Consider the following 72,089-nt stretch of genomic DNA (forward strand, 5'->3'; position numbering starts at 1 on the left):
TAGGGAACTGGAGGCTCAAACAGAGATCTTTATGCGGGTCCTTGGGCTTTGCGCCCATGTGCTTTACCCTCTGCGCTATCGCCTGATCCCCTGTGCTATGGTTTCTTGCTACCACCCCTCCATCTAAGTAGAAGGAGGGTGCAGGGAGGAGGAGGAAGAGGAGCAAGGAGAGAAGGATAAGAGAAAAAAGGAGTGGAGGAGGATGGGGGGAGGAGTAGTGAAAGGAGGAAGAGAAGGGGTAAGTCAAAGGCGAAGAGGAGGAAAAAAGTGTGTTAAATATGCCTCCTTTAAGTTTATTCCGTTTATGCTCACCTTTGCATGAATCTTATTGACCTATATAACATATTTTAGTTTTTCATATAGCACCTATTTCTAAATCTTCTGTACAAAAGCCTCCCAGTGAAGAAGTTATTGTTTTCTAAATAAAAATATAAATAACAGTTTATATATAAATAACCATTATATGGATGAAGAGTGTTCATTATTCTCTTGTGAGTTATGTATTTGTTTATAAATATGTATTTGTGAGGACTGAGATAAATATATTGGTCAAAATCCCAGGACAGTTGAATTTTTCTAACTATTTTATAATTTCTATCACTTATTAATGTCTGAGTTGATTTATTAAGTTTAAGACAAACTGATCCATTATTCATATAAACCGAAGCACATAAATAACGTTTTTTTTTTACTCCAAAAGATACTTTTTAACAAATTTGCTACGAAGTGAACTATAACTCATGGCCAATGCATCACCAACTCATTAGAATATGAAATCTGTAAGTTTCTTTGTTTAGCTCAAAGGAGAGAAGTGCAACATTTACTCAAAAGTCAGATGAATGCTGTCTATACTGCAGTTAAATTATTATATTAGGGACAAATTATTATGCCCTAAATATTCCACAGGGATACTTGAAATCTCTTAAAAGTGGTTGTCCCATTGCTTTATAACTCTCAATGGTCTTACCCCTAATTATGCCAAGATTCACTTTTCAAAATTAACATGTGGAGCAGTCATCCCATGTTAGGTTCCCAACACCACAATAATCCCAAACTGAGCAATTCTCTCATCTCAGTCTTTCTCACTCACTCATTAAAGGATAATATAAAATAAAAAAAAGAAAAATTTCAAAATAAACATGTGAACATGATCACTGGAAAGGTTGACCATGTTCTTAATGTCATCATTTGTCCTGTCAAAACCTTCTAGTTTCCTTATCAAGTCTCCACACTCCAGACTCTTATGCCATCTTTAAAATGGCCACAAGTTAGGAAGCCAGTGAGCAAGAAGTAACTCAGACTGTTTACTTTGTGATTATAAAAACTAATTTGGGCAGTGGGCAGGTCAGACTGACTTTGTCCAAAGGTAGATAGTGAAAGAATATCACAGTTGGGGAGACAACATAATGATCTTTATGCCCAAGGTTCTGAACTCCCAAATTCAATCCCCAGAACCAACATAAGGTGAGGGCAATAAATTCCTTAAATTTGTCAAAATATTTTTTCCTCAAAGATATGTGACTGATCAGCAGTACAGCTTATTATTAACTGAATAACTATTTCTATTTTAAATATTTTAAATAAACTAATTTAACTTTTTTAAGGTAGATGTGTTATGAAATCAGAAAATGATAATATTTTTATATATTTCAACTCAAATATTACTTCATTGAAGAAATGTTGATGTATAGGATTTTTGTTGTTACAAGAATGAATTTCCCCAAGTTAGGTGATAATATTTTTAAAAGTGGTACTGCTGTTCTCTCTCTCTCTTAAGTATATTTTATTTGTTTTTATCTTAATGAGATAAGAAAGATACCTAAGGAGAGATATACAAGAATACTGCTCAGTTCTGGCTTGTGGTGGTACAGGGGATTGAACCTAGGGCTTTAGAGCCTCAGGCACGAAAGTCTTTTCATATAACCATAATGTCATCTCCCCCACCCAGCTATTCTCTTTTGGCAGTGAGGAGATAAGCTTAGAAGACTGAAGTCAAATGTCCTCCAACTAGCAAACTGCAAGAGAAGATTAAACCTAATTATTTTGTAGCATCTATGCTGCTTTTAACAAAGTAAAGACACTGGGTAGAAATATATATTTCATGACCAGTGAAATTTAAGATGATAGTATGGTTTATGTGATGGCATGGTTTACTTCTACTTTGTGATAACAGTCTATGACCTTGAAAATGAATGAATTAACTAATTAATTAGTTCGTTTTGTCACCACGTTATTGATGAGGCTTTGTGGGAATCCACAGCTCCTGGAAGCTGTCTTCTTTTCCATTCTCTCTCTCTCTCCCTCTCTCTTATCTCTCTCTCTATTTATTTATTTCTATTTAAGTTAATAGAACAGAGAGAAATTGAGAGGAGAAGGGGAGATAGAAAGGCAGAACTGCTTCACTACTCTTGAGGTTTCATCTTCCCCTCACCCCTCCCTTGCAGCTGCAGGTGAAGAGGAGTGACTTGAACCTGAGTCCTTGAGCATGGTAAAGATATGCCTGACCAGGTAAGCTATAGCCTCGTTGCTTTATTTTATTTTTTTTTTTTAAGAAAAAGAGAGTAAAAGAGACTGCAGCATCAGAACTTCCTTCAATGCAGTAGGGAACATGGGTAGCATACATAGCAACAAAGGACACTTTCCAAGTGAGCTATTTTGCTGGCCCTTTATTTACTTATTAAATACTCTTCTGCCAAAATATTATAGTTCATATGGGTAAAGTAGTAAAAAAAATGGTTTCTTTTCAGGAAAAGATAACCTATTTACCACCTTGCTCTGTTATATCCACACAAGTCCTGAATAATAATCAGACCAGACTGAACTCCCTCCCCAAGAAAGCAGCTGTTGGTGTTTTAGGAGGAACTAACCAGTCACTGGTTCTCAGCTCTGTACAGAGTTGTATGTGTTGATGAATGATCAGGGCAAGTGGTAATAAAGACTCCAGAAGGGTGCTGGACTTTCTTCTTCCTAATATTGGATATTATTTTTGTCCATATTTAATTAAACAAAAAACTGTTTTAGTTATTTCAGTGGCGAGCGGGTGGAGTCAGAAGCATATACAATGTCAGGGACTGACTCTTAGGACCTACCTCACAGTTCCAAGTCCACAACTATACTATTGTACCATCTCTAGGCCACAACCCATATTGAATCTTTCCTTGTCTCATGCTTGTCAGATACGGTGCTCATGCCTCAAGTTTGCCTGGAAGAATTTCACTACTGAATCTAACCAGGAAATGGTAAAGTGGCTGAAATCAAAAGAAGACAATAAAGCAAAGAGGATAAAGCGGGTTGAGAAATTTTCTCATCTGGCTAGTGTATCTGCCTGAGGAATTCTTATTCAGCAATGGTGTGAGAAGGTGCAATATGGTTCAGCACTCGGTAGTCTAAGTTCAATTCCCTTATAGAATATCTAGTAACATTTAATAAAATAATATGTTTTACTAAAGCAAGAGAATTCATATACTATATCACAACCACAAAAGTGTAAGTTGTGAAGGTCCCTTCCAGGGGCCCCCGTCACACTGTAGAATGAAGCTTCAGTACAGTGGAGTCTTTCTCTCTATTTTCATTTCTTATATCTGAAAAAAAATCTTCCTGGAGTGATAAAACCTAAAACCTAGGTGATGATGATGAAAGCAAGATGGTGAAATTAATTTGTTAAGCAGAAGAGATAGTAAACATTAAATTTTATGTGTAAATGGTACTAATTCTAACCTCATGAAAATTAAAGCTTTTGGTTTTGCCAATTTTATGCTGTCTTACTAATTTCTCCCTTATTAAAGCCAGTGTAAAACATTTACATAACAATGGAAACTGCACTTAATATTTCTCAGGAAATATTCTGGCACATATAGTGTGTGTGTGTGTGTGTGTGTGTGTGTATGTGTGTGTGTGTGTGTGTATGTGTGTGTGTGTGTATGTGTGTGTGTGTGTGTGTGTGTATGTGTGTGTGTGTGTGTATGTGTGTGTGTGTGTGTATGTGTGTGTGTGTGTGTGTGTGTGTGTGTGTAAGAGAGAAGGGAAGAGGGAGAGAGAGGAATATAAGTACAGACTAGAGCACCATGGCATCATTTATGATATTGTGATACTGAATATTTTTTTCTTAAAAATTATGTTTATTTTCTTGCAGAGGGGGGAGAGAGAGATCAGAGCAATTTTCAGCTCTGGGTCATGGTGGTATTGGAAAATGAACCTGTGGCCTTAGAACCTAAGGTTATGTACATCTTTTGCATCACCATTATGCTGTCTCCCCAGCCTACCTTTCTTCTTGTTATCCAGTGCTGGTGATAGAACTCTGAGCCTCATGCAATCAAGGCATATGCTTTATTGTTTAGTCAACTTCCCAGCCTTTACAACTTATACTTTTGTGGTTGTGAGGTAGTGTATGGATACTCTTGCTTTAGTAAAACATATTATTTTATTAAATGTTACTAGATATTCTATAAGGGAATTGAAATTAGAGTTCCAAGTGCTGAGCCATATTGCACCTTCTCACACCATTTCTGAATAAGGATTCCTCAGGCAGATAATTTAACTCTGATATACTGGTCTGGCTCCATTATCTGATTTAAATTTGAATGATATTGTAACTTAATTGTTTTGGGAAACTTTCAGACATTTACAATTATAATCACAGTCCATGTCTGTTCCACTCCTTCCTCACAGATCACATTTCTCTGTGTGTCATCTTTCTTCCTGGACTCCCATGATTTCAGCAAAAGTCAGTCCCACTACATGGTTCTCCCTCATACCTATAACTCTAGAGGTTAATGCCCAGACTCCTTTTGCTCTCTGTCCTCTCCCCCTAACCATTTTACCTGCTGGTCATCACCACCACTGACTGTCCTAACTCCTCAGTGCCATCATCCACCACTCTACAGAAACTCTCTACTCTGAGACTACAACAATAAAACAAGGGCAACAAAAGGAAATAAATAAATATTTTAAAAAAAACTACTCTGAGACTTAGACATGTATGTGGTTAACACACTTAGCCACCAATTTAACTTTTCTCTTGTTTTATTCTTCTTCAAATCCTAGTTTTTCTGAATGCTCTCCTTTGGCACTTCAAGGTGTGAATATTTTGGACAGGAGGAGGAGGGTACCTCTCACCTGGGAAGGGAATCTTTTTCCCTTTAGCTCTATCTAGGGCATCATGAGGCAAGGGGCTGGTGGGTGGGGGTAGAGGTCTGCAAGTCTGAGGCAGGAGACAAGATTCGAGTTGCTGCCCTGCGGAGTACCAGCTGCATAACCTTCAAGTTTGCTTTTCTGAGTTCCAGTTTCTAGGCATTACAGTAAGGATTTTAATGCCACTTTCCTTCCTAAGAGCTTATTTGGAGAATAAAACAGACAGTTCAAGAAATGAAAGGAGAAAAGTACAGAGGAACTAAAAGAAGTATGACTGTGCAAAAGATTACTTCAACGCTCATTGTTAAACTGACAGGTGGCAATGGCTAATGTCTTTTCCTCCCATCAATATATGACTGCCAGGCTTTTATGGAATTGTTCTTTCTTAATGCCTTTCATGCTTGATATCTTTGACTTACTATCACTTTCCCTGAATACCAAATATGCCCCCATATGTGTTTCATTTTTCTTCTTAAAAGATGTGCCACTGTGTATAGCATCACCTTCTTCATCTGGGTCATCTGTTTCTCCAGTTATGACAAGCTTGCTAAATCTGCAAACGAGCTCTGAGCATCCTTTCCTGTAGGAGGATTCTTCATCTTTCTCCCTCTGCCCTGAACTTCTTACAGGGATTGCTTGTGCCCTGTCTACATGCTATTTTTTCTCTCCAAGCAAGCTGAACATGACACCAAAGGAGCAATTTAATAGGAAGAAATGAAGGCATTTTTCTTATCTATTGGGAATCTATGCCTAAAAGCGATAGTAATGATACTTCCAAGAGTAAAATGACAGCTACATTTCAGACACCATATTGGGCTTTTTATATATGGTTACAGAACTAGTTACAAACCCATAAAAATAATATTGAAGTCCTAACTCTAGAAATTCATTGTGTCTCTGTACTTGGATAGAGGTTCTTTAAAGAGATAATTAAGATGAGGCCATAAATATAATTAAGTATAATTAAATAAGTATATATTTAATAGATAAATATGAACAACATGATGTAATAAATAAAAATGAAGCAGTCCGGGAGGTGGCACAATGGATAAAGCACTGGATTCTCAAGCATGAGATCTTGATTTCAATCCCCAGCACAACAAGTACCAGAGTGATATCTGGCTCTTTCTCGCTCTCCTCCTATCTTTCTCATTAATAAGTAAATTTAAAAATCCTTAAAAATAAATACAAATAAGTATAATTAAGATAAGGTGATAGGTATGTTCTTATAAGAAGAAATTATGGCACAGATGCACACAGTAAAAGAAAAAAGTCATCTATAAATAAAAGAGAAGTTTCCTTATTTTATTTTACTTTTTTATTATTTATAAAAAGGAAGCACCGACAAAACCATAGGATAAGAGGGGTACAACTCCACACAGTTCCCACCACCAGAACTCCGTATCCCATCCCCTCACTTAATAGCTTTCCTATTCTTGAACTCTCTGGGAGTATGAAGCCAAGGTCCTTATGGGATGCAGAAGGTGGAAGGTCTGGCTTCTGTAATTGTTTCCCTGCTGAACATGGGCATTGACAGGTCAATCCATACTCCCAGCCTATCTCTCTCTTTCCTTAGTGGGGTGGGGTTCTGGGGAATCAGAGCTCTAGGACACATTGGTGTGGTCGTCTGTCCAGGGAAGTCTGGCTGACATCATGCTAGCATCTGGAACCTGGTGACCTATCCAGAGAATCCCAAATTGTAAGCTGTTTCTGTTTGGAGCTTACAGCAGCTGCTGTTTCCAAGTCTCCATCTTGCCTCCCTCCCCCAGAGAATTGTTAGATTAAAGCTCTCCTGACAACTTGATCTCAGATTTGTAGCTTCTAGAACTATAAAGCTATAAATGCATGTTGTTAAAATTCCCAGACTTGAAAAATATCCAAACTTGGTCCCACAACACTGAAAACACGTTTCCATTCAGCTCCTTTATCCACCTTGACCATCTTTCCTTAGGTGTCTCCTCACTACCTAGATTCCAAGGAATAATAGGAGAACAGTTTTTCTCACTGTACTCTAGCAAACTAGCAAGCATATTTCAGTCCATTTGTATTCATGGTCTCCTCTAAGAACTACTAAATAACACAATCTCCTTTGTAATAGGCTATTTAATAGAAAATATCACTATTCCCTTTTTAATTAGCAAAGCTTAGAGACATTTGATGAGTATTATTTGAAATGGAAAACCAACCCACCAATCACTGTGATTAAATGAGAACCCAAAAATAAAAACATTGTGAGGCAATGAATTATTTTCTGACCTTCATGTATTTTTCACCTTCTCTGTTATTTAGTAAGCTTAATTTCATTGTGCAGTTTGTGTCAGTCACCATGGTCTGCATCAAAAATAAAGGAGAATAAATCATGGTTCTGCACACAGAAGCTTTGGATTTTTTTAGAGAAAATTCACACAAAATCCATCCCTTTAATATGCTGTATTAGATATCTTAACAACATAAATTTCCAGCCATTTAATTTTCATAATAGTAGAAGCCAGTATTATAAACTCTTTAGAGGGTCAAGATGTACCTTACACATAAAGTCATGACAAATCTGGATGTTGAAGCATTAAGTAGTGAGGGCCAAGCAGCAATTAGTGGCACCTCAAGTGGAGAGACTGCTGACAGGGCAAATAAGCAGATGGTCAAGACCTTGTCCATGGAGGGATCCTTCAGCCATTTCTGAACTTTCTTCGAAATAGCCTTGTTCAGATATGTTTCTTCCTCAACACATTGTGTCTACTAAATGTAGTAGAGGTATGAGCAGATAATGGAGACTCTATTACTCTTAAAACTAGACTGATTACCTGAGCATCGGGCTTCTCATTGTTATTTATTTTTAATCTGGCCTGATAATACTACCAAGATCTTCCCTTAGGAATATATCCAAAGACAAATGAGGTAATTTATGCCATAAGATTCTGAACTCTTTAGAAGAAAAATGCTAAAATAAATTTACAGTCATATTATATGTTCTTTAATAAATATTTGATTGGATGTGCACAGAACATCCAAGATCCCTGAAGAGATTTAGAGGAAGATAGCCAAGAGAAGACTTAAAGTGCCAAATCCCAAATGATGGTCTAAGCAACCTATTTACAATAAGTAAATAGGTTGACCTAGTTCCTAACTTAAAGGCAGAAATAAAATTCTCATTCATGAACAAGATCAGAAGGGAAAACACTAAACAGAGCTTGGACTGGAGTTGGTGTATTGCACTAGAGTAAAAGACTCTAGGGTAGGGTGGAGGGTTCAGGTCCTGGAATGTGATAGCAGAGGAGGACTTAGTAAGATTTGAATTGTTACTTGGAAAAATGTGAAATGTTAAGCCTGTACAAGCCATTGTGTTTTATTGTTGCCTGTAAGCCATTAATCCCCCCCAAAAGAAATTTGAATAAATGAAAATAAATAAATAAATAAAAGGGGAAAGGTATCCCAAGTATGAGCAATACTAACACCAAACTTTCACTTCCATTAGAAATACTAATAGATCATTGGTCTGCATATAAAAAAAAAAACTTAGACAAATGCAAAGTAAGTAATCACAATAGAGAACCTTAGTTAACAATTTCAATCTCCTTGAACCATCCTTGAGAGTTTGGAATACACTACAGAAAACCCTAGGGCTTTAAACTTTTAATGTTCAGGGTTTCATTCCTTTCTTTTCTAAACATACATCTTGTGGGTCGGGGTGGTGGCACACCTGGTTGAAAGCACATGTTACAAAGTGCAGGGAGCCTGGTTCAAGACCCTGGTTCTCACTTGTGAGTGGTGAAGCAGTGTTGCAGGTGTCTGTCTGTCTTTCTCCCTCTCCATCACCCCTTCTCTCTCAATTTCTGGCTGTCTCTATCAAATAAATATTTTTTAAATAAAGTCTATAAAAAAATCCTCAAAAAACAAATAAAAAAACATTAATCTTGTAAATTTAAGCAAGGCAGTTTACTTACCCTGTGTTTTGGCTTAATATCCATACAATGGAGATATTATAGACAAAGTAGATATTTGTTGCATATACCCAATATGATAATTTAAAAATACTTATTTTATTTTAATGAGTGAGAGGAAGACACAGTTCAAGAAGACAGAACAGAGGACTACTGCACTCTGGTGTGTGGAGGTGCTCAAGATTAAACCTGGAATCTCACCTCAAAGCATCAAGCATGAAAGTCTTTTTATATAACCATTGTGCTATCTCCCTGCTTCCCATTAAGAAAACTTTAAAACATGTAGTACTTAATATGATGGTTTATCTGATAGATGTAAATATAGGTATATCTTCTATGAATAATAATTGTATGTTTTTCTTTCATAAAGTGTGAAGTTTCAAAAAAACAAAATATTAGTCTAAACATTAGGACTTTGATAATGACATATTAAAAGTTGACTTTGTTATTATCTGATTTTATCTTCAGTAACCTCCTATACCATATAGTGTTACTGTCATTATTTTACAGATTAGAAAACTGGGATTTAAAGAATTTAGTTAGTAATCCAGAATCAGAATGTTAATAATAAACAAAAATCAATATGAAAAGACATTGTTCTTAAAGTCACTATCAGGAAGTATTTGTAAAAGCACAAACCTCGTTTTGTTTTCTCATCAGGTTATCACTGGGGCTCAGTGACTATAGGTCTCTACAAGGCTCTTTGTTTGTTTGTTTGTTTGTTTGTCTTCATTTCTTTAGATCAAGGGGTGGAAACACTCAGCCTGCTGGTCATTTGCTGTACCCCAGCCAAGGCAGCTACAAGCAGCACTGGTAGTTCAGTGAGTGATGATTTTTAAGTTGCTAGTTTTGTATGGTACCTGAACAATATTATAAACACCAAAATGGGTACTGGGTGCCATGATGCAGTTGAGTATACACCTTACTGTATAAGCATCTAGGTTCAAGACCCTAGTCTCCACCTGCAGAGGGAAAGCAGTGGAACAGTGTTTTAGGTGTCCCTTTGTCTTTATTTACTTATCAACCTTCATTCTCAACTTCCCTCTGTTCTATCAAGAAAGAGAGAAATGAAGAAATGAAGAAAGAAAGAAAGAAAGAAAGAAAGAAAGAAAGAAAGAAAGAAAGAAAGGAAAGGAAGGAAGGAAGGAAGGAAGGAAGGAAGGAAGGAAGGAAGGAAGGAAGGAAGGAAGGAAAGCCAGTGGCTGCCAGGAGTGCAGATATTTAGCCTTAGTGATAATCCTGGAAGCAATAAAAATAAATATATAAATGAATATAGATATCAAAATGGCCCTTGGCAGAAAAATAGTTCCCTGTCTCTGCTTTAGGGAGACAGAGAGAGGAGAGACACTACAGGATGGCTCTATCATTAGTGAAGTTTCCTCCCTGCAGGTGGTCCAATTTGAGGGCTCAGGGCTTTGAACCCTGATCCTCAAGCATGCTATCATGTGTGCTCTATCAAATGAGCCATCTGCTGGCCTTGCAAAAGTTATTATTTTTACATAACAAAAGTCAAGCAAAAAATGTAGTTTTTTTCCAGTTGAATGAAGATTATAACATTGGTTAGACCTTATATTTCTATGTCTTATTTTCATAAATTTATTGTTGTACAAAAGAAAAATTAAGCAGCATTATAGAAGAAATAGCCATTCTCATGTGTCAGGGGATAAAAGTGACTATTTGAGAAGATCAGCAGTTAATCTGAATGCATCTAATAGTAATATAATCATAGTAATATGATTAAATATTATAGCAATGTATTTTATAGTAAAGTATAACAACTTATTATATAAATATTGCAATATGACAATTATCATCTCAAAGTAGTTATATTAGTTATAAAAACTATATTATAATTAACTGTGTGCTATATAATGATATATATCATCTGTACTTCTTTTTTGAATTTTTTAAAAATTTATTTATTCCCTTTTGTTGCCCTTGTTGTTTGATTGTTGGTAGTTACTACTGTTGTTATTGATGTTGTTCTCATTGTTGTTGGATAGGACAGAGAGAAATGGAGAGAGGAGGGAAAGACAGAGAAGGGGAGAGAAAGATAGACACCTGCAGAACTGCTTCACCACCCGTGAAGCGACCCCCCTTGCAGGTGGGGAGTCAGGGGCTTGAACTGGGATCCTTATGCCAGTCCTTGTGGTTTGTGTCACCTGCGCTTAACCCTCTGTCATACAGCCGAATTCCCATCATCTATACTTCCTATATAAACATATGACTAGTATATGTATATATGCAGAAAATTATAAAGGTCTCTCTCTCTCTCTCTCTCTCTCTCTCTCTCTCTCTCTCTCTTCTCTCTTCTATCTTCTCCAGGGCTTTAGTGTTTCAAGCTGACTTTTTTAGATGGATAGAGAGAGATCGAAAGGCAGAGAAAAGGGAGAAGGAATGAGAACTTCAATTTAAGATAGCTACATTCAGATAAGCAAAAAGTATAATAGGATTTGTATTGTTGAGAGTTTGGGGTATTTTGTATGGTTTTTGGAGAGTATACCCTGCGGATAATGGATGTTGCCGTAGTTCATTTGTTTCTTTCTTCATCCCAGAGCACTACCCTGAAGATGTTTCTGTTATGTCTTTTCTTTAGGTCTGATGATAAAGTCAATTTTTCCTCATAGTTTGGCTCTAATATCTCCCTCACTGGTCTGGTTGTGATTATTCATATCAAATCTGCAGACTACTCTACTGTGAGAGTCTTTCGTAGTATAAACTCTGACAGACCAAAAGAAAATAGAATACAGCATGTTGGGAAGTCTGGGCTGTTTTCAGTCTGAAAGAATGCATTGGACAGAAAGAAACAAATGGAAATGAACTATGGGAAATAAAAAATGCTTGAATGTTCATGGAAAAAACTGAGAAAATGTGTGTTGAAAAAGGTTAGTATCTTCTCCTTTGGGAAGATGGTAAACTTAGTTCAGATTTGTCTTAAAAATCACTAACAACTGTGATATACTCTATGCAGACATTCTTATGATTCCTCAAAGGTGCTGTTGCAATTTTAGAAATAGAAGCACCTTGTGTCATATTCTCAGTTGTGTCTGGAGTGACATGCTGGTGGTGAGATGGTGGCAAGGAGATTTGTTAAATGGTGAATCCACTATCATTCTACCAAAAAAAAAAAAAAAAAGGCTTCCTAGTCCTTAAAAAGGAACCAACTGTCAATAAGATTTAAACAGTAATGCACACTTTTGTTATTTTTTTTTTTACTTGTGTGGAAAGTGCAAAAACAAATTCCAACCATTTAGATTCAGAAAATCCCCTAGTGAAAGCAAAACAGTAGAAATATATGATCTGAGTTTAAAACAAAATTAAAGAACAGGAAATTGTATAGATTTCTTGTAGCTGTCATTCGTGTTTGGATGAAAATAAACTTAAAAGTATGAAATACTTGTGAGACGTCACTTCTATTGGAATATCTGTGGCAGTCAATGTAGCATGTTGTGTAAATTCTAAAACGTACATTTTTACTTCTTAACACTTCAGAATTGGAATGCATCTTAAAATTGATGGTGTGAATTTCTTTAATTGGCAGCACTTTAATGATGCATAAAGTAGCAGAAAATCTTAAAACTCGTATTTTAGAGTCAATGGCATATGTTAATCCATCTATGACTGATGAGCACTTAAATGGAACCAAACAAGAAATGCTTGCAATTCATTACAAACTTCCAGACAGTATTTCTCAACTGTTGATGTTCACAGGAATTATCTGCATAGTTTGTTATGATACAGATTGCTATCTCCTTATCCTCAAGCAGAGTTCCATATATAATAGCCTAAATTTGATACTGTTATTTCTGATAGGAAAACCACCACTTTAGGTCATTTGAGGAGGGAGCAGTTTTGTTTCATTGTGTTTTCTTTTATTAAAATGTATGTTTTGCTACTATTATATCATTGTTGTCATTGTTGTTAGTCTCCAGTCACTGGCTTCTCCTGGCAGTTATTTTTTCCTCCTTTTTTTCCCTTCATTTTATTCAATGAGATAGAAATTGGAGGGGGAGATTGAGAGGGAAAGAGAGACACCTGCAGACCTACTTCACTGCTTGTAAAGTGTCCCCACTGTAGTTAGGGAGTGAGAGCTGGAGTTCTAGTCCTTGTGTATAGTACTATGAGCACTTGATCAGTTGTGCCACCACCTAGCCCCATCATTTTTACTTCTTTTTAAAATTCAGTTAGGTCACTTCTTTTTTTTTCTTTTTCTTTTTTCTTTTAAATCTTTTTTTATATTTATTTTATTTATTTATTTATTCCCTTTTGTTGCCCTTGTTGTTTTATTGTTGTAGTTATTATTGTTGTTGTGGTTTCTAGATAGGACAGAGAGAAATGGAGAGAGGAGGGGAAGACAGAGAGGAGGTGAGAAAGACAGACACCTGCAGACCTGCTTCACCGCCTGTGAAGCGACTCCCCTGCAGGTGGGGAGCCGGGGTTCGAACCGGGATCCTTATGCCGGTCCTTGTGCTTTGCGCCACCTGTGCTTAACCCGCTGTGCTACAGCCCGACTCCCCAGTTAGGTCACTTCTACAAATCAAAGCATGGAATAAATCAGGGTGAAATATAAATAACCAGTAGTCTACTTCAAAAGATCTAAGGACTCAAAATCAAGGAAACCAAAAGGGTCTGTAAAAAATGGTAGAGATTTAGTATTCTGTGATGGATACATAGACTGTAAAAATGTTCCTGTGACAATAGTAGTCTTGTCAATCAGCATTTCCTTGATAAAGAGTGTACATGCTACACACATACACACATAGACACACAGACACACACACACAGACACACACACAGACACACACAGACACACACACAGACACACACACAGACACACACACAGACACACACACACAGACACACACACAAACACACACACAGACACACACACACAATCTTAATCCATAATTGAAGACTATTCAGGGTAAGACCACAATCATCACAATCTAAGTCTACTTCTATAAATGTTTTGTCCCTGCATTTACTTCATGTCAATTTAACAACTATTTCCCTAACTTCTAGCTCCTTTTGCAGTTATATGTCTATTCATATAAAAAGTAAAGCAACAGGTGTAGCATAGAGTATGTTGTCCACCCTCCATTTGGAGGATGGAACATTCTCTTACCATTGTTGATACAAATTGAAGGCAAGGTCCTATAAGGGTCCACTAAGGGGTCTATTTGTGTTGTTCCTGATAGAAATGACCGGTAACAATGGAGAGAGGGATTTATTCTAGTTCTAGGTGCATCAAGTCTGTTTGGGAATCTCAGGACTCCCGGATTAGGGCATACTGAGGAAGATGGGTCGATACTGGGACAGCATGGAATGTTCCTACTCACGACCACAGAATGTGAGCTCAGATCTAGAGGGATGCAGAGTTCGCACAGGCTCCTAAGCTAATTATGGGCCCCAGATCACATCAAATTGATGGGGGTTATAGTCAACAATATTTATACCTGTTTCCCATATTAGGGAGCTACCCTCTTCCCTGATCCAGGTTCTGGTCCTTTTCTCAGACATGACATCATCTCTCCAGACAATAACTTGGATCCCCCTGCATATCAGATTTCAGGCTCAGGCAAAAACAAACAAACAAACAAAAACACTAGTATATCTGCAGGCCCTTTGACATATAACTAAAACATGCATACTAGCTATCTACAAAATGAAGGACACCCTAACACTTCATCTGCACTATTCCAGCCTTTAGGTCCGTGATTGTTCAACAATTTGTTTGGCCTTGTATGTTACCTCTCTTTTCAGCCACCAAGTTCCAGATGCTGGCAGGATGCGACCAGACTTCCCTGGACAGACAACCCCACCAATATACCTTGGAGCCCTGCTTTCCCAGAGACCTTCCCCACTAGTGAAAGAGAGAGACAGGCTGGGAGTATGGATCGACCTGTCAATGCCCATGTTCAGCAGGGAAGCAATTATAGAAGCCAGACCTTCCACCTTTTGCATCCCACAATGACCTTGGGTCCATACTCCCAGAGGGGTAAAGAATAGGAAAGCTATCAGGGGAAGGGATGGGATATGGAGGTCTGGTGGTGGGAATTGTGCGAAGTTGTACCCCTCTTATACTATAGTTTTGTCAATGTTTCCTTTTTATCAATAAAAAATAAAAATAAAAAAATGAAAGAAAGTAAAACCAAAGCCAAACTTCCAGATCATACTCAAACCCAAAATCCCTTGTTTACTTTTTCTGACTACACAAAAAGGAGAGGTATACAATATAAGAATCCATAAGATTATATATATATATATGTATATATATATATATATATATATATTTCATATATATGTATTTATATGAAATATTATAACCACTTTATGGGTTCCTTCATTCTTTCCTTAATTTGTAATATCATAATTTTGAGTTGAAATCATCTTTATTTTTATCCAATTTCCCTTTTATTAATTAGCAGAATTATTGGCACATAGTTGGCACATGTTTCTAGATGCAAGTATACGTGAAATGAAAATATATTTTCGGGAGTTGGGTGGTAGTGCAGCTGGTTAAGCACACGTGGTGCCAAGAGCAGGGATCAGCATAAGGATCCCGTTTCGAGCCCCTGGATCCCCACCTGTAGGGGAGTCGCTTCACAGGTGGTGAAGCAGGTCTGCAGGTGTCTGTCTTTCTCTCCCCCTCTCTGTCTTCCCCTCCTCTCTCCATTTATCTTAGTCCTATATAACAATGATGACAACAATAATAACTACAACAACAATAAAAACAAGGGTAACAAAAGGGAAAATTTGAAAAAATAAAATAAGAAAATATATTTTCTACTACAATAGTAGTTCTACTACACTAGTATTTGTATACAGTAGTGTATACAAAAGGTCATTGTTTGTGCTTAGACAACAGAGAGTTACTATTTATTATGTGGAAATCATTGAGACACTGAAAGGAATAAATATGGAAGAATACACAAGACTGATTAGTCAGTACATGTGTTCAATGGACACTTATAAAAGACACTGTCCATCTCAGAACCTTTCACAGTTAAAGACTATTATATTCTGTTAGAGGCAATGCTTTAGAAAAAATGTATGGACTATTCTGTTGCACTGAAGTTTTTTGTACATCTTCTAGTATTCCACTGAGGTTTAAAAAAGGAGCTATCCAAAAATAATACCACTAGGGCCAGAGGAAAGACATCCCCTCCAGACATGAACAGAGGCAAACGCATTTCAGAAATAAATGACTTCACATAGATATCCAGGTCTCCTGTGTAAGGAGAAAGCACTCTGGCTGCCAAACTCTCAGTCTAAATCAATAGCAAAAGGTCATGACTAACAAAAAAGGACTCTCTTCTAATTTTTATTTTTACATTTCTCAACATTAATGAGAAACTTCAAGCTTATTATTGACTAAATCTATTTTATGTGCAAAATTGAAAGAAAGTGACACAAACATTGCTCTACTCTGAAATACTGGTAAATACATACTTGATATTGATACTAGCACTTTTAATTAAGTGATATTTAATAAATCTTAATTGACAGCCTCACAGGAAAACATAAAACTTGCTAAAGCACATTAGCTATTTCTTCTAAGAGCTGTCAAGATATCTAAATGAATTCTACAATGCAGAGGAGTTGTAGCAAGACAAAAGAAGGTTCAGAGATAGGAAGATTTCTACATGAAGAATTTTTTATAATTGTGGTGACTCAGTTAATCTTTTCAGAAAGTATTAGGAGTTCTTCTATACTTGATAAAAACTCAATTTATGAATAAAATTGAGGTTAGTCACACAGCTAAGAAGTATAGGTGAACATATTCACAACAACTTTCTCCCACCACTTCTCATCTGCTCCAGTCTCCTGAATTACAAAGCATGACACACCTCATGTATAAAATTGATGTTTCTGGGGAGTCAGCAGTAGTGCAGTGTGTTAAGTGCAGGACCTTCTTAAGGATCCCAGTTTGAGCCCCTGGATCCCCACCTGCAGGGGAGTCACTTCACAAGCAGTGAAGCAGGTCTGCAGGTGTCTTTCTCTCCCCACTCTGTCTTTCCTTCTTCTCTGTTTCTCTCCATCCTATGCAACAATGACGACAACAATAATAACCACAACAGTAAAACAACAAGGGAAACAAAAGGAAATAAGTAAATATTAAAAAATAAATGCTTCGGAATTCGAGGAAGATGGCGGCCTGAGAAGTCGCTAACAGTGAGTGCTCTGATCGCATCGTCGTGACGGTAAGATTTTCTGCCTTTAGAAGGCCAGTCAATAAGGGGGGACACCAAAGAAGTGATTACAATTTAATTTGGGTTAAGAATTAGAGTAAAGGTGACACGGACTAGCGGGGCGCCAGAATTCCCAGGCGGCGCCGGGCAAGGCGAGTGCACCAGCATTGTCCTCCGCCAGCCCAGGAAGGCGGCTCCTCCGCTGGTTGCAGAGCGCGGCGGGCAGAGGACCCGGAGAGAGCACTTTAGCTTGGGAGCTTCCTCTTGGGAGTCTCCAGGGTCCACCGCGACCCTGAGGGCGGATCCAAAGACTTCTTGAGTATAGCTCTCATTGGATCAAAGGACTAGGAGCTAGTTTTCATTTTTGAGAAATCCTTTAAGAATGTCTGGAGGGGGGGTTTCCTGGAAGATGGTGGACTGAGAAGTGGCTAGCCTTTGAGCTCCGGACACATCTCGTGTAAACAATAGGATTTTCTGCCTTTAGCAGGCCAGCCAATAAGGGGCCATTGCGGTGACAACAAGGAGGTCTCTATAACTTAATTTGGGTTAAGAATTAGAGTAGGGGAAAAAAATTCTTTTTTCTTTCTTTTAATTTTCAAGCATACATCCTTCCCGCCGCCTCCCCCCCCCCCCCCATAAGCAGTGCCTGGGACCAGCTACTAGCAGGATACCCATACCACCAAACAGGGTTTTTTTGTTTGTTTGTTTTTGTTTTTTTTAAATTCACTGATACACATTTGGGAAGTTCCTCGCACTGCTCTTTAATTACAACTCTTCTTCTTATCTTCTCCCTTTTCTCTCTCTTATCTCTCTCTATCTCTCTTTTTTTTTTAATCTTGTCATACACTTCTTTCTTCTTTGCCTTTCTGAATTTGTGAATTAATTTGGGGAAGAAATCTGACCCAGAGTGGACTCTCTATGTGTATATCTCTGCTCTAGTTCCCTTTACACTCTTGTTACCCCTAGAATATACACTGGATAGTAGATTTGCATAACTGTCTATTCTTGCTATCCTCTCTTTCTTTTCTCTTTCTTCACTGGGATTTGGTTACTATTTTTTCACGGACTGGAGAAATTTTTTGGCTAACTGGTAACGATTAAACTCCTTCAATACTTACTTCAGTTGCTACTGTAATTCCGGAGGTTGGTGAATGCAATTGTCATAAAGGTATTTAGTACAATGTTACTTGTGCTCAAAACACAACAACTGAGGAACAACAGAGCATTAAAAAAAAAAAGAGAGAGAAACACATAAATAAAAAAAATGGGTAGATTAAAAACAAATAAAACTGCTACCCCAATGAATGAAGACAAGAGCCCAGAAGAAACCACAAATCAGTCAGAAGTAACCATAGATAAGAAAAGTATGCAAGCAATAATAAACTTATTAATCACAGAAATGAAAACAACATTGTAGGAAAGGAATGGCAGTATTAGGGAAACAACAGTTGAGACCCCCAAGGAAAATACTGATTATCTTGAGGTAATTAGAGAACTGAAAGCTGAAATAGCTGTAATGAAGAAAGAAGCTGAGGCAAGGGAAAGCAGACTAACAGAAGCAGAAAACAGAATTAGTCAGACAGAGGATGAGTTAGAGAAAACTAAGAAAGAGGTGAAAGAGCTTAAAAAGAGATTGAGAGACACTGAAAACAACAACAGAGACATATGGGATGATCTCAAAAGAAGTAACATTCGTATAATTGGCCTACCAGAGGAAGAAAGAGAGGAAGGGGAAGCAAACATCCTAGAGGAAATAATACAAGAAAATTTCCGAGACCTGAATAACAGAAAGGATATCAAGGTGCAAGAGACCCAGAGAGTACCAAACAGAATCAACCCAGACCTGAAAACACCAAGACACATCATAGTCACAATGAGAAGAAGTAAGGATAAAGAAAGGATCCTAAAGGCTGCAAGAGAGAAACAAAAAGTCACATACAGGGGAAAACCCATAAGACTTTCTGCAGATTTCTCAACTCAAACTCTAAAAGCCAGAAAGGAGTGGCAAGATATCTATCGAGCCCTGAATGAAAAAGGGTTTCAACCAAGGATAATATATCCTGCTAGACTTTTTCATTCAAGCTAGATGGAGGGATCAAAACCTTCTTAGACAAACAACAGTTAAAGGAGGCAACTATCACCAAGCCGGCCCTGAAAGAGGGACTAAAAGACCTCTTATAAACAAGAACATCACTATAATTCTTGTAATATATCAGAGTAAACAAATTGTTTTTTTAGAACAATGGCACTACAATACATTAAATCCATAATATCAATAAATGTCAATGGCTTAAACTAACCCATCAAAAGGCACAGGGTGGGGGGATGGATCAGAAAACATAACCCAACCATATGCTGCTTGCAAGAATCCCATCTGTCACAACAAGATAAACACAGACTTAAAGTGAAAGGATGGAAAACTATCATACAGGCTAACGGTCCACAAAAAAGGGCAGGAACAGCCATTCTCATCTCATACACGATAGATATTACATTAAATAAAGTAATAAAAGATAGGCAAGGACATTACATAATGATTAGAGGATCAATCAGCCAAGAAGACTTAACAATTATTAACGTCTATGCACCCAACGAGGGACCATCTAAATACATTAAACACCTATTGAAAGAATTTCAAAAATACATCAATAGTAAAGTAATACAATAATAGTGGGAGACTTCAATACCCCACTCTCACACTTAGACAGATCAACAAAGCAGAGAACCAATAAAGATACAAGAGAATTGAATGAAGAGATTGACAGACTAGACCTCTTGGACATTTTCAGACTCCTCCACCCCAAAAAACTGGAATACACCTTCTTTTCAAATCCAGATAACACATACTCAAGGATAGACCACATGTTAGGCCACAAAGACAGCATCAATAAATTCAAGAGCATTGAAATCATCCCAAGTATCTTCTCACACCACAGTGGAGTAAAACTAACTTTTAACAACAAACGGAAAATTATTAAAAGACATAGAATATGGAAACTAAACAACATGCTCCTTAAGAACCACTGGGTCACAGACTCACTCAAGCAGGAAATTCAAATGTTCCTGGAAATTAATGAAAATGAAGACACAACCTATCAAAATATTTGGGACACAGCGAAAGCAGTACTGAGAGGGAAACTTATAGCCCTACAATCACATATTATACACCAAGAAGAAGCCCAAATGAACGACCATACTACACACTTCAAGGACTTAGAGGAAGAGGAACAAAGGAACCCTAAAGCAACCAGAAGGAGAGAAATCACTAAAGTTAGAGCAGAAATAAACAACATCGAAAATGAACCATACAAAAGATCAATGAAGCCAAATGTTGGTTCTTTTAAAGATTAAACAAAATTGACAAACCCCTAGCCAGACTCACCAAACAAAAAAGAGAGAAGACTCAAATTAATAGAATTGTAAACGATACAGGAGATATCACAACTGACACCACAGAAATCCAGAGAATTCTGCGAAACTTCTATAAAGAACTATATGCCACCAAGCTAGAGAATCTGGAAGAAATGGAACAATTCCTAGAAACCTATGCACTTCCAAAACTGAACCAAGAAGAACTACAAAATCTAAATGCACCAATCACAGACAAAGAAATTGAAACCGTTATTAAGAATCTCCCCAACAACAAAAGTCCTGGACCAGATGGCTTCACAAACGAATTCTACAAAACTTTCAGGAAACAGTTAATACCCATACTTCTTAAGCTATTCCATAAGACTGAAGAAACAGGAATACTCCCTTCCAACTTTTATGAAGCCAACATCACCCTGATACCAAAAGCTGACAGGGACAGAACCAAAAAGGAAAACTACAGACCAATATCTCTGATGAACATAGATGCCAAAATATTAAACAAGATCTTGGCCAACCGGATACAGCAACACATCAAAAAGATTGTTCATCATGACCAAGTGGGATTCATCCCAGGAATGCAAGGCTGGTTCAACATCCGTAAATCAATCAATGTCATTCATCACATCAATAAAAACAAAGCCAAAAACCACATGATTATCTCAGTAGATGCAGAGAAAGCCTTTGACGAAATCCAACACCCATTCATGCTCAAAACTATACAGAAAATGGGAATAGATGGGAAATTCCTCAAGATAGTGGAGTCTATATATAGCAAACCTACAGCCAACATCATACTCAATGGAGAGAAGCTGAAAGCATTCCCCCTCAGATCGGGGACTAGACAGGGCTGTCCACTGTCACCATTACTCTTCAACATAGAATTGGAAGTTCTTGCCATAGCAATCAGGCAAGAGAAAGAAATCAAAGGAATACATATTGGAAGGGAAGAACTCAAGCTCTCACTATTTGCAGATGATATGATAGTATACATAGAAAGACCTAAAGAATCCAGTAGAAAATTACTGGAAGTTATTAGGCGATATAGCCAGGTATCAGGCTACAAAATCAATGTACAAAAATCAGTGGCATTTCTTTATGCAAAAACTAAATCTGAAGAAGAAGACATCCAGAAATCAGTCCCATTTACTGTTTCAGCAAAATCAATCAAACACCTACGAATAAAGTTGACCAAAGAAGTGAAAGAATTGTATGCTGAAAACTATGAGTTGCTACTCAAGGAAATAGAAACTGATACCAAGAAATGGAAAGATATCCCATGCTCATGGGTTGGAAGAATAAATACCATCAGAATGAATATTCTCCCCAGAGCCATATACAAATTTAATGCAATACCCATCAAAGTTCCACCAAGCTTCTTTAAGAGAATAGAACAAACACTACAATCATTTATCTGGAACCTGAAAACACCTATAATTGCCAAAACCATCTTGAGGAAAAGAAACAGAAATGGAAGCATCACACTCCCAGATCTAAAACTATATTATAAAGCCATCATCATCAAAACAGCATTATACTGGAATAAAAAATAGGCACACAGCCCAGTGGAACAGAATTGAAAGCCCAGAAGTAAATCCCAACACTTATGGGCATCTAATCTTTGATAAGGGGGCCCAAAGTATTAAATGGAAAAAGGAGGCTCTCTTCAATAAATGGTGCTGGGAAAACTGGGTTGAAACATGCAGAATAATGAAATTGAACCACTTTATCTCACCAGAAACAAAAATCAACTCCAAATGGATCAAAGACCTAGATGTCAGACCAGAAACAATCAAATACTTAGAGGAAAACATTGGTAAAACACTTGCCCACATACACCTCAAGGACATCTTTAATGAATCAAACCCAATTGCAAGGAAGACCAAAGCAGAAACAAAGCAATGGGACTACATCAAATTGAAAAGCTTCTGCACATCCAAAGAAACTATTAAACAAACAGAGAGACCCCTCACAGAATGGGAGAAGATATTCACATGCCATACATCAGACAAGAAACTAATCACCAAAATATATAAAGAGCTCAGCAAACTTTGCCGCAAAAAAGCAAATGACCCCATCCAAAATTGGGCAGAGGAAATGAACAAAACATTCACCACAGAGGAGATCCAAAAGGCTAACAAACATATGAAAAACTGCTCTAGGTCACTGATTGTCAGAGAAATGCAAATAAAGACAACACTAAGATACCACCTCACTCCTGTAAGAATGGCATACATCAAAAAGGACAGCAGCAACAAATGCTGGAGAGGATGTGGGGACAGAGGAACCCTTTTACATTGCTGGTGGGAATGTAAATTGGTACAGCCTCTGTGGAGAGCAGTCTGGAAAACTCTCAGAAGGCTAGACATGGACCTTCCATATGACCCAGTAATTCCTCTCCTGGGGTTATACCCCAAGGACTCCATAACACCCAGCCAAAAAGAGGTGTGTACTCCTATGTTCATAACCGCACAATTCATAATAGCTAAAACCTGGAAGCAACCCAGGTGCCCAACAACAGATGAGTGGCTGAGAAAGCTGTGGTATATATACACAATGGAATACTATGCAGCTATCAAGAACAATGAACCCACCTTCTCTGACCCATCTTGGACAGAACTAGAAGGAATTATGTTAAGTGAACTAAGTCAGAAAGATAAAGATGAGTATGGGATGATCCCACTCATCAACAGAAGCTGACTTAGAAGATCTGAAAGGGAAACTAAAAGCAGGACCTGATCAAATTGTAAGTAGGGCACCAAAGTAAAAACTCAGTGGTGAGGGGTAGAAATGTAGCTTCCTGGGCCAGTGGGGGGTGGGAGTGGGCGGGAGGGATGGGTCACAGTCCTTTGGTGGTGGGAATGGTGTTTATGTACACTCCTAGAAAAATGTAGACATATAAATCAGTAGTTAATAAATATGAGAGGGGGAAGTCAATTGTATGTCTCAAAGTTTCTCAAAAGACAAACTGAATCTTTTTAATATATAGGCTACGTATTTGATATGCGGACTCTCTCAAAAGCCTAGACCAAGTAGATTAGAAGCTTTCAATAGCACAGCTATATACAAGATACTGGGTACTGTACAGCAAACCATAACAAAGGGACTTTTCAAAGTTAACCCAATTAACAAATAATGTGATAATAATATTAACTATTGATTGTCTTTTTGAACCCTAAGACAGCAGGAACCTCACATCTTCACTATAGAGCCCCTACTTCCCCCAGTCCTGGCACCCTTGGATAGGGCCCACTTTCCCGTATGCATCTCCCAATCCAAACCAAATAATATTGCATCCGCCAATCACAACCTAACCAAAGCAACGATTGCCATCTCAACATGCTTCACCTCAAACTGTATCCAGAGACTTCACGTGTGGAATGACAACCCTTCAGCTTCATTACTCGGGTGAGACCTTTCCTTTAATAGTACACTCTAATTTCATCTCAGGTGGTTCACTTTCTAACAAAGTACCATAACTTAGATATACACCAGTTTCTGTGAGAGAGAGCTTATGTGCACACGTATCCATAAACTACTGCAAAATATATACCTGAAAGCAGAAGTACACTAGAGTTTGCAGTGAGTACCTCCCTAACACTTCCTCTCCACTATTCCAAGCTTGGGATCCATGGTTGCTCAACAAATTGTTTGACTTCATATGTTAACTCTCTTTTCAATCACCAGGTTCCAGATGCCACCAGGATGCTGGCTAGGCTTCCCTGGATTGAAGACCCCACCAATGTGTCCTGGAGCTCAGCTTCCCCAGAGACACACCATACTAGGGAAAGAGAGAGGCAGACTGGGGGTATGGACCGACCAGTCAACGCCCATGTTCAGCGGGGAAGCAATTACAGAAGCCAGACCTTCTACCTTCTGCAATCCTCAACGACCCTGGGTCCATGCTCCCAGAGGGATAGAGAATGGGAAAGCTACCATGGGAGGGGGTGGGTTATGGGATTGGGTGGTGGGAGTTGTGTGGAGTTGTACACCTCCTACCTTATGCTTTTGTTCACTAATCCTTTCTTAAATAAAAATTTTTTTAAAAAAATAATAAAAATAAAAATAAATGTTTCTTGTATCAGAAACAATCAACATTATACTAAAAAAAAAAAAGACTGTCATTTGAGGGAATGCATCACTAATGAGCTACTGGATCTCTTTGTGAGAAAGTATCTCTCCAGTTCTTTAAGCATTTTTTATAACAACAGCCCTGGGCCCTAAAAGTAATATTAAAAATGAAAGGAATATGAATGTAATATTTCAATATCAAAGCTTCCAAATGGTAAACAAACACCAAAGCCAAATAAATATCAACAGTTTAAAATAAACATCTGTCCATTTTATATGCAACAGTAAATGATTCTAAGTAAAGTTAAAGTTTCATTCTCTTTCAAACGACATGAGAAACAGGAAATAAAAATAATTAATTTGGTTGAAGAATCCACTACTTCTATTTGGTTTCCTCACTGTATAATGATAGATTTTCTGTGGCAATGTGAATTGCACTGCAATCTTCTGAATGAAAGGCATACTATTCGAGTTTTAGCCCTTTGAACCACTTAGATTATCAGGAAATGAATATTGTCTCCTAGACTACACCATATAAAAATGACAGCAAAGCTCTAAGCTTTCCTAGTTCTATCAGGAATGGAATGCACATTGATAAGCTTATTTGTGAGTGCTCTAATCGTCCACAGAAAAAGATCTTTTGTTGCAGAGTTCTGAAAATGGTAGGTGCAGAATGGAGATTATGAATGTCAGCTCTGGTCTCTGATTTCTGATGTCAGAATGTGATTGCACCATTTCCTAGATGTCTGACCTTTTACAGGAAGATAAGAAATTGCTCAGTACATCCATTTCTCAAGCTGTACAACAGGCTTGGTTTTAATAGTGTCTATCATTCATCTCTGAAATAAATACAATTTTAAATACAATCTTCAAAATATTATACATAGCATAAATAATTTAGGATCTTCCTCAACACAAAATAAATCCTGAATAAATAATTACTATTCTTTTTTAAGCACTGTTTTTTTAATTTTTATTGTTGTAGTTATTATTATTGTTGTTGATGTCATTGTTGTTGGATAGGACAGAGAAATGGAGAGAGAAGGGGAAGATAAAGAGGGGGAGAGAAAGACATACACCTGCAGACCTGACTCACCGCCTGTGAAGTGACTCCCCTGCAGGTGGGGAGTCAGCCAGGGACTGGAACCTGGATCCTTAAGCCAGTCCTTGAGCTTAGCACCACGTGTGCTTAACCCACTGCGCTACCACCCAACCCCACGGATAATTACTATTCTTAGTAGACTTAGTTTTTATCTGTGAATCTGAGATTCTGGTATCACAAAAATCTCCACACTTCTGTAGTGATGAGAAAGTTTCTTCATTCAAAGTGAAACTGAATGAATCTTGGACTACGTGTTAAATCTATGATGTTCAACAAAAAGCAAGTTCAGACATCAGGGAGTTAATAACATGACAGAGAATGAGAAATAACCCAACTTGTGAGTTTTTACTTCTCCACATCTAAAATAAAGGGTTGATCCATATAATTTTATTTTTATTTCTCCTCTAAGTGTATAAATTTTATGCAACAGGTAGATATGTACAGAACAGTTGGATGTAGAATAAATGCAAAAATGGGTGTCATAATGTGTACAGATAAGTAGTCTTCTTTATGTAAAGAGTGGGAGATTATCATCACTAAAAATCACCTCATCACAGACCCCTGCAAGCGTCAACCCGGCTTTGACCTAGCACGTTATAATTGGGCCCTCCTCAATCGCTATCGAACAGGCCATGGCCAGTGCGCCGCTAAGTTCCATCGCTGGGGAGCCAGAGACGACCCAAACTGCCCCTGCAGCTACAGACAGACTATGACCCACATAGTCAATGACTGCCACCTCTCCAGATTCAAAGGAGGTCTCGAAACTTTACATCAGGCTCAACCTGACGCTGTTGACTGGCTGCGGAAGAAGGGCAAACGCTAGAAGAAGAATCACTAAAAATTATCTTCCTTAGATAATTTTTCATTGAAATTCATGGCAATTACAAATTGAAATTTACTTAAATTTACAATTAAATTAATACAATGCAGTTTTAGAATGCAGTGTCATTTGTATTAAAATATTAATAAAAGAAATTTAAAAAGCTAATTCCAAAGGACCAGGCTGTGGTACACCTAGTTAAGTGCACTTATTTCCATGCACATGGACCTGGGTTCAAGCTCCAGCGCCCTATCTGGGGGGTGGGGGGTTGGGGGTATTTCATAAGTGGTAAAGCAGGTATCCAGGCATCTACATTTCTTTTTTCCTTCTCTAGCTGTCCTCTTTCACTATTTTGTTCTGTTATACAAAATAAATAGAAAGAGAGACAGAAAGAGAAAAAGAAAGAAAGAGAGAGAGAAAGAAAGAAAGAAAGAAAGAAAGAAAGAAAGAAAGAAAGAAAGAAAGAAAGGAACTGGGTGCCTGGAGTGGTGGATTCATAGTCCAGGCAGTGAGCCCCAGTGAGAACCCTGGTGGAAAGAGAGAGACAGAGAGAGAGAGATAGAGAGAGGAAAAGAGAAAGAAAGAGAAAGCTAGAAAAAAGGAAGGAAGGAGAAAGAGAGAGAAAGGGAAAGAAGTAAAAAAAAATCCATGTCATTAAATAAGGACATGAGATAATATAAAACTATCAGACTGCTGTAAATAGTACACAGGTATCAAAGTGGGAAATACTGAATACCAAAAAGTCTTGTCAAATACTAGAGAAATAGAAAAAATAATATATAAAACACAGTAATAAAATGGATTAGAGTAAGGTGATCGCATCAGAAATCTATTATTTTGAGACAGTGTTAGCAAGGAACAAATGTTGTCTGAATGGGAAGTTTTAAAACACTGGGGCTTTGAAAAACTCGCGGTATTTTAACTTTAACTTCTGCCTTTATGACTACAATTTGACACATAAATAATCTTCAAGAACAGAAATTGTTTATTTAAATATGGGCTGGAGAAAGTATATACAATCTAATATCTTATAGACTACTAGTGTCTAGAATTTAAAGACAGGTGCTGTCTTTGTTGATCTCACAGCAGCCTATGACACAGTCTGGCATCGTGGTCTCCTAGTCAAGGTCTCAAGATGCCTGCCTCCATGGGTGGCCAACACTATATCGTTTCTTCTCCAAAACAGAAGATTCCAGGTGCATCTGGGTGACAAGTCTAGCAGATGGAGACTTGTCTCAAGTGGCCTCCCCCAGGGCTCTGTTCTGGCTCCTATGCTATTTAATATTTACATCAATGACCTCCCAGAAACTTCTTCAAGGAAGTTCATCTACGCCGATGACATCTGCTGTGCAACTCAGGCATCCAAGTTCGACATCCTCCAGGAAACACTCACGAAAGACATGTCTCTGATATCTGATTACTGTAAAAAATGGCGACTAATCCCTAGCACTGCAAAAACGGTATCATCTGTTTTCCATCTACACCATGCCTCGGCCTCACGTGAGCTTAATGTGCAACTTGACGATACGAGAATCCAGCATGAAGCCCAGCCAGTCTATCCTGGTGTTACTCTCAATCGCACTCTGTAATTTCACGAACATCTCATAAAAACTGCAGCAAAGGTGGGCGCGAGGAATAACATCATTGCAAGACTGGCCAGCTCCTCATGGGGTGCGAGCGCTTCCACACTACAATCATCATCTCTGGCATTATGCTATTCCACTGCAGAATACTGTGCCCCAGTATGGTTCCGTAGCCCCCATGTCCACTTGGTCGATTGCAAATTATATTCCTCCATGAGGATAATTTCTGGAACCATCCGTTCCACCCCGGTTCCATGGCTGCCAGTTCTTAGCAACATCGCCCCGCCAGATATTCGTCGGGATGCGGCATCATCTAAGTTCATTTCCCACATCTATGCTCGACCGGACCTGCCAATATACGCGGATATCTTCGCCCACCCTGTCCAACGCTTGACGTCTCGTCATCCAATCTGGTCTCCTACGTCTACACTGAACTTCTCTGTTCCAGACTCTTGGAAACAGAGTTGGCAGTCAGCTGAGGTAAAGAACAAACACCTCATCACAGACCCCTGCGAGCGTCAACCCGGCTTTGACCTAGCACGTTATGATTGGGCCCTCTTCAATCGCTATCGAACAGGCCATGACTGGTGCGCCACTATGTTCCATCGCTGGGGAGCCAGAGACGACCCGAACTGACCCTGCGGCTACAGACAGACTATGACCCACATAGTCAACGACTGCCACCTCTCCAGATTCAAAGGAGGTCTCGAAACTTTACATCAGGCTCAACCTCATGCTGTTAACTGGCTATGGAAGAAGGGCAAATGCTAGAAGAAGAACTAGTGTCTATGGCTTAAGACAAAAGGTAAGTAAAGTCAAGACATGTATACAAGACTATTTTTCAGTCAAAGGGGTTTGAGTAGCTGATATCATAGTTAAACAAACACTTATATGAAGAGAGGTACAGCTATGGTCACAGGGCATGCTAGTAGAACAAATACAAGAAAAATCAAATGTCTCTTAGTCACGCCTTGTAAAGGTTTAAAAGAAGCACAGGAGAGACACTGGAGAACTCTCCTGGGGACTTGATCTCATAACCTCAAATAGTGAATCTGTACAGAGTTCAAGCATAAAGGTTATGTTCCATGTTTCTGAATTGACAGAACTAGTTGATACAAGTGTAAGTTAAACCAGGGAGAATAGACTTATTTTTGATTTTTTAATTTATTCATAAAATAAAAAATATCAACAAAACCATAGGCTAAGGGGGGTACAATTCCACATAATTCCCACTACCAGAGTTCCATATCCCATCCGCTTCCTTGAAAGTTTTGTTATTCTTTATCCCTCTTGGAGAATGAACCCAAGATCATAATGGGGTGCAAAAGGTAGAAGGTCTAGCTTCTTAATTTCTTGTCTACTGAACTTATTTTTTTATATTTATTTATCTATTTCCTTGTGTTGCCCTTGTTGTTTTATTGTTTTTACTGATGTCGTCATTGCTGGACAGGACAGAGAGAAATGGAGAGAGGAGGGGAAGACAGAGGGGGAGAGAAAGATAGACACCTGCAGACCTGCTTCACTGCCTGTGAAGTGACTCCCCTGCAGGTGGGAAGCCGGGGGCTCGAACCGGGATCCCCACGCAGGTCCTTGTGCTTCGCGCCACCTGCGCCTAACCCGCTGCACTACCATCCGACTCCCTGAACTTAATTTAAACAACCCATGAAAGTAATAGGAAGTTTTCAAGGAACAGAAACCAGATGAAAGGGGAGGAAAAGAAGGAGGAAAGAGAAGCAGAAAAAGGAAAGGGGGGGGAGATGTAGGGGGAGGTGTTGACAGGAGAAAATAAAAAAACACTTTAAAGTATTTAAAGAATACAGGAGGATGGACTTCAAAACTGAGTGCAAAGCAATATGAATACTGGATTGAAAGCCAGGGACTGTGGATACAGACGTGCAGATCAGCTACTCAGATACAGCAGCATTTATATTAAGGTCCTGGGCTGTCTGTTATCTTCCCAGTGCATATCCTTAAATAATAATAATAATAATAATAATAATAAAGATTTTTCTCCTCGTCCTATCCCGAGTGAAAAAAAAATTAACCACAATATGTCTACAGTTGGATTTTATTGTCTCAGGTGCTGAAATGGAAGAAGATTTTAGTAGCAGGGAAATATTGCTATTAACTGTTGGGGAAGGATGAGGGAATTAAACTAGTGTGAACACAGGGATCCAACAAGATCACTCTTCTCTAAAGGGTAGTTTCTGTAGGAAGTGGAGCTTTTGCAAAGCTCCAGGGAAACATCATTGCCAGAAAGGGAAAGCAGGATAGAGAAGTTCTTTGAAAAAGGAAACAAAGCACAACCCCTGAGGGGACTCAGCCTTTCAGTCTCTAAAGTGGGCTTCTTGAGGAGTGCAGAGAATAGCTATCTAGTGGGTGCAGAAGGAAAACAATCTTCATGCTGTATTCATTGACTTCTTCAAAACGAAAGCCGAGTGAGAAAACAACTCAAAAAGTAGAAATTCTCTCTTAGCATAGTAATTTGTAGGGCCCTGGTGAAAACACACCCTGTAGAGTCCTCAGTCCCTGCCTGCAGAAGGGGAAGCTTCACAAGTGGTAAAGCAGGGCTACAGGTGTGCCTTTTTCTCTCCCTCTCTATCCCTCCATTCCCTCTCAAGTTCTCTTTGTCTCTATCCATAATGAAAAATAAATAAAACAAAAAGCTAGTTATCTGTGTAAGTATATCATGTCAGTAGATCTTTATGTTGTGTAACATCTGTTGTCATCTGTATATACAAGATAACATGCACTCATTACATTTAATTATCATTGTTTACATTAATTCAATTACTCATTAAAGTAATATAGATAAAAAGAAACAGCCATAAAAATTAAACATCACCTATGTGTTCCCTGTATGGAAATGACAGCTGATTTTTAACTTTTGTAATTATATATTAGAAGTAATTTAAGTGGGATCATGTGAGAAATATAATTTTATATATATATTCTATGCTTTATTGGAGCTTAATGGATAGTTACAGTATAATTGTTGACAGGAGTACAATTTCTCATATCCCTATAGTGTACGTCTATAAAATATTATATCTTAAGTCCATTTTCCCCCCAATTTAGGCCCTTTTCCACCATCATGCATGAGGATCACAAACCCCCTCTCCCTCCACACCACACACACATGAACACGCACATGCACACACACACGCACACGATCACGAACACACACACACACTTTTTCTCTCCTTCCCCAGAATCCAGTACAGGAGCTCCAGTGGCACAGTGGGTTAGCATGCGGTACTTATACAGAATCCAGTGGTCTGGTACAACACACCACACCCAGTTTATGTTTTACTTTGTAGTTTTCCTTTCTGTCCTTGTTTCTTAAGTGCCATTCTGGTATTCATCAATCAGACTAGATGGAAGCAAAAGCACTTTATAAGATTATTTTATGTTTTTAAATTAACACCTCATTAATATATTTCATTCTAGTACATATTTTATATCTTCCTTTGTCACACTTGGAAAATACATAATTTTAAGAATGCATAGCTTTTTTAACTAGTTATTTGATTTAGACATTTAAGTTGACTCATTTTTCCAGAAAGTTTTAATTAGCATTATTTCTAAAATTTTGCTCATTTATATGATTATTTCCTATAATTAAATGGATATAATTGAGCCATTTTGTCTCATCACCAGTTGTTGTTGTACACATCATAAATTTTTGCATATTGAAAATGTCGTCTCTATCAAATGTTAAATTAGAGTCAGAATATTCATCCTTATTTACTGCAGTAGACTGGCTTTTTATATTTCACAGGCTATTTTAAATGGGTGGTTGGTTAGTCAGTGTATATTTTTCAGGCTGTAGGTTTGTTTTTGTGGAGTGAGAACCATCTTTTCATTCAGACAGAGAGAAAGAGGGAAGGAACTAGAAAAGGACAGAGTAAGCCACCTGAGCTTCCTCTGGTTTCACAATAACTTCCTGTCGCACCAGAGCTCAAAGATGGATCACCTGCAGCAAGGCACACACCTTTCCCAGTAACCCCATATAGCATAGCTTTAAAACATGCAAATAATCTTAAATTCTCAATCCAACATAAATGATTTAGAGTGACATCTACATTTGTTACATAACTACGTTTTCTCAGGGTACAACTTCTCATCTCTCCAAAGTAAGTGTTAAGTTGGCTTCACTCTCCACTAGAATTCCACTCTCTCCCTACTGTACTACAGTCCATTGTACCTCTTCTCTCTTTGAGTCCCTTCCCCTCCACTGTCCCTCTTTAATCACCTCAGATAAAAGTGTGGTTTTTAACTGGCATAATTTCACTATAAGTAACATCAGTTAGTGGTAGAATGATCACACTTTGAGTTGTCTACTGGAATTGAGATTCCATACTTCTCTCTGGCATCATAGTTTCCTGATATATTCTATAATATCTTGGTAAACATTAGGCAATTTGTTCTCAGTCTACCAATATGGAAGAGATTCTTTTGATTAGAAAGAAGGAAGAGAACACCACAGTTCTTTTCATAAAAAAGAGAAAGAAGGGGGGTAGTGCAGAGGGTTAAACGCATATGGCACAAAGTGCAAGGACTAGCTTTAGGATCCCATTTCGAGCCCCTGGCTCCCCACCTGCAGGGGAGTCACTTCAAAAGTGGTGAAGCAGTAATGCAGGTGTCTATCTTTCTCTCCCCCTCTCTGTCTTCCCATCCTCTCTCCATTTCTCTCTGTCCTATCCAACAACAATAATAACTGCAACAATAAAAAAGGGCAATAAAAGGAAATGAATAAATAAATATTTTTAATAGAAGGACAAAATACTTATAAGATAGACATTGAAGTGCAAACATCTATCAGGTCTTACTATTCAAAGTAACAGTAAGACAGAACCAAAAGAAGGGGTTATAAGTATCACTGTAGACAACAAGAAACAATAGCTAGTGTTCTCATCATGTTCTTTATGGGACATGATTAAAAACAAGAGTTGGGGCTAGTTAGTGTAACAGCTCACTTGAATAGTGTAATATTTTGCCATATGTGAGCCAGGTTTGAGCCTGATCCCCCACATTAAAGAAAGCCTCAGTGCTTTAGTCTCTTTGACTTTCTTTCTCTGCTTCTCTGCCTCTATATTAAAATATATACCTGAAAGCAGAAGTACACAAGAGCATACAGGGAATACCCCCCAACATTTCATCTGCACTATTCCTGTCTTTAGGTCCATAATTGTTCAACAATTTGTTTGGCATTGTATATTAACTTTCTTTTCAGCCATCAGGTTACAGATGCCAGCAAGATGCTGACCAGACTTCCCTGGACAGACTACCCCATCAATGTGTACTGGAGCTCCACTTCCTCAGAGCCCCACCCTACTAGGGAAAGAGAGAGGCAGACTGGGAATATGGATAGGATCGACCAGTCAACGTCCATGTTCAGCAGGGAAGCAATTACAGAAGCCAGACCTTCCACCCTCTGCAACCCACAACGACCCTGGATCCATACTCCCAGAGAGATAGAGAATGGGAAGGCTATCAGGGGAGGGGATGGGATATGGAGATCGGGTTATGGGAATTCTGCGGAACTGTACCCCTCTTATTCTATGGCTTTGTTACTGTCTCCTTTCTTAAATAAAAAAAAGGACAACAAAAGGGAAAATAAATAAATAAAAAGTTCATTTAAAACTTCAAAAAAAAAATAAAAGAAGGAGGAGGAAGAGGAGGAAGTGAAGGAGAAGGAGGAGAAAAGAAGGAGATGGAGAAGGTGGAGGAGAAGAATTAGAAGAAACAAAAGTTGGCTTTTATTATTGTCTCAGTGCTGATTTCATTTGCTCTAATTACTTAATCTGCCCAGATTTCTATCTTCCTATCAAAGAGAGTATATCAGTCATATTTTAGAAATATCTTTACTGTTGGAAGTTTTGTCTGTTTTTAGTTCTATTTTTTCATGAAATGAGAATATGACATTTTAACAGGAAAAAATTTAGAAAGTGATAACGTATAGCAGCACTGCTAACAATTAGTTTTATATATACTTTTAGTTTCTTCACAAACCTACACTACCAAATACCTGACAATACTGTAGAAAACATCACAATTTTTCCCTTGCACCCAAGCAAACACTCTTCATTGATAACTATTCTTCAAATCCTACCCCCATTTCATTGCCAAATTGCCTTGATTATAGCTGCTCATAATTTTCCTTAAAACCTAGTTCTACTAAACTGATAGAAGTTCTCAGAATTCTCTTTCTCTGCTCTGTCAAAAAAATATATAAGCTTGGGTCTGCTATTCTCCCCCTCTCCTTTCTGTCTGTAACTTGACTTTTCAACATGAATTGCCAGTGTGCTGCACTAGTATTGTCAGTTGGAAAGTGGAATCCTCCAGCCTTGTCTTCTTTATCTGGGTCTTGCTTGAATTTTTGTGTCTGCCCACATTAAAAAAATTGTGTTCCTTTAGGCCCCATTCTATCTATGCCTGTTCAATGAATTCATATTTGATTAATTTATCCCAAAGTAAATTCCCCCAAATATTTTATTTTTTAATTAATTAATTTTATTTTGTTCCGTTGAGTAACAGCTACGACAAAAATAATTCCAGGAGAAAGGTGCAATAGAGGAATTCTCTCAGCCCTGTAGCTTTTTTATATTAACTTCTTCATATAAACATAAATTTTTACATTTTAACCAGTTTTATTTTATTTTTTTAAACAGTTTTCTTTTTTTATTAATTTTATTTTTTTATTTTTGAGAGAGATGCAGAGAGAGAGAGAGAGACACACACATAGAGAAACACCAGAGCACTGCTCAGCTCTGGCTTATGGTGGTGTGGGGGATTGAACCTGGGACTTAGAAGCCTCAGGCATGAAAGTCTGTTTGCATAACCATTATGCTGTCACCCCACCCAACCAGTTTTATTTTATACATAATTCATTACCATTACAGAATGCAAAGGAAAAAGAGGATATAGCATGTAAGTTAGCATATATAATAATGTACACAGGTCAGGCTTGTCTATTTCACAAACATAAAATTAGGGGAAAATCTGTCATACGATAATTATACAAATTCATAGGAAGAGAAGCAGATCAAGAAATAATGAAAAAAAATGTTCTGAATATCATAGCCAGACATTAATTAGTAAAATTATACTTTAATGCCCAAAGGATATACAGGCCCCTAATTTAGAGTTTCAAAATGAATATTAAAAGTGATCCCCAAAGACTGTAGAATGTAAATTTTTCCCATTTTCATCTTCATCTTTCCCCCAGAGTGTTTTATCTTCATCCACTCAACCAAGCCTCCATACCCTACCCTAATCCACCTTTGGATTTCTTCTTTCTGTAGGTGAGCATAATCTTAAGAAGTAGGTTCATGATTGGTCAACAATTTTTTTGGCTTTATATGTTAACTCTCTTTTCAGCCACCAAGTTCCAGATGCTAGCATGATGACTTCCCTGAACAGACGACCTCACCAATGTGTCCTGGAGCTCTGCTTCCTGAGAACCCTGACTCACTAGGGAAAGAGAGAGGCAGGCTGGGAGTATGGTTCGACCAGTCAATGCCCATGTTCAGTGGGGAAGCAATTACAGAAGCCAGACATTCCGCCTTCTGCAACCCACAATGACCTTGGGTCCATACTCCCAGAGGGATAGAGAATGGGAAAGCTATCAGGGGAGGGGATGGGATACTGAGATCTGGTGGTGGGAACTGTGTGGAGTTGTACCCCTCTTACTCTATGCTTTTGTCAATGTTTCCTTTTTGTAAATAAAAAAAAGTCATCACCCATATGTCGACAACTATACTGTAAATTATTAACCACCCAATAAAGTGATAAAAGAAAAAAAAATAAAAGCATCACCTCTGCTTTATCCAAAATTAAAAATCAGACATGAGGTTATTCTCTGAGGTCAAATGGTTCTTTGTTTCCTACAATATACTTATATTATACTTTTCTTTCATAGGATATTATCCTGTCATTTGATTCCCAGTGTTCTTATTTCTCTTTGGCTTCTTCCCCTCACCCCCCCCCCCCATTTTTTTTCCTTTGCCACCTTCCCAATCTGTTGAAAAACTACATTTAAGGCCTATTCTCTCCCTTTCTGGTAGCCCAGGATTTGAAAAGGACATAGTGTCCATGCTTCCTATCATAGGGATATTAAAGGCAGACATGCTTTAACCTTAATCAGGGCTGAAAGAAGGAAATTTTGAAATCAGCTGGCTATAGCTATATTTGTTGATGTTAGCAATTACATCTCTCTTGAGTAGCAGACTTATATAGCATTCCCATTGACAATACCTGATGTCCACATATGTCCCCACCCACTTTAAACATAATTATTTTTTAGATGATGCCAAGTGATGAACTTATTTTTATATTCACAAGTACTCTGGGAGGAATATATGAACTGATAGGCAGAGTCAGTAAGTTCTAATTCTTTCTCTATTCTGTGTGACATTTCTGACCTGCTATGTTGTTAACATTTAAAATAGAAATGCCAGAAGATACTTTTTTAAAAGGGTTATTGTAAGGGCTGATGTGAGGTGATTTACACAAATGCACTGAAAACATTTAGTTGAACCTCAGTATCATTCTAAGGTTTCCTTAGTTTGAAATGCACTAAGTCTCCCAGTAAAAGAGGAGACCTCTGGCATTTTCATGTTTTTAAATTATACATTACAATAAATCATAGAGAAATTTAAAGAACAGGTCAAGAAATAACAACCCTACTTTGTAGGCAACATACTATTTTCCCTGTTGTCATTACTTTGCTTTCCTCACTGTATGCCTCTGGAAAAGTTCACTTTATCCTATGAGCTTTGAATAGTTCATACTTTAGTTGTGGTCTAAATAATAATATACTTAAATATTGTCCTTAGTAATTGAAGGGTGATGGGTGAACCATAGATAGATATAACAAGTCATTTATATGCATCAATAGCTTCACTAATTAATAAAAGTCATTATTGATGTTTCATCAGCATATTCTAAAGAATATGTTTATTTTTTTAGTTTTTTATTATCTTTATTTATTGGATGGACACAGTCAGAAATCAAGAGGGTGGGGGTGATAGAGAGGAAGAGAGACAAAGAGACACCTGCAGCCCTGCTTCACCACCAGCAAAGCTCCCCCCCTGTAGGAGACTGGTGGTTCAAACCTGGGTCCTTGTGCATTATTATGTGTGCACTCAACCAGGTGCACCACCACTCAGCACCCTAAGGAATATTTTTTATCTCTTCCTAGTTTCATTTATCATTATATTTGCTTTCTCTACTATATACAGAGTCACAGACATCTCTATTTTTTACATATCTGCACTCCTCTTCATGTTTAGATTATCCGTCCTTATGCTTTATATATCACTTTGACATTTTTCAGATGTGTCTCTTGATTGGTTTTTTTCCACTCACCTTCCAAGGATAACCATGATAGTTCTCCTTAGTATGTCTACCTTACAAATCTCTATTTTATTTAACAACATTTGCCTGTTCTGCTCTATTTTTCACTCTCTTTTAATATCCCTATGATTTATTTGTGTCTTCCTACTTCCAATCTATCTCTGGCGCCTTGTTTAACTGGAATCCCTTTGCTTCTTATTTTTACCTGGAATTGCTTTCAGTAATACTTGCTTGGCAGGATTAGTGGTGTCAGATTACTTCATCTTCTAAATGTTTGAGAAGATTTTCACTTCCCCCTTATATCTGAATGATAATTTGGCAGAATGGAGTATTGATAGCTGACAGGTTTTGTCTTTTAATAATTAAATATATTATTCCACTTTCTCTTTTCCTCAAGAGTTTGTGATGAAAAAGCCTCATAGTCCTACCACTGTTTGTCAGTTTTGACCTTTCACATAGAAGTCTGTAGTATTTTTCCTTATTTTTGCTTATAGATAGCTTATTATAATGTGTCCCAGTGTGGGCCATTTGGTTCAGAAACCTAGGTGTTCACTCACCTTCCTGAATCTCCGTGTTTTGAATACTTTCCAGGTGGAGAAGATTTTCTGTTATAAATCCTTTAAATTAAATATACTATATTTTACTCTCTCCTCTTCTTTCTCAGATACCCCTACAATTCTTATATTCATTTTTCAGATGGAATCTGCAACTTCATGGAGGATTGCCTCATGATTTCCTAAGCCTTTCTTAACTTCTTTGAATTCACTAATTGTGGCGAGTGTATCTTCTCGAATTGACATTCTTTTCTGAGCTTGATTTAGTCTGCTTTCTATAACTGTTACCTGAGCCAGAGCTGCTCTTTCAAGCCCTGTGACTCTGGCTGTAGTTGTTCTTTCATGATTTCTGAATTTTCAGCTAATTATCTTTGAGATGTTTATTTTGTTTTATAGGTTTTTAGTAGAATGGTCTCTGAATTCCTAGATGTTTGTTTGGTTGTTTAATTTGAATTCTTAAATTGTTTTCAGAATAACTTTCTTTTCTGAAATTTGCCTTTGGCATTTTTTTCCCCAAATCTATGTTCTTGATCATAGGTGCTATTTGAATTGGACTATATATACTCCTCTAAGAATTTATCTATAGCTGACCCCACAGGTACTATGGATGCATTGTTTAATTTTCTCTATTATAAGATATTATTAGTAGGGCAGGATTGGGGGACTCTATGGTATAGGATTGGGCCCAATGCAGGCATCTGAGGGCAGAATATGTTTTCTGTGCCATAGTTGATAGCATGGGGGAAGTTTTGTTTGTCTGTTTGCTTAAGTGAGTAATATCTGCTGGAGTCTAAGCTTCCCCTATGGTTTTGGTTCTCCTACTTGAAGGCACCCAAAAATACCTGCCTTCCTGTAACCGAAGATGTGCTTTGTTAAGTAGCTCTCAAGATGGCTTTGACTACCCCTATCAACTACTTCTGTTCTAAGTTTCTATCTCCCACCTTTCCACCCTCTGTCCACATGCACCTACAGCCACTTGTGGCCTAATGAATTTCTTTTGGGGTAAGGGTTGTAGTTTGGAAATGTCTCAGTAGTTTTTTCTTGTTGCTTTATCTAGTTGATGAGGGGGTGACTACAAAGTTGCTGCTTCTCCATGGTCATGACTTGCGTGGATATTAGACTCTATAAAAAGTCAGTATCTAGTAATTATTTTCAGAAAGATTCTGAATACTAATAATACTAACACCTTTATAACAAAATTGATACGTTTGGAATGTGTATATGTATATGTGTGGCTTATAAGTGGGTAACTTCAAGCATCTTTAGAACTCCTTCTGTTTATTTAAACTGTCTCAATTATTTTCATATATCCTTTTCTGTTCATTAACACACTTATTTCTCTATACAAGCAAAAAAAAACACTTTATTTGTATTAAAATCCATATTGTGGTCTGACCTTCTGAAATTCATGCAGGCACTCCTGGAGAAGTACCACAGAAGAGAAAAAAAACATTATCCATGTGCAAATCAATATCCTAGTTGAGGAGGAGATAACAGTAGAGAAATACTATTTTATACCTTAGGACCTAAAGATCTATTATCAACTATGACAAAAACATCAAAGTTTAGTGCAGCAAGAGCTTTATAAAGTGGAAAACTAAGGTAGAGATGAGATTATTTTGCAGATATTATGGGGAGATTAGAAATTGTATCCAGGGTCAATAAATGTACTGTAAACCAATAAACCCTCCAATAAAGAAAAACTTTGTTTTTTTAGGTAATTTTGACAAACACTATTATTACACTTGAATAAATATGTATTTGATAAATTTTAGTAAGAAAACACAAAACAGAACTTGAACTGGGTTTGGTGTATTGTACCAAAGTAAAAGACTGTGAGGTGGGGGAGGCTCTAGTCCCAGAATATGATGGCAGAGGAGGACCTGGAGGGCGTTGAATTGTTATGTGGAAAACTGAGAAATGTTACACCTGTACAAACCACTGTATTTTACTGTTGACAGTACACTATTAATACCCCCAGTAAATAAAAAATTTAAAAGACAATTTATCTGATCCTCAGTCTAACATAAAAAAATATTGTGAATTATTTAATAAGTTTAAAAGTGATTATCAGAGGAATAGCTATGGAGTTAGACCATTTCAGATAACACTCCTGATAAACTTGAAAAAGAAAAATGAATGGGCTGGGTGGTGGTATACCTGGTTGAGTGCACTTGTTACAATGTGCAAGGACCTGGGTTTGAGCCCCTGGTCCCTACCTGCTGGGGGAAAGGTTTGTGAGTGGTGAAGCAATGTTGCAGGTGTCTCTGTTTCTCTCCCTCTCTATCTCCTCTTCCCTCTTGATTTCTGGCTGTCTTTCTTCAATAAATAAAGATTTAAAAAGTGAAAAATCACCTGAAAACTCAACAAAATACAACCAGGACTTCTCCAGAAACTCACTAAGCCACAGCCACAGCCACTGCCACCAAGTTACCAATGCTACTACAATTTCATTTTGAACTCTCTGGGAAGGTGACCTCTCCAATGTGTCCTGAAAACTCATCTCTCCTGAGCCCTACCCCTAGGGAGATACAAAAAATAATTAAATAAAAAATAAAACATGCTGGGGATGTAGATGCACCGGCCAAGGCCCATGTCCAGTGGAGAAGCAATTACAGAAGCCAGACTTTCTACCTTCAGCACGCTAAGAATTTTGCTCTGTACTCCAAGGGAGATAAATGTTAGGGGGAAGAGGACAAGAGGGCTCTGGAAAAAAAACAGGGTGGTGGGTGGAGAAAGACAGAAGTAGTTTGTGTGACCTAGAAAGGAAAAATGGGTAAATATATACAAGTATACATAGATCCTTATATAAAAATTAGTGATCCTGGAGGGAGAGGAAGATGGCAGACTGAGAAGTCGCTAACAGCGACCGCTCTGATCGCATCGTCGGCAACAGTAGGATTTTCTGCCTTTAGCAGGCCAGTTAATAAGGGGTGACACCAAAAAGTGAGTACAATTTAATTTGGGTTAAGAATTAGAGTAAAGGTGACACGGACTAGCGGGGTTCCAGAATTCCCAGGGCGCCGGGCAAGGCGAGTGCGCCGGGCATTGTCCTCCGCCCGCCCAGGAAGGCGGCTCCTCCGCCGGTTGCAGAGCGGTGCGGGCAGAGGACCCGGAGATAGCACTTTAGCTCGGGGGCTTTCTCTTGGGAGTCTCCAGGGTCCACCACGACCCTGAGGGCGGATCCAAAGACTTCTTGAGTATAGCTCTCATTGGATCAAAGGATTTGGAGCTAGTTTTCATTTTTGAGAAATCCTTTAAAAAAGTCTGGAGGGGGGGGTTTCCCGGAAGATGGCGGACTGAGAAGCGGCTAGCCTTTGAGCTCCGGACACATCTTGTGTAAACAATAGGATTTTCTGCCTTTAGCAGGCCAGCCAATAAGGGGCCATAGCGGTGACACCAAGGAGGTGTCTATAACTTAATATGGATTAAGAAATAGAATAGGGGAAAAAAATTCTTTTTTCTTCCTTTTAATTTTCAAGCATACATCCTTCCCGCCGCCCCCCCCATAAGCAGTGCCTGGGACCAGCTACTAGCAGGATACCCCATACCACCAAACAGGGTTTTTTTGTTTTTTTTTTTAACTCACTGATACACATTTGGGAAGTTCCTCGCACTGCTCTTTAATTACAACTCTTCTTCTTATCTTCTCCCTTTTCTCTCTCTTATCTCTCTCTATCTCTCTCTCTGTTTTTTTTTTTTAATCTTGTCATACACTTCTTTCTTCTTTGCCTTTCTGAATTTGTGAATTAATTTGAGGAAGAAATCTGACCCAGAGTGGACTCTCTATGTGTGCATCTCTGCTCTAGTTCCCTTTACACTCTTGTTACCCCTAGAATATACACTGGATAGTAGATTTGCATAACTGTCTATTCTTGCTATCCTCTCTTTCTTTTCTCTTTCTTCACTGGGATTTGGTTACTATTTTTTCACGGACTGGAGAAATTTTTTGGCTAACTGGTAACGATTAAACTCCTTCAATACTTACTTCAGTTGCTACTGTAATTCCGGAGGTTGGTGAATGCAATTGTCATAAAGGTATTTAGTACAATGTTACTTGTGCTCAAAACACAACAACTGAGGAACAACAGAGCATTAAAAAAAAAAAAAGAGAGAGAAACACATAAATAAAAAAAAATGGGTAGATTAAAAACAAATAAAACTGCTACCCCAATGAATGAAGACAAGAGCCCAGAAGAAACCACAAATCAGTCAGATGTAACCATAGATAAGAAAAGTATGCAAGCAATAATAAACTTATTAATCACAATAATGAAAACAACATTGGAGGAAAGGAATGGCAGTATTAGGGAAACAACAGGTGAGAACCCCAAGGAAAATACTGATTATCTTGAGACAATTAGAGAACTGAAAGCTGAAATAGCTGTAATGAAGAAAGAAGCTGAGGCAAGGAAAGCAGACTAACAGAAGCAGAAAACAGAATTAGTCAGACAGAGGATGAGTTAGAGAAAACTAAGAAAGAGGTGAAAGAGCTTAAAAAGAGATTGAGAGACACTGAAAACAACAACAGAGACATATGGGATGATCTCAAAAGAAGGAACATTCGTATAATTGGCCTACCAGAGGAAGAAAGAGAGGAAGGGGAAGCAAACATCCTAGAGGAAATAATACAAGAAAATTTCTGAGACCTGAATAACAGAAAGGATATCAAGGTGCAAGAGACCCAGAGAGTACCAAACAGAATCAACCCAGACCTGAAAACACCAAGACACATCATAGTCACAATGAGAAGAAGTAAGGATAAAGAAAGGATCCTAAAGGCTGCAAGAGAGAAACAAAAAGTCACACACAGGGGAAAACCCATAAGACTTTCTGCAGATTTCTTAACTCAAACTCTAAAAGCCAGAAGGGAGTGGCAAGATATCTATCGAGCCCTGAATGAAAAAGGGTTTCAACCAAGGATAATATATCCTGCTAGACTTTCATTCAAGCTAGATGGAGGGATCAAAACCTTCTTAGACAAACAACAGTTAAAGGAGGCAACTATCACCAAGCCGGCCCTGAAAGAGGGACTAAAAGACCTCTTATAAACAAGAACATCACTATAATTCTTGTAATATATCAGAGTAAACAAATTGTTTTTTTAGAACAATGGCACTACAATACATTAAATCCATAATATCAATAAATGTCAATGGCTTAAACTCACCCATCAAAAGGCACAGGGTGGGGGGATGGATCAGAAAACATAACCCAACCATATGCTGCTTGCAAGAATCCCATCTGTCACAACAAGATAAACACAGACTTAAAGTGAAAGGATGGAAAACTATCATACAGGCTAACGGTCCACAAAAAAGGGCAGGAACAGCCATTCTCATCTCATACACGATAGATATTACATTAAATAAAGTAATAAAAGATAGGCAAGGACATTACATAATGATTAGAGGATCAATCAGCCAAGAAGACTTAACAATTATTAACATCTATGCACCCAACGAGGGACCATCTAAATACATTAAACACCTATTGAAAGAATTTCAAAAATACATCAATAGTAAAGTAATACAATAATAGTGGGAGACTTCAATACCCCACTCTCACACTTAGACAGATCAACAAAGCAGAGAACCAATAAAGATACAAGAGAATTGAATGAAGAGATTGACAGACTAGACCTCTTGGACATTTTCAGACTCCTCCACCCCAAAAAACTGGAATACACATTCTTTTCAACTCCACATAACACATACTCAAGGATAGACCACATGTTAGGCCACAAAGACAACATCAATAAATTCAAGAGCATTGAAATCATCCCAAGTATCTTCTCAGACCACAGTGGAGTAAAACTAACTTTTAACAACAAACGGAAAATTATTAAAAGACATAGAATTTGGAAACTAAACAACATGCTCCTTAAGAACCACTGGGTCAGAGACTCACTCAAACAGGAAATTCAAATGTTCCTGGAAACTAATGAAAATGAAGACACAACCTATCAAAATATTTGGGACACAGCAAAAGCAGTACTGAGAGGGAAACTTATAGCCATACAATCACATATTAAACACCAAGAAGAAGCCCAAATGAACGACCTTACTACACACCTCAAGGACTTAGAGGAAGAGGAACAAAGGAACCCTAAAGCAACCAGAAGGACAGAAATCACTAAAGTTAGAGCAGAAATAAACAACATCGAAAATAAAAGAACCATACAAAAGATCAATGAAGCCAAATGTTGGTTCTTTGAAAGATTAAATAAAATTGACAAGCCCCTAGCCAGACTCACCAAACAAAAAAGAGAGAAGACTCAAATTAATAGAATTGTAAACGATGCAGGAGATATCACAACTGACACCACAGAAATCCAGAGAATTCTGCGAAACTTCTATAAAGAACTATATGCCAACAAGCTAGAGAATCTGGAAGAAATGGAACAATTCCTAGAAACCTATGCACTTCCAAAACTGAACCAAGAAGAACTACAAAATCTAAATGCACCAATCACAGACAAAGAAATTGAAACTGTTATTAAGAATCTCCCCAACAACAAAAGTCCTGGACCAGATGGCTTCACAAACGAATTCTACAAAACTTTCAGGAAACAGTTAATACCCATACTTCTTAAGCTATTCCATAAGATTGAAGAAACAGGAATACTCCCTTCCACCTTTTATGAAGCCAACATCACCCTGATACCAAAAGCTGATAGGGACAGAACAAAAAAGGAAAACTACAGACCAATATCTCTGATGAACATAGATGCCAAAATATTAAACAAGATCTTGGCCAACCGGATACAACAACACATCAAAAAGATTGTTCATCATGACCAAGTGGGATTCATCCCAGGAATGCAAGGCTGGTTCAACATCCGTAAATCAATCAATGTCATTCATCACATCAATAAAAGCAAAGCCAAAAACCACATGATTATCTCAATAGATGCAGAGAAAGCCTTTGACAAAATCCAACACCCATTCTTGCTCAAAACTATACAGAAAATGGGAATAGATGGGAAATTCCTCAAGATAGTGGAGTCTATATATAGCAAACCTACAGCCAACATCATACTCAATGGAGAGAAGCTGAAAGCATTCCCCCTCAGATCGGGGACTAGACAGGGCTGTCCACTGTCTCCGTTACTCTTCAACATAGTATTGGAAGTTCTTGCCATAGCAATCAGGCAAGAGAAAGAAATCAAAGGGATACAGATTGGAAGGGAAGAAGTCAAGCTCTCACTATTTGCAGATGATATGATAGTATACATAGAAAGACATAAAGAATCCAGTAGAAAATTACTGGAAGTGGTTAGGCAATATAGCAAGGTATCAGGCTACAAAATCAATGTACAAAAATCAGTGGCATTACTTTATGCAAACACTAAATCTGAAGAAGAAGACATCCAGAAATCACTCCCATTTACTGTCTCAGCAAAATCAATCAAATACCTAGGAATAAAGTTGACCAAAGAAGTGAAAGACTTGTATACTGAAAACTATGAGTCGCTACTCAAGGAGATAGAAACTGATACCAAGAAATGGAAAGATATCCCATGCTCATGGATTGGAGAATAAATATCATCAAAATGAATATTCTCCCCAGAGCCATATACAAATTCAATGCAATACCCATCAAAGTTCCACCAGGTTTCTTTAAGAGAATAAAACAAACACTACAATCATTTATCTGGAACCTGAAAACACCTAGAATTGTCAAAACCATCTTAAGGAAAAGAAACAGAAATGGAGGCATCACACTCCCAGACCTTAAACTATATTATAAAGCCATCATCATCAAAACAGCATGGTACTGGAAAAAAATAGGCATACAGACCAGTGGAACAGAATTGAAAGCCCAGAAGTAAATCCCAACACTTATGGGCATCTAATCTTTGATAAGGGGGCCCAAAGTATTAAATGGAAAAAGGAGGCTCTCTTCAATAAATGGTGCTGGGAAAACTGGGTTGAAACATGCAGAATAATGAAATTGAACCACTTTATCTCACCAGAAACAAAAATCCACTCCAAATGGATCAAAGACCTAGATGTCAGACCAGAAACAATCAAATACTTAGAGGAAAACATTGAAAAACACTTTCCCACATACACCTCAAGGACATCTTTGATGAATCAAACCCAATTGCAAGGAAGACCAAAGCAGAAACAAACCAATGGGACTACATCAAATTGAAAAGCTTCTGCACATCCAAAGAAACTATTAAACAGAGAGACCCCTCACAGAATGGGAGAAGATATTCACATGCCATACATCAGACAAGAAACTAATCACCAAAATATATAAAGAGCTCAGCAAACTTAGCCACAAAAAAGCAAATGACCCCATCCATAAATGGGCAGAGGAAATGAACAAAACATTCACCACAGAGGAGATCCAAAAGGCTAACAAACATATGAAAAACTGCTCTAGGTCACTGATTATCAGAGAAATGCAAATCAAGACAACACTAAGATACCACCTCACTCCTGTAAGAATGGCATACATCAAAAAGGACAGCAGCAACAAATGCTGGAGAGGATGTGGGGACAGAGGAACCCTTTTACATTGCTGGTGGGAATGTAAATTGGTACAGCCTCTGTGGAGAGCAGTCTGGGAAACTCTCAGAAGGCTAGACATGGGCCTTCCATATGACCCAGTAATTCCTCTCCTGGGGTTATACCCCAAGGACTCCATAACACCCAAACAAAAAGAGGTCTGTACTCCTATGTTCATAGCAGCACAATTCATAATAGCTAAAACCTGGAAGCAACCCATGTGCCCAACAACAGATGAGTGGCTGAGAAAGCTGTGGTATATATACACAATGGACTACTATGTAGCTATCAAGAACAATGAACCCACCTTCTCTGACCCATCTTGGACAGAGCTAGAAGGAATTATGTTAAGTGAACTAAGTCAGAAAGATAAAGATGAGTATGGGATGATCCCACTCATCAATAGAAGCTGACTAAGAAGATCTGAAAGGGAAACTAAAAGCAGGACCTGATCAAATTGTAAGTAGGGCACCAAAGTAAAAACCCAGTGGTGAGGGGTAGGCATGTAGCTTCCTGGGCCAGTGGGGGGTGGGAGTGGGCAGGAGGGATGGGTCACAGTCCTTTGGTGGTGGGAATGGTGTTTATGTACACTCCTAGCAAAATGTAGACATATAAATCAGTAGCTAATTAATATGAGAGGGGGAAATCAATTGTATGTCTCAAAGTTTCTCAAAAGACAAACTGAATCTTTTTAATATATAGGCTATGTATTTGATATGCGGACTCTCTCAAAAGCCTAGACCAAGTAGATTAGAAGCTTTCAATAGCACAGCTATATACAAGATACTGGGTACTGTCCAGCAAACCATAACAAAGGGACTTTTCAAAGTTAACCCAATTAACAAATAATGTGATGATAATATTAACTATTGATTGTCTTTTTGAACCCTAAGACAGCAGGAACCTCACATCTTCACTATAGAGCCCCTACTTCCCCCAGTCCTGGAACCCTTGGATAGGGCCCACTTTCCCATATGCATCTCCCAATCCAAACCAAATAACATTGCATCTGCCGATCACAACCTAACCAAAGCAACGATTGCTACCTCAACATGCTTCACCTCAGAATGTATCCAGAGACTTCACGTGTGGAATGACAACCCTTCAGCTTCATTACTCGGGTGAGACCTTTCCTTTAATAGTACACTCTAATTTCATCTCAGGTAGTTCACTTTCTAACAAAGTCCTATAACCTAGATATATACCAGTTTCTATGAGAGAGAGCTTATGTGCACACGTATCCATAAACTACTGCAAAATATATACCTGAAAGCAGGACTACACTAGAGTTTGCAGTGAGTACCTCCCTAACACTTTCTCTCCACTATTCCAAGCTTGGGATCCATGGTTGCTCAACAAATTGTTTGACTTCATATGTTAACTCTCTTTTCAATCACCAGGTTCCAGATTCCACCAGGATGCTGGCTAGGCTTCCCTGGATTGAAGACCCCACCAATGTGTCCTGGAGCTCAGCTTCCCCAGAGTCACACCCTACTGGGAAAGAGAGAGGCAGACTGGGGGTATGGACTGACCAGTCAACGCCCATGTTCAGCGGGGAAGCAATTACAGAAGCCAGACCTTCTACCTTCTGCAACCCTCAACGACCCTGGGTCCATGCTCCCAGAGGGATAGAGAATGGGAAAGCTACCATGGGTGGGTTATGGGGATTGGGTGGTGGGAATTGTGTGGAGTTGTACCCCTCCTACCTTATGCTTTTGTTCACTAATCCTTTCTTAAATAAAAAATTTAAAAAAAAAATTATAGATCCTGAGAGAACTACTGCAGTTCCTAGTGGATGGAATGGGGATACAAAACTCTTTCTAAATCAGTATGAAATAACTAATAAAATTTTAAACAACATTGAAAACTTCAGATTAACATAAGAAAATTGGGGGGCAGTCAGTAGTGCCTCGGATTAAGCACATCAATAAGCATAAGGATCCTGGTTCAAATCCCTGGCCCATCACCTGCAGAGGGGTCACTTCAAGGGCTATGAAGCAGGTCTATCTTTCTCTCCCCTCCTGTGTCTTCCCCCTCCTCTCTCAATTTCTCTCTATTCTATCCAGCAACAACAACAGCAATGGCAACAATAAAAATAACAACAAAGACAACAAAAAAAATAGGAGAAAATGGCCTCCAGGTGCACTGGATTCATAGTTCAGGCACCAAGCCCCAGCAAAAACCTTGGAGTCTAATTAATTAATTAATTAAGTAAGTAAGTAAGTACATTTGCAAGTTTATTGAGTTTCATTTGTTAGGATGGAAGGATGGAAATTCTTTAAAGTGACTACAAGCTTTACCTTTGTTTTCTAGGTTGCCTTAGTCAACACCTAAAAACTAATAGACACACAAAAGAACATTAACTTGAAAATATATCTTCTATAATGGAAATATCTATTTCTCCCTTACACCTCTGAAATATGTTGAATTTTTAAAAGCAATTGGTTGGTATTATTAACATACATTGATATTAGGTTCAACTGGTAAAATAATTGATGAGGTTAAGAAATCTAAATGTTTAATGTAACTTATTATTTTCACCAGTATTACCACCAATTCTCATGAACAAAAATTAAACCAAAATTACACACATTGTACTAGTAATAAACTATTTTTGTATCTAAAAATAAGAATACAACAGCAAAAAGTAGTTTTCCCTAGTAAAGTCTAATTTCATCTATGTTCTCATATACTGGCCATAGCTATGCCTTTTAAAGAATCTAGATTCAGAATTTAAATCAATATTCAGTAACCTGTTTCACTGGGCATCTATTTCTAGGTCTAAAAAATGCACACATAGATCATCTTTAATGTGTGTTTTTTAACACTTTACTCTGTAATACTTTTACTTCATTACAATGAATACATTTTGTAAGTCTGTATACTTCTACATATATTTAACAAGAATAGACAAAGAATATTTTTAATTATCTTTTACATGGTTTGGTTTAAGACATATAATCTCTGATAGGCTTTTCTTGCAAGGTGATTAATACATTTTGGGTGCTGTCATTAAAATAGATTATTGATGTTAAATGAATAAAACTCAGAAAAAAAGATTGAGTAGAACTTTGTAAAATTAATAAATATGTAAAATAAACCCTTCCATTTGTAGAGAGTATTCCTCTCCAGACAGAAATTCCCACATGAGTATAAGAGTAAGAGAGGAGAGCGAGAGAGAAGAAAGAGAGAGAGAGAAGAAAGAGAGAGAGATGGGGGGGAGAGAAGATGATAGCTCCTGTGTGTTTCCATATAAATCATACAAATTTTCCATTCAGGAAGTAAAAATAATTATTTCACCTTAATACCCAAATTTTTTACATCATAATAGTAATATAATACTAAAATTGTTTATAATCTTTTACTGAATACTTTTATACCTATGCTCTCATGTATGCTAATCATCACACAACCATAGATGGCACACCTTAACATTCTTTATGGGTGAATAAACTTAAATAAAAAGTGATTAAACTGTAGAGTTTCAAAATCTAGACTCTTTACTGTATCCCATCCCTTGACCTCTTATAGCTTTATCCTAGAGATACTATATAAAATGCAAATTATCATTATTATATTATCACTCCTACTCCAACTACATATATAAGTTAAACTATCCACAAAACTGGCTAGTTATAAGCATTTAATAAATATTATTTTACTCTAAAACCTTCAAAAAATTAACTGAAAGCATGAGTTCTATCCTTGACCCCATATATGCCAAAGCTGAGCAGTGATCAGGTCCTGGTACATTGTGGAGGAGGACCTAGGCTGGTGAGTAAGAATATTGTACAGAAAAATAGGAAATTTTCCACATGTACCAACAACTGTATTTACTACAGATGATTAATCCACCCAATAAAGATATTTTTTAAAAAACTTAAAAAATAACGATAACAATAAATAACCTGAAGTAAAATAAAATAGTCTTATAATGAATCAAAATGTAAGAGTATGTCAGAATTATGTGGACCCTTGTGACCATTAGAAACTACTTAATAACAACAATATGCCAAGTCTCCAAAGAGAAGTGACAAGGTGCCAAAGAAATGAGAACGAAAGGTGGAATGCTAATGCAAAAAGACTTTCATTCCTAAGGCTCCAAAGTTCCAGGTTCAAGCCCCTGTACCATCATAAATCAGAGCTGAACAGTGTTCTCCTCTCTCTCTTTCTCAATACATATAAATATATGTTTATTATTAAAATAAAACAAAATATATTTTAAATAAGAAAGAAGTGAGAAAGGAAAGCTGAACATTCATCAGGCAGAGTGGACTAGGAAGGGAGTTCAGCATTTTCCTACTCAAGGCCCCAAGTTCATTCTGTCATCACATTAGAAAAGAAAGAAGGTGACATGATGGCAATGGCTTCAGCCACCAGAGTAAAGACCTTGGGAATGATATTTTTCCTTCCTTGGAAAAGCACTTTGGGGGCGGGGGGAGGATTGCTCGGTAGTGGTGCATAGGTAAAGCATACATAATAAAATGAAAAGAACCCAAGTTCGTAGGAGTGGATATAGCATAACGGTTATGCAAAAAGACTCTCACACCTGAGGCTTCAAAGCCTCAGGTTCAGTCTCCTGCACCACCATAAACCAGAGTGGAGCAGTGCTCTGGTTAAAAAAAAAAAAAAAAGTCAAGCTCCTGGTCCCTACCTGCAGAGGGAAAGTGCGTACACCTGAAAAAACAAGCACACTATCCAGAGGAGCTATCTGTTCTGCTTCTGAGCTACTTGAGCTGGGCCAGTAGATGAATCACCAGTAGAGTTCACATATTACCATGAGGACCCGGGTTCAACCCCTGGCTACCACATAGAAACCCTGCAAGTGGATAAGATATAGGAAAACTTGGAAGGTGATTGAGAGCTGTCCTCTCTCTCTCTTACCCTCCATCTAAAAAAAGAAGAGAGAGAAGAAAAAAAAAATGTGGCCACAGAACATAGTAGAGTCATATAGGCACAGAGAGTCCGTCAATGGTCTTGGTGGCAGAGAGAGAAAGAAAGAGAGAGAGAAGATCTAGAAATGAGTGACTCCTGGGATTTAGCAAACATATGAATAGTGTATTTAAAAGAGTCTAGCTTGGATAGATCCAGATAAAAGAGTTATTTCTATCATTAGGAATTTGGTCCTTATTCTTACATAACCTGAGTTTAAATCTTTGTTCTGCTATTTTCTAGTTTGATGAAAGATAGGTGAGTCATTGTCTCTGAACCTGAGTTTCTTTACCTATGAAAATTATTGCACCACATGTTTCTGTGGAAATTAAATTTAATTATATGAGCCATTTCCTTTAACTGGCGTAATAGACATTTAAATGTTGTTAGTTCTTTTTATAATGCTAGGTAAAAATTAAACTTCTGAGCTCTGTTTAAGCCTATAATCACCATTTTATCAATAGAGATTATAACCATGCCAACTGTAACTATAAAGCAATTAGAATTGATTTTACTTTAATTTGTACATCCTGCATGGATTGATTCTTTTTAGTATTTTTCTATAGGATTCTAGTGCTGTTTCTACCCTCAAATCTTTTATTTTTTTATTTTTTATTTAATAATTATTGACAATATGGTAGGATAATTCCAACCACCAGAGTTCCATATCTCATCCCTTCCATTGGAAGGTTCCTATTCTTTATCCCTCTCGGAGTATGGACCCAGGATTATTAAATTGGGGTACGGAAGGTGGAAAGTCTGGCTTCTGTAACTGCTTGTCCACTGGAAATGGGTGTTGGCAGGTCAATCTGTACTCCCAGCCTGTTTCTATCTTTTCAGATTCACCTATGAGGAAGTATTGTCAGAATCATAAGAAATTAAATATTTCATTTAAGTAAAACATTTTAGTCTCACAGAAAAATTAAGAAGAAAGTGCATAGATCTCCTATATATTCCTTGACCTTTCTCACACACAGCCTCTCCTACTGTCAGCATCTCGCACAATAGGGGACATTCGTGGCAGCTGATGAACTCACAGTGACATAAACACTACAAATCCAGAGCTTATACTAGGAATGAGAAGTCATAATAAGTACATGTTATAAAAACATATCAAATACTACATAAACAGCACTAATTTATGTTCTTCAAGTATACAACTATAAATTCTCTTTGTGTCTTTTGGCAATACAACAAATATGAAATATAACACAGTAAGCATAAGGTGATACTGGTACCTGACTTGGGCAATAAATCAGTGTCCCCTAGGTCATATTCTATTAGAGCTGCAGCAAAAATGGAGACAGCATACATTTTAATGAAGAAAAAATAAGGAGGGTTTGGGTGGCGACTCACCCGGTTGAGTGCACATTTTATAATGTGCAAGGACCCCAGTTTGAGCACTCAGTCCCCACCTGCAAGGGGAAAGTTTTTGCAGGTGGTGAAGCAGTGTTGCAGGAGTCTCTGTGTCTCTCTCCCTCTTTGTCTCCTTGTCCCCTCTCGATTTCTGGCTGTCTCTATCCAGTAAATTAAAAGAATATTTCTTAAAAGCATTAAAAGAAGAAAAAATGATGAAATACAATTTATTTTGCTAAATCATTCAATTTCTTAACAGCGGAGTTAATGTTTTATAGAGTTGAGGAAATCACTTATTCTATTTCTCTAACAGATAGAACTGGGAATTTAAAATAATGTGATGTCCTTTTTTAAAATTAAGTGATTTCTTTGTCATATACAACATCTAGTTACTCAATGGGAGGCATTATTATTTGTATTTATTCATTTTCAACTTCTTTAATTTTTTTTACTACTTCTTTCATTAATGACTTAATAATGGTTTACAAGATCATAAGATTATAAGGGTGTAGTTCCACACCATGCCGACCACCATAATTCTGTGCTCTCCCTTGTTGTGGTACTCCCCACTTCCCACAAAGGATAGTGTAGTTTTTATGAAGTGTTATCAACAGTTTCCGGCTGCGTTTTGTTTTTTCTCCTTAGCAAGTCAATGTGTTTTCTATCTTAGTTCTTTTTATTGTACATATAAGTGAAACTATCCAATAGTTATATTTCCAAGAAATACAGGTTATTTGTTAATAGGTAAAAAATTACAGTAACAAGAGTCCTTGAACACATACATCAAATTAAAGATCCTCAAGATGATAAAAAGAAAAAACAGATATAGAGGGCAGGAGGAGATAGTGTAGTGGTTATGCAAAGAGACTGTCATGCCTGAGGCTCCAAAGTCCCAGGTTCAATTCTCTGTACCACTATAAACCAGGGCTGAGCAGTGCTCTGGTGCTTCTCTCTATCTTTATCTCTCTGCATCTCTCTCAAAAATAAAATAAATAAAATGCTTTTAAAAAAAAAGATATAGAAAAGGCTAAATAGTACTACAGATAAAATGATATTGTTCAAAAACATATATGACTCTGTATATTTAAATATGCAATATATGTCATAATATAGATGATTTGTATATGAATATAAATAAATACATGTTCTTTTATTATTCTGTCTCATCATTTTTTGCTTGAACAGCATGCATCTACTTCTTTCTTCCCTTTCTTACTGTAAAGTTATCTCATATTTCTCTGTCCCTGGGACTTTTGCACTGTGCAAAGCCTTACTGACCATAAAATGTCCTTTGCTTCTTTCTCTGTGGCATTCCTTTCAGTGACTGTTGCAAAGTAGGTCTGGGAGTGGAAAATTCTTTTAGTTTTTGTATGCATGGTACTATTTTGATTGCTCTGCAATATGTGAACAAATGTCTCACAGGGTAAAGTATATGTGGTTGGTAGTTGCTGTCTTAAAAAAAAAAAAAAAACTTGTATATACCACTCCACTGTCTCCTGACCTCCATCGTGATGCCTGCAGAAACGTCTGATATGAGTCTGTAGCTCTAAACAGCAGTCCTGAAATCCTTTTGTTCAGCCACTCAGTGATCAGCATTCCCCTGGGGCCCTTTAAGTCCATGGTGTGAATTTGAAGCAAATGTAAATATGGTGCCTGGAGGTAAAGCAATGTTATGTTTCTGCTTGAGCACTTCTCTCTCTGACCTCATGCTCCCACTGTCCACATCCAATCACCAACCTTCAGATAGCGATGTTCCTTTCCTTACAAAAAAAATTCTATAATCTGATAAAATCCATTGAGTTACTTTGTTGTAATATTTGCTTTATAAAGTAGAGTCAATTTTCTGTGACTAGGTCACCAGAGCTCTACCCCAAAAGTCTCATTTTTTTTACTAATTAAAATATAATTTCTAGATAGAGACTTACAGAAAATATGTATCTCCCTAAACGCTATATGTATAATGTTCTTTTTTTATGTTTTCTCCATTTTTAAAAAATTTATTCTCATTAGTTGCCCTTGTTTTTATTATTGTAGTTTATTATTGTTGTTGCTATTGATGTCATCATTGTTGGATAGGATAGAGAGAAATGGGGAGAGAAGGGGAAGACAGAGAGGGAGAGAGAAAGATAGACTCCTGCAAACCTGCTTCACTGCCTGTGAAGAGACTCCCCTGCAGGAGGGAGCCAAGGGTTCGAATCTTGGTCCTGATGCTGGTCTGTGAGCTTTCAGCCACATGTGCTTAACCCACTATGCTACTGCCCGACTCCCTTATTTTATTTTATTTTTTTTTACCTCCAGGACCATTGCTGGGATACAGTGCCTATACTATGAATCCACTGCTTCCGACAGCTATTTTTTCCAATTTTATTTGATAGGACAGAGAAAAATTGAGAGAGGAGGGAAAAAGAGAGAGACAGAGACCTGAAGATTTGCTTCTCTACTTGTGAAGCAATCCCCCTGCAAGTGGGGAGCCAGGGTCTCAAGCATGGTCCTTGCAGGAGTCCGTGAGCATAACCTGGTATTCTACCACTCACACCCCCCTAATGTTCTCATGAAAAATCTTTTTAATAAATAGGCTGTGTAATTGATATGCAGACTCTCTCAAAAGCCTAGACCAAGTAGATCAGAAGCAACCAATAGCACAGCTATATACAAGATACTGGGTACTGTACAGCAAACCCTAACAAAAGGACTTTTCAAAGTTAACCCAATTACCAAATAATGTGATGATAACATTAACTATCGATTGTCTTTTTAAACCCTAAGACAGCAGGAACCTCACATCTCCACTATAGAGCCCCTACTTCCCCCAGTCCTGGAACCCTTGGATAGGGCCCACTTTCCCGTATGCCTCTCCCAATCCATACCAAATGATATTGCATCCGCCGATCACAACCTAACCAACGCAAAGATTGCCACCTCAACATGCTTCACCTCAGACTGTGCCCAGAGACTTCACGTGTGGAATGACAACCCTTCAGCTTCATTACTCGGGTGAGACCTTTCCTTTAATAGTACACTCTAATTTCATCTCAGGTGGTTCACTTTCTAACAAAGTACCATAACTTAGATATACACCAGTTTCTGTGAGAGAGAGCTTATGTTCACACGTATCCATAAACTACTGCAGAATATATACCTGAAAGCAGAAGTACACTAGAGTTTGCAGTGAGTACCTCCTTAACACTTCCTCTCCACTATTCCAAGCTTTGGGTCCATGATTGCTCAACAATTTGTTTGGCTTTGTATGTTAACTCTCTTTTCAATCACCAGGTTCCAGATGCCACCAGGATGCTGGCCAGGCTTCCCTGGATTGAAGACCCCACCAATGTGTCCTGGAGCTCAGCTTCCCCAGAGACACACCCTACTAGGGAAAGAGAGAGGCAGAGTGGGAATATGGACCGACCAGGCAACACCCATGTTCAGTGGGGAAGCAATTACAGAAGCCAGATCTTCTACCTTCTGCAACCCTCAATGACCCTGGGTCCATGCTCCCAGAGGGATAGAGAATGGGAAAGCTATCAGGGGAGGGGGTGGGTCATGGAGATTGGGTGGTGGGAATTGTGTGGAGTTGTACCCCTCCTACCCTATGGTTTTGTTAATCAATCCTTTCTTAAATAAAAAAATTAATTAATTAAAAAATTAAAGAAAAGTCTCTGGTTGTGTTTTTTATAAAAACTTGTATGGTGTGGGATCCCCTTTTTGAAAATATTCACAAATAGGTGAGTGAATTTAAGAAATGTATTTGCCAATTCAATTGAACAAGATATTAATTGAATATTGATTAGAGTTTTGTATTCAACACTTTAGATAGCAAGCATATGTCACCTAATTAGCAAAGACCATAACAAAAACCAGTTCCTACTGGGTAACCTATGACTTAATTTATAATAATTAATTGCTACAAAGATTATAGCTTTAAGTGTTGCTTGGAGATATACAGATTGGTTTTATCATATACATTAAAATGGAAGGAGCAAAAAAAGTATGCGTCTTCCTACATACTTTTAATAAAAGGACATTTAGCACCAATGCCTAATGCATATAACAAAGACATTAAAAACTTCATACTGAAATTCACAGCTAAGGGAATCAAATACTCTACACATATGAATTGCAAAATCAAATAAAGACTAATGTACTGAAATATGCCTGTATTGTGCCAATGGAATCAACCCAGGAGAAAATTTCAGCATTCCTTTTAAGGCTACTCATATCCAACTGATAGGAGCATATGCAAATGTAGTTGACATCCAGCAGCAATTTAATTGGCTATGTTCTTTGTTTCTAAAGGGCAATCTTGTGCATGATATCCAGGTGTTCTCTCCTTGTGATTGCATTGACCTTTACAGAGTCTTAGAAATAGTACTTGAAGTTTCATTTTATTTTCCTTTTTCTTTTTTCTTTTCTTTCAGATTCCAAAAAGCTCATTAAATTGTCTCATTGAGGTAATAATATCCCCATCATGGAGAGGTGGATATTGTCATACTAGATTGAGGCTGTGTCAAGGACACTGAACACACACAGCAGTATCTTTCTTTAAATATTATATTGCGTTAATTTTAGAGAATTGGAGACTGAGAGAGAGAGAGATATCAAAGCACTCTCAGCTCTGACATATGGCAGTGGTAGGGATTGAACTTGGGTTCTGAGGCATGCATGTCCTGTTTTCTAAGGCTAAAATATCTCTCAGTCATATTAAATTTGGTTTGTGTCCTTGTTTTTGCTTTTGATCCCAGAGCTGCTCAGCTCTAGATATTGGTGTTGCTAAGAAGCCTTAAACCAGGGGTGTCTCACATAACCACTGCATGTGAGAAGACACTCATTTCTTATTAAAGTCATGAGCATTTTAGTTTGCTTGCCTAGTTAGTCGTACATTTTCAGTCTTTCCCTTCCTCTTCTTATTAATATAGATGATTTTATAAATATGATTCACAGACAGATATTAATTTTCAGGTGATGTGAAAACTAGTTAATATAATGAAATTATCTTTCTAAAAGTTTAGAGATCAGGGGAGGATTAAGAGCACAGGGCACAAAGCTGCAAGGACCAATGTAAGGAACCCCTTTCAAGCCCTTGCTCCCTACCTGAATGTGAATTGTTTCGAAAGCGATGAAGCAAGTCTGCAGGAGTCTATCTTTCTCTCTCCCTCTCTGACTTCCCCTCCTATCTCAATTTCTCTCTGTCCTATTCAACAACAGCAATAATAATGACAACAAAGGGAAAAGTAGTTTCCAGGAGCAGTGGATTCTTAGTGCAGGCACTGAGACCCAGCAACAACCCTATACACACACACACACACACAAACACACACACACACGAAAAAGAAAAAAAAATTTAAATAAAGGTATAGAGACCTAATGATTTTTAACCTAAATTGCACTGTCTCCTTTATTTAACTTTAAGCTTAAAAAAAATTAATGAGTCCTGGGGAGATAGCATAATATTAATAGTTGCACAAATAATAGTCACACAAAAATAAAAAAATGCTTTAATAGTTGAGGCTCTGAGGTCGTGGGCTCAAGCCCCACAACTACCATAAATCCCAGGTTAGAAGTGCTCTGTTAAAAAAAAAAATTCATGACCTGAGTAAGAACTCGAGTAATTTTTCGAAGCATCACACAAATATCTAGCAGTGTATCTAATCTATATCCATAATCATGCGATACAAAAAAGGTCTCTTCCCATTATTTTAATAATGTCATTTAGAAAAGCATCATTGCTACTGTAATTATTATTCTTAAATACTAACCTATGCAGTCAGACTGTCTAATGCTTGAAAAGCAGTGAAGCATGAGTTTTATATCTTAGTCCATTAGTAAAGAAGGCAAAAAAAAAAAAAAAAAGTCACTCAGGGAGTCAGGCAGTAGCGCAGTAGGTTAAGCGCAGTGGGTTAAGCGCAGTGCTCAAGGATTGGAGTTAACAATCCCGGTTCGAGCCCTGACTCCCCACCTGCAGGGAATTCGCATCACAGGCTGTGAAGCAGGTCTGCAGGTGTCTATCTTTCTCTCTCTCTCTCTCTCTCTTCCCCTCCTCTCTCCATTTCTCTCTATCCTATCTAACAACAAAGACATCAATAACAACAATAATAATTACTAATAACTACGGCAACAATGAAAAACAATAAGGGCAACAAAAGGGAAAATAAAATGAAAAATAAAAATAAAAAAGTCACTCATAGAGGAACTTTAAGAATAAAGTCTATAATCTTCAAAGGGTCAGTGTGTTGACTGCTCAACTGTCTCAGAGACTAAAAGGTAGTTAAGACAGTACTGACACTTGAAAACTAATGTGCAAAGTCAGTTACAGTAGCTGACAAGATATTTAGGAAAATAGACTTCTGAGGCAGATAAACCTTTTTTTTTAATCTAAGTATTGGGTCGTATAGTACCTACTGTATACACTTGTGTTGATCATTTAGCTTTTTCATTTACATTTTCTCATTCACAAATTCACGATAATAAAGTAGTCTAAATCATGGGTTATTTGTGGGTAAACAAACACATACGCACATATAGTCACAGCAGAGTGGAATATGGTAACTGTAACAACAATACTAATGTGTCAGGCAGACTCCTTTCACTTCAGAGATCCAGAAATATAAAGTATCCTTAGATAAAGTCAAACTGTGATCCATATAAGAAAGGGAAAGAACAGAACCTGCACAGCTGGGCCTGGGGGATCAAATGACAGAATCAGTATTCTGTTTCTCTCCCAATTCTGTGTGCTTCTGCTGGGCCTTGTTTTCATGACTGCTTGCTGGTTTGTCACTCCACTTCACATTTCCAAAGAAAATGTGGAAGTCCAACATAGAGGATTTTTGATTTGTCCAGCTTCATTAACATAGCAGACTATACAATGCTCAATGTAGAGATTCAGGAGGATGATGCTCTGGTTAGCCAGGCTAAACCAGATAAGCACTATCACCCGTCCTGAAAATCAGTGAAATAATATTACAATAAGAAGATGAACACACACACACACACACACACACACACACACACACACACCACGTAGCCAGAATCCATTGCAGTGATCTTTTATCTTCATTATGTTTTGTCATCTTTGGGAATACATTGCTGTGGGCCAACTTCTGGAGAGAAAGAGAGAGAGAGAGAGAGAGAGAGAGAGGACACCACAATACTAAAGCTTCCCCCACTGTGATAAGATCCCCATGTGGTGTACTAGGGACTGGCACATAGATTCATCCATACAAAGCAGGCATCCTCCCAGGTGGACTATCTCACTGGTATCCATCATTTTTACTAATATAAATATATTTATATGCCTAGAAAAAAGTGAAATTTGAAGGTTAATTTTTCAGGGAAAGGGATGTGGCATAATCTTTGCATAGGCATTCTATATTTAATCCTTGCTTATAGGGCAATATGTGACCATTCTTCACCCCACAGGTAACTATTAGTGTAGTAAAGATAATACTAGTCTGATGTCAACATTAATGTAGAGTTAACTTCTGGAAAAAGTAAATTAAAACAACATTTAAAAGAAGAATATGAAGGGGGGGCGGGTAGTGGCATACCTGATTAAAAGCACATATTATAGTGTGCAAGGACCCAGGTTCGAGCCCCCAGTCCCCACCTGCAGGGGAAAGCTTCACAAGTGGTGAAGCAGGGCTGCAGGTGTCTCTCTGTCTCCCTTCTTCTCTATAACCCCCTTCCCTCTTGATTTCTCGCTTTCTCTATCCAATAAATAAAGATAATAAAAAAAAGAATATGAAGAAACAAAGTACATTAATGGACAGGAAAAACCAAGAAAAAAGAAAGGAAACCATTAATTCTAATAACTAAGCTAAAGTCACCAGTTGGGGAGGAGGTAATTGGAATGAAGGCAGAGGGACTGTGGAACAAAGTAATGAGAACTCCAGTGGTGAACATGGTGTTAGAAAATGCACTTTAAGAGATATGAAGCTGTACTCGTAAAATATACAGTGCTTATAAATTAATGTAAGTCAATAAAAAATTCAGATGAAGATGTAGTCAATTTTCAACATGGCTTAGGTTCTACTAGTATTCAAGAAGCATTTTCTATATTTAAATTGGGAGAGGAACTTGGTGCATGAATATTCAGGTTACAGGGTAAAGAAGATAAGCAAGAAGAAAAAGCAAAGGCTATAGGTAGTAGATGAAAAGCTATGGGGGGGAGTCGGGCTGTAGCGCAGCGGGCTAAGCACAAGTGGCGCAAAGCACAAGGACCGGCATAAGGATCCCGGTTCGAACCCCGGCTCCCCACCTGCAGGGGAGTCGCTTCACAGGCGGTGAAGCAGGTCTGCAGGTGTCTATCTTTCTCTCCTCCTCTCTGTCTTCCCCTCCTCTCTCCATTTCTCTCTGTCCTATCCAACAACAACAATAATAACTACAACAATAAAACAACAAGGGCAACAAAAGGGAATAAAAAAATAAAATAAATGTTAAAAAAAAAAAAAAGAAAAGCTATGGGAGAGAAGGAGGAAGGAAGCATGGAGAAAAGAACACTGAGCTTACTGTATTTCTGGAAAAAAAAATCCCTCCATCAAAATATTAAGGACTATTACCCATGCGAAAGGTAGAATGGTTGAGGATGACTCTTCCCATTAAGCATCAATAAGCATATGACTAAATTTTAGTCGGCGCACATAATCTAGCATTTTCTAATAGCTGTCCTTCCAAAGGAACATGACAGCAAAACAGCTGTTGAATATCTATATTTACTGCTAAACTTTAAGCAGCCAACAGTAAGAATGCTATATCATGGGAAAATAAGTGGTCAGTTTCTATGTATACTATACTGAATCATCAAGGTATATCATTTCAAATTAGCAATGAGAAAGGTCCTTTAAAAAGTTTTGAGAAAGGTAAACAACTTTTTATTTATTCATTAGCATATTAAAACACTATCATTGAACAGGGCATTTATAATAACTATAGTGATCATCTTAGCATTACTACCATTCTATAAATTTACTTAGACTTCCTGGAGACAGAATCTATGCTGCATTTACTCCAGATGTCTCCTATCCATTCTCTTCATAAGCAAAACTGAATCAGAGTTAATAGCATTGTCTTTTATTTAGGACCCAGACACTGCTGAAAAAGGCCAAATGCATCTTTTCTTTTCTTTCTTTTCCTTTCCTTTCCTTTCCTTTTCTTTCCTTTTCTCTTCTTTTTTTCTTTCTTTTTTTGTATACACCTTTAATCTCAGCTCTTTATGAGGAAAAAGAATGAGGAAAACTAGATAAATGTATTCCATAAAAGCTTAGGCAACCCTATTGTCTTCCCTGAGATATAGTTTTGGTTTTGCTGTTGCTTTTTGTCTGTTTATTCATGCAAATGCTACAATGATAGCTTCTGCCAAGATAACTCCTTCCAACTCCACTAATCTTCAGTGCCCATAACTAATGTCACAGGTGGCACTTAAGTCCTTAGAAATTTTCTACCGCCCTTTCCACTGAACAATAACATCTGTCAGGGGCACTACCTAGAATGCATCACGGTGAGATTGTTGAACACAGTTTGCAGGAAACATAAAAGGCATTATTTTTCTGAGCTTTGGTGTGCAAATTTTACTTCCTAGCATTGACATTTGTTCTTGCATTCTGCAGAATCAACATAATCCATCCATATGAACAGTAAGACATACACACTTTCAAAAAAAAGAAATCATTCTGAGCCTCTATTTGTTTGGATCTTAGAGCTTAATTTTTTTTTAGGAAAACTTCACCTACATCAGAATGTGAAAACATTTTTCGCTTGGAAGGGTTGTGGATGACTGGCTTTTCTAACACTCTTCCAATTTATATTTTGTCTATGTTTTTGTCCATAGTGAATGCGTTTTTGTGATATGTGTACACTTTTTAAAAGTAAGTTCTCATAAAATCAGCAAAGACCCAAGGAAACTAAAATAAAATACATCAGTAGTATGTGTTTTAATATTATCCACAATACATTGTCATACAATATATCTTATTTCTAAATAATTATCATTGTGACACAGTATACCAGCAAACAATAGGAAGTTGGGCATAGCACATGGCTGACATCAGCCTGCCAACAGAGCATACTACAGTCTATGCAAACACACAATGAATTGTGCCTGGATCGAATGGATTAAAACACAGGCATCTGGAAGGCCAGCCTTTTCAGCACCTTCTTTTTCTTCTGCTCAGATGGAACCTGACTGAGGGTGCTCAAGGTGCCTACAGTGGCTGCCTATAATGGGAATTGAACAAAGGTGACTCAGATGGCCAGTAAACCCTTAAGACTCCTGTACAGTCATATGTGTAACTTATACCTCTGCTAATAATTGTTTATCTAGTGGGGCTAACTTTTGGTAGCTAATTCATGGGCTGCCTATAATTTCTTTTTTTATGGTACCTAATATATTATGCCCCATTACTGTACTGCCATAATAAAGCTTGGATTATTTAAACCCACTCCCACCCATGCCACAACAGAGTCCTTTATGTGCCACAGCAGTCTTTTTTTTAATTACAAAAAATTATTAGGAATTAGCCATAAAGGCAGTCACATACATCTATAATTTGTTTAAGTCTGTCAACTACATCAGTAAATTTTTCATCCCACCTTTCATCACTTACAAAATCTTTAGCAGCTGGTTAGATTTAGTAAAAGTTGAAGCAAAAAAGAGGCTTGCGATCACTACTAGTACTATATGTCCCTACACTAAAAAATCAAATCAGAATAAACAATGACAACACAGTGACTATATAAGGTATAGAAGTAGCTCACTTAAGCTACTTTTGTTCTATCATTCGAAACAGATCTGACCTATTAAGCTACCTTTACACTTAACAATTTATTAGAAAAAGCTGTCAGGAGCTCCTTGTTGCTGACTTTGAAAGTGACTGGGATCCATGTGGATTCAGTCGGCTAGGAAGGATCGTCAGTTTTCCCAATGAATGGGTACTCACGGGATGCACCACGAGAAGGTCGATCCAAAGGAACCCTAAAGCAACCAGAGGACAGAAATCACTAAAGTTAGGGCAGAAATCAATAACATTGAAAATAAGAAAACCATACAAAAGATCAACAAAAGTAAATGTTGGTTCTTCTAAAGAGTGAACAAAATCAACAAACATTTAGCCAGACTCACAAAACAAAAAAGGGAGAAGACCCAAATAAATCATATCATAAATGAAAGAGGAGCTATCACAACAGACACTGGAGAAATTCAGCATATCATGCGAGACTTTTATGAACAAATATATGTCACTAAGCTAGGGAATCTGGAAGAAATGGACTATTTCCTAGATACCTACGAACTTCCAAAATTAAGTAAAGAGGAAATAGATAACATGAACAGGTCCAACACAGCTAATGAAATGGAAACAGTGATCAAAAATAAGAGTCCTGGACCAGATGATTTTACAAATGAACTCTACAAAACATTCAATACCTCTACTTTTAAAAGTCTTCCAGAAGATTGAAGACACTGGAATACTGCCTTCTGCCTTCTATGAAGCCAACATCACTTTGATACCAAAAGCAGACAAGGACACAACCAAAAAAAAAAAAAAAATGACAGACAAATATCTCTGATGAACATAGATGCTAAAATATTGAACAAATTCTAGCCAACCGAATAAAGCAGTATATTAAAAATATTGTCCATCATGACCAAGTGGGGTTTATGCCAGAGATGCAAGTTTGATTTAATATATGTTAATTAATCAACGTGATCCACCACATCAATAAAAGCAAGACCAAAAACCACATAGTTATATCAATAGATGCAGAGAAAGCCTTTGACAAAATGAAACATCTCTTTATGATCAAAACACTACAAAAATGGCAATAGATGGAAAATGCCTGACGATAGTGGAGGCTATATATAGCAAACCTACAGCCAACATCATACTTAATGGTGAAAAACTGGAAGCATTTCCCCTCATATCAGGTACTAGACAGGGCTGCCCACTAACACCATTAGTGTTCAACATAGTGTTGGAAGTTCTTGTTGTAGCAATCAGGCAGGAGCAAGGAATTAAAGGCATATACAGATTGGAAGAGAAGAAGTCAAACTCTCCCTATTTGCATATGACATGATAGTATACATAGAAAAACATACGGAATTCAGCAAGAAGCTTTTGAAAATCATCAGGCAATATAGTAAGGTGTCAGGCTACAAAATTAACATTCAAAAGTCAGTGGCATTCCTCTATGCAAACACTAAGTTAGAAGAAGTTGAAGTGCAGAAATCAATTTTGTTTATTATAGCAACAAAAGCAATAAAATATTTAGGAGTAAACTTAAGGAAAGAAGAGAAAGACTTGTATACTGAAAATTATGAGTCACTACTCAAGGAAACTGAAAAAGACATAAAGAAGTGGAAAGACAGTCCAAGTTCATGGATTGGAAGAATTAACATCATAAAAATGAATATACTACCCATAGCCATATACAAATTTGATGTTATCCCCATCAAGATACCAACCACATTTTTAGGAGCATAAACTTATGAGACTACAGCAAATTAAAAAGCTTCTGCACAGAAAAGAAACCACTACCCAAAACAAGAGACCCCTCACAGAATGGAAGATCTTTACATGCCATATATCAGGCAAGAGGCTAATAACCAGAATTTATAAAGAGCTTTCCAGACTCAACCACAATAAAATAAATAACCACATCCAAAAATGGGGAGAGGACATGGACAGAATATTCACCAAGAGGAGATCCAAAAGACCAAGAAACACATGAAAAATTGTTCCAAGTCTTTGCTTGTCAGAGAAATGCAATTAAAGACAACAATGGATACCACTTCATTCCTATAAGAATGCCATACTTCAGAAAAGATAACAGCAGCAAATGCTGGAGAAGTTTTGGGGTCAAAGGAACCCTCCTGCACTGCTGGTGGGAATGTGCATTGGTCCAACGTCTGTGGAGAACAGTCTTGAGAACTCTCAGAAAGCTTGAAATGGACATACCTTACGATCCTACAATTCCTCTCCTGGGGATATATCCTAAGGACCCCAACACACCCATCCAAAAAGATCTGTGTATACATATGTTCTTAGCAGCAATTTGTAATAGCCAAAACCTGGAAGCAACCCAGTGTCCAACAATAGATGAGTGGCTGAGCAAGTTATGGTATGTATACACAATGGAATACTACTCAGCTATTAAAAAATGGTGACTTCACCGTTTTCAGCTGATCTTGGATAGACCTAGAAAAATTCATGTTAAGTGATGAAGGATGAATATGGGATGATCTCACTCTCAGGCAGAAGTTGAAAAACCAGATCAGAGAGAAAACACAAGTAGAACCAGAACTGGAGTTGGTGTATTGCACCAAAGTTAAAGATTCTGGGATAGGAGGTGAGACTACAGGTCCAAAAAGGATGAGAGAGGACCTAGTGGGAGTTGTTTTGTTATATAGAAAACTGGGAAATGTTATGCATGTACAAACTATTGTATTTATTGTCGAATGTAAAACATTAATTTCCCAATAAAGAAATTAAAGAAAAAGAATATTATCTCAGTCAGCTAAGTTTCCATAACAAAATATCATAGAACAGGTGGTTTTATCATTGGACATTTATTTCTTACAGCTCTAGAGACAGGGAATTTCAACATTCATGTGCTGGGGATGAGGTTTCCATGGAGAATCATGTTCTTGCCTTAGAAAATGCTACATTTTTACTCCACTCACATGGTAAGTGATTCAGAACAGAAGATCTGCTTCCCCTTCTTCTTCCTGTAAAAACATTAATCTAATCATGTGTACACCACAACCCCATTCATTACCTCAAATAAATCCTTCCAAAAGTCTCACCTCTAAATATGGTTGTACTTGGATTCAATGACTTCAGCATGTGAATTCTGAGAGGACATAATCATTTAATTCATATCAGGGTATTTTGTTATTTGTAAATAAACAACTTTAGCTTATCTTATATATTCCACCTTATAAATTGAGTTGGATGCACAAAACTCAGTGGGGAATAGAGTTTTTATTTCAATGACACAACTGTATTTTAACAAATATTCCATTGGTAGACTTACCCCAGTACTACATGTGGCCATTTTCTGGAAGATGCTTTTGCTCAGAAAGCAACAAGACTAGTTTGCACATAGTGTATCACTGTTCTTTAGTGAGCTTATTCTTGTTAAGCACACACTGAGGTTCAGATGTGTGCAGAAACTCACTCAAAGTCAAGGACAAGAGCAGCTTCCCTAAAGCGATATCTAATCTCTAACAATTATCCATAATCCCAAACTTTTGATGATCCTCATAAATCATGAGTGCTGATAATCTTAGTTTCTGAAAAGATCCTTCCCCCAAGCAAAAAAGAAGTATTTGTCAGGAGGTTCCCAGAATATGGCGGACTGAGAAGCTGCTAGTGGCTTGAGCTCTGACCACATCTTCTGGAAATGGTAGGATTTTCTGCCTTTAGTAGGCCAGTCAATAAGGGGTCCTAGCGGTGACTATAACTTAATTTGGGTTAAAATATAGAGTAGGAAAAAAGGGAAAACAATTTTTTTTCTTTCTTTTAAATTATTAAGCACACCTCCTCCCCCTTCCCCCCCCCCCATAACCAGTCCCTGGGGATCCTAGCAGGCTCCCCTGCTGAGCCCCTTTCTTTACCAAAATTCCTGTCCCACCAGGGAGTATCATTCATTCTAAGTCTATACCCTTCTGAAACCTCTGGCCTTTTTTCTTTCTAAGTAGCCAACCCCCCACACCTCATCCAGCATAGCTAATCAAATAATTAAAAATAAATAAATAAATAAACTCTTTTATGACTGTTCTTTTTCTTATCTTTTTCATTTTTCTCTTTCTCTTTCCTTTTCTTTTTTCTTTTTCTCATTCTTGCCATCCTTTCTTCCTTAATCCTACAGGTTCCAAAGCCGCAGGCCCCATCCCCCACACCACCAAACAGTGTGCTTTTTTGAATTCACTGATACATATTTGGGAATAATTTGGAGAAGAATTCTGACTCAGAATTGGACTCTCACTAAGAGTATCTCTGCTCAACATCGCTTCCTCCTTTAGCTACCCATAGAATATACAGTGCATAGTAGGTCTACAAAACTATCTATTAAAGCTATCCTTGTCTAGTTCTGAGGTTTTTGTTTTTTTTTCTCTTTTATCTTTCTTAACAATCGGCTGCCTCTGATCATGAGATTTGAGGTAATCTGGGACAGGGTTTTTTTTAAATTTTTTTAACCCAGCTCTATTTTATTATTACTATTATATAATGGCATATATCTCCCCCACCCTTTAGGTTATTCAAAATTAAAAGAATCAATCGAGACCTGAAGACACCAAGACACATCATAGTCACAATGAGAAGAAGTAAGGATAAAGAAAGGATCCTAAAGGCTGCAAGAGAGAAACAAAAAGTCACATACAAGGGAAAACCCATAAGATTATCTGCAGACTTCACCACTCAAACTCTAAAAGCCAGAAGAGAATGGCAAGATATCTATCGAGCCCTGAATGAAAAAGGGTTTCAACCAAGGATAATATATCCTGCTAGACTTTCATTCAAACTAGATGGAGGGATCAAAACCTTCTTAGACAAACAACAGTTAAAGGAGGCAACCATAACCAAACCGGCCCTGAAAGAGGTTCTAAAAGACCTCTTATAAACAAGAACATCACTATAATACTGGCAATATATCAGAGCAAAAAAAAAATTTTTTTTCTTGAACAATGACACTACAATACATTAAATCCATAATATCTATAAATGTCAATGGCTGAAACTCACCCATCAAAAGGCACAGAGTTGAGGGATGGATCAGAAAACATAATCCAACCATATGCTGCTTGTAAGAATCCCATCTGTCACAACAAAATAAACACAGACTTAAAGTGAAAGGATGGAAAACTATCATACAGGCTAACGGTCCACAAAAAAGGGCAGGAACAGCCATTCTCATCTCAGACACGATAGATTTTAAATTAAATAAAGTAGTAAAAGATAGTCAAGGACATTACATAATGATTACAGGATCAATCAGCCAAGAAGACATAACAATTATTAACATCTATGCACCCAATGAGGGACCATCTAAATACGTCAAGCACTTACTGAAAGAATTTCAAAAATACAGCAATAGTAATACAATAATAGTGGGAGACTTCAATACCCCACTCTCACACTTAGACAGATCAACAAAGCAGAGAACCAACAAAGATACAAGAGAATTGAATGAAGAGATTGACAGACTAGACCTCTTGAAGATTTTCAGAGTCCTTCACCCCAAAAAAACAGGAATACACCTTCTTTTCAAATCCACATAAAACATGCTCAAGGATAGACCACGTGTTAGGCCACAAAGACAGCATCAATAAATTCAAGAGCATTGAAATCATCCCAAGTATCTTCTCAGACCACAGTGAAGTAAAACTAACATTTAACAACAAACAGAAAATTATTAAAAGTCGCAGAATTTGGAAACTAAACAACATACTCCTTAAGAACCACAGGGTCAGAGATTCACTCAAGCAGGAAATTCAAATGTTCCTGGAAACTAATGAAAATGAAGACACAACCTATCAAAATATTTGGGAAACAGCTAAAGCAGTACTGAGAGGGAAACTTATAGCCATACAATCACATATTAAACACCAAGAAGAAGATCAAATGAACGACCTTACTGCACACCTCAAGGACTTAGAGGAAGAGGAACAAAGGAACCCTAAAGCAACCAGAAGGACAGAATCACTAAAGTTAGAGCAGAAATAAACAACATTGAAAATAAAAGAACCATACAAAAGATCAATGAAGCCAAATGTTGGTTCTTTGAAAGATTAAATAAAATTGACAAGCCCCTAGCCAGACTCACCAAACAAAAAAGAGAGAAGACTCAAGTTAATAGAATTGTAAATGATGGAGGAGATATCACAACTGACACCACAGAAATCCAGAGAATCCTGCGAAACTTCTATAAAGAACTATACACCACCAAGCTAGAGAATCTGGAAGAAATGGAACAATTCCTAGAAGCATATGCCCTTCCAAAACTGAACCAAGAAGAACTACAAAATTTAAATGCACAAATCACAGACAAAAAAATTGAAACCGTTATTAAGAACCTCCCCAACAACAAAAGTCCTGGACCAGATGGCTTCACAAATGAATTCTACAAAAGTTTCAGGAAACAGTTAGTACCCATACTTCTTAAGCTTTTCCATAAGACTGAAGAAAAAGGAATACTCCCTTCCACCTTCTATGAAGCCAACATCACCCTGATACCAAAAGCTGATAGGGACAGAACAAAAAAGAAAAACTAGAGACCAATATCTCTGATGAACATAGATGTCAAAATATTAAACAAGATCTTGGCCAACCAGATACAGCAACATATCAAAAAGATTGTTCATCATGACCAAGTGGGATTCATCCCAGGAATGCAAGGCTGGTTCACCATCCGTAAGTCAATCAATGTCATTCACCACATCAATAAAAGCAAAGCCAAAAACCACAAAAACAAAAGCCTTTGACAAAACCCAACACCCATTCATGCTCAAAACTCTACAAAAAGGGGAATAGATGGGAAATTCCTCAAGATAGTGGAGTCTATATGTAGCAAACCTACAGCCAACATCATACTCAATGGACAGAAGTGGAAAGCATTCCCCCTCAGATCAGGGACTAGACAGGGCTGTCCACTGTCACCATTATTCTTCAACATAGTATTGGAAGTACTTGCCATAGCAATCAGGCAAGAGAAAGAAATCAAAGGAATACAGATTGGAAGGGAAGAAGTCAAGCTCTCACTATGCAGATGATATGATAGTATACATAGAAAAACCTGAAGAATCCAGCAGAAAACTACTGGACGTTATTAGGTAATAAAGCAAGGTATCAGGCTACAAAATCAATGTACAAAAATCAGTGGCATTTCTTTATGCAAACACTAAATCTGAAGAAGAAGACATCCAGAAATCACTCCCATTTACTGTTTCAGCAAAATCAATCAAATACCTAGGAATAAAGTTGACCAAAGAAGTGAAAGACTTGTATGCTGAAAACTATGAGTCGTTACTCAAGGAAAAAGAAACCGATACCAAGAAATGGAAAGATATCCCATGCTCATGGATTGGAAGAATAAATATCATCCAAATGAATATTCTCCCCAGAGCCATATACCAATTTAATGCAATACCCATCAAAGTTCCACCAAGCTTCTTTAAGAGAATAGAACAAACACTACAATCATTTATCTGGAACCTGAAAACACCTAGAATTGCCAAAACCATCTTAAGGAAAAGAAACAGAAAAGGAGGCATCACACTCACCAGACCATAAACTATATTATAAAGCCACCATCAACAAAACAACATGGTACTGGAACAAAAATAGGCACACAGACCAGTGGAACAGAATTGAAAGCCCAGAAATAAATCCCAACACCTATGGGCATCTAATCTTTGGTAAGGGGACCCAAAGGATTAAATGGAAAAAGGAGGCTCTCTTCAATAAATGGTGCTAGGAAAACTGGGTTGTAATATGCAGAAGAATGAAATTGAACCACTTTATCTCTCCAGAAACAAAAATCAACTCTAAATGGATCAAAGACCTAGATGTCAGACCAGAAACAATCAAATACTTAGAGGAAAACATTGGTAAAACACTTTCCCACCTACACTTCAAGGACATCTTTGATGAATCAAACCCAATTGCAAGGAAGACTAAAGCAGAAACAAACCAATGGAACTACATCAAATTGAAAAGCTTCTGCACATCCAAAGAAACTATTAAACAAACAAAGAGACCCCTCACAGAATGGGAGAAGATCTTCACATGCCATACATCAGACAAGAAACTAATCACCAAAATATATAAAGAGCTCAGCAAACTTAGCACCAAAAAAGCAAATGACCCCATCCAAAAAAGGGCAGAGGATATGAACAAAACCTTCACCTCAGAGGAAATCCAAAAAGCTAACAAACATATGAAATCACTGTTTGTCAGAGAAATGCAAATTAAGACAACACTAAGATACCACCTCACTCCTGTAAGAATGGCATACATCAAATGACAGCAGCAACAAATGCTGGAGAGGTTGTGGGGACAGAGGAACCCTTTTACATTGCTTGTGGGAATGTAAATTGGTACTGCCTCTGTGGAGAGCAGTCTGGAAAAGTCTTAGAAGGCTAGACATGGACCTTCCATATGATCCAGTAA

Source organism: Erinaceus europaeus, chromosome 17 (genome assembly GCF_950295315.1).
Source record: "Erinaceus europaeus chromosome 17, mEriEur2.1, whole genome shotgun sequence".
NCBI classification, from domain to species: domain Eukaryota; kingdom Metazoa; phylum Chordata; class Mammalia; order Eulipotyphla; family Erinaceidae; genus Erinaceus; species Erinaceus europaeus.